At 30.0% G+C, this 72,089-nt stretch overlaps 4 protein-coding genes and 3 pseudogenes across 4 annotated transcripts; all 7 read left to right on the top strand.

Annotated features, from left to right (window-relative positions):
- The first annotated feature begins 10,148 nt into the window (after positions 1–10,148).
- Positions 10,149–11,381, top strand: LOC129313944 (SKP1-like protein 17). The gene is made up of 2 exons (XM_054957332.1): positions 10,149–10,478; positions 11,211–11,381. Exons 1-2 carry the CDS (start codon positions 10,149–10,151, stop codon positions 11,379–11,381), a joined length of 501 nt encoding a protein of 166 aa, XP_054813307.1.
- Positions 11,382–22,087: 10,706 nt separating this feature from the next.
- LOC129312607 (thaumatin-like protein) lies at positions 22,088–22,804 on the top strand. The gene has a single exon (XM_054955272.1). It carries the CDS (start codon positions 22,128–22,130, stop codon positions 22,665–22,667), a length of 540 nt encoding a protein of 179 aa, XP_054811247.1. The 5' UTR covers positions 22,088–22,127; the 3' UTR covers positions 22,668–22,804.
- A 5,687-nt stretch (positions 22,805–28,491) lies between these two features.
- Positions 28,492–29,379, top strand: LOC129312471 (thaumatin-like protein; annotated as a pseudogene).
- Positions 29,380–37,978: 8,599 nt separating this feature from the next.
- LOC129312919 (thaumatin-like protein) lies at positions 37,979–38,699 on the top strand. Its single transcript, XM_054955705.1, has one exon. It carries the CDS (start codon positions 38,019–38,021, stop codon positions 38,556–38,558), a length of 540 nt encoding a protein of 179 aa, XP_054811680.1. The 5' UTR covers positions 37,979–38,018; the 3' UTR covers positions 38,559–38,699.
- Positions 38,700–42,835: 4,136 nt separating this feature from the next.
- On the top strand, positions 42,836–43,568 carry LOC129314656 (thaumatin-like protein; annotated as a pseudogene).
- An 8,919-nt stretch (positions 43,569–52,487) lies between these two features.
- On the top strand, positions 52,488–53,231 carry LOC129314328 (thaumatin-like protein). Its single transcript, XM_054957740.1, has one exon. It carries the CDS (start codon positions 52,530–52,532, stop codon positions 53,061–53,063), a length of 534 nt encoding a protein of 177 aa, XP_054813715.1. The 5' UTR covers positions 52,488–52,529; the 3' UTR covers positions 53,064–53,231.
- A 7,748-nt stretch (positions 53,232–60,979) lies between these two features.
- Positions 60,980–61,716, top strand: LOC129314603 (protein P21-like; annotated as a pseudogene).
- The last annotated feature ends 10,373 nt before the right edge of the window (positions 61,717–72,089 follow it).

The following is a 72,089-nucleotide window of genomic DNA, read 5'->3' as shown; positions in this document are numbered from 1 at the left end:
GTTTAAAAAGTATATTTATAAAATTAACCAATTTTTGTCTTTTTAAACTAGTTGTGGGAATAGCAGGTTTAGAAAATAATTTCTAAACCTATTTTTTTTTATCAGCAATTTCTAAACCTATTATTATCACTACCGGTTTGCAAAATAGTTTTTTTTTTAAAAAATTCGTTTAAATGTTTTCTTAACCCCACAAAAACTGTTGCTTTAAACAGTAGATGATGACACACGTAAACTAATCCTATAATGCAACATTTATTTTTTGGTAAATAGATATACAAAAAATGTTGCATGGTATATATATTTCACTCGATCTTTTAGGCACAAACCAATATCATAATTATGTATTATTAAACAAAAACAAAAAGTTCAAGCGTACGTACGTACCTTCATTGAAAGCGTAATGCATTAAACCTTGAGGAACAACAAAAACATCTCCTTTGACGAGAGATTTCTGATAGACTGTGTTGTCCGATGAAATGAATCCAAATGTCGCTTTACCATCCAAAACAAGAGAAATTTCTGAAGCATCAGGATGTGAATGAATCGGCACAACAGCACCTTTCTCAAAATCTGCGCGAGCCAATGAAAATCCAAGGCCATTCAGACCAGGAAGCTGAGCATCAAACGCAGATTTGAACCCAAACTTGAAGATCTTTGAGCTGTTTCCAGGAACATCTAAACCAGACAAGACAAAATCATTCACTGTGACTTTTGAAGGGTCTTTACATGAATGTCCTGAAGGACCAATAGGAGCTGCATAATCTGCAACACAAAAATCTAATGCAGAAGAATGGGAAAAAAAAGATGAGGAAGAGAAGAGGCAAAAGACGAAGAAAATAAAAGAAATCATTTTCACTTAATGATTGAATCTGATATCTGATATTCTGATATATTATGTGTTTGAGAGCAATTCTTCAAAGCGTTTGGTTATTTGTTGTATCTATATAGAGAGGGAGGACGTTGACATTTGTTAACCATCAATTGTTGGATCATTATGACGTCCATGGAGATGATTATGCATTTAACACCTCGGATTTTCGAAATTAAAGAGTTTAACAGGTTTAAGACTAGTAGCTTAAAAAAAAAAAAAAGCTAGAAATTGATTGATAGAAGAAATCTCGGATAGCATGCATGCCTTTGAGAGGAGAATATTCAAATAATAGAAATAACAATGACATTTAATTACCCAGATTATTGTTTCTGTAATTAGAATTTAGTATTTAAATTTACTTTCCAATTTTAATATATAACTGAAATTTCATTTTTTTAATATTTTAATTTCAATTCAATCATTATGGTTGAAATTTTTAATGACATAAAATGGTAGAAATTCGTGCATGGTCCCAAGTTGATCTATCACGCCATCCATGCTCCATCTAATAAAAACATGTCATTCAAATGTATGTAAATATATATTGATTTTGTCATTAATAACAGTAGAGAGAGAATAAATAATAAATTAAATAAGTATTTTATTATAAAAATAAAGTCATTAACAATAATGACATGTAAGATTTTATTTAATTAAATTGGTGTAATTTTATTATATATGGAGTATGATAGTGTGGTACACAGGGTTCATACAAGAATTTCTTGTAAAATTGTGCTCAGTTGAGTATCTTGACATATTTAATTTTTCAAAATTTCGGCCAAATTTTTCCCACCAGATTATTAGTATTTTATTTTTGATGGACTTGGAGTCATGAGTACCATAAATTTGGTTGATTCACTTTATTATGACATAATTTTGTCGTAATCAATATGTAATATAATATATTTCCCCAATAATGTTATAAAAAGGAATCAAATCATCTATAACATATTGGTTAAATCGCTCGAAAGCTTCCTTGAACTTGACTCATACGAGTAATTTTCCTTAAATTGCACAAGATTAGCACTAGTTGGGTGGTCCAAAAGATACGTGCGTTCCAAAGTGATTCTCAAACCGTTTCGTTACTTGTATATATAGAAAGACAAGATTTAGATATTTATATTAGTGTTTATAATAGATTATGAAAATAATTAATTAAATGATATATTTTAATCATAATTGATTATGTTATAACGTAATTTGTTTGGATATTATTTTTATAAAATTAATTTTAATATAATTGAAGATATTTGGATAATTTATTTAGAATCAATTTTAACTGTATAAATTATCATAAAGAACATTTCCTTTCAAAAATAAATTATTAATAAATTTGTATATAATATTTAAAAAGTAAAATATATTATTTAAATTATATATCTGATAAATTATAAAAATTTAAATTATATCAATATTAAAAATTTTAATTTAGGTAAATAAATAACTTAATATATCTTAATTCAAATAAATTTAATAAAAGAGAAATATTTTATTCTTAAATACCAAATATTAATTTTGTAATAACTAATGAAGATAATAATGTACAAGTTAATCTCTAATGATATCACAAATATAAACCATATCTGACAAAGATGTTAAGTACTATTTAAAAATTTTGACAATATAAAAAATGTAGCAATATAATAAATAATGCAAAATCTCTCTCTCTCTCTATGGACCTTTGCAACAATCTTTGTAATGACCATCAATTTTAAATTAATTTTCTCTACCAATTAATATTTTATTTAAATTAGTTTTATAGCAAGTGCTCAGTAAATGGTGGTGGTTGGCAGAAATTTATATTAATAACTTTTTTGAGGATTCAAAATTTGAATTTCACTAAAAAAAAAGGAAGAGAAGAGAGTTTGGTTTTATTTTTTATTAAATATTGTGCCTTTTTATAATTTTTCTTGGGCCTTTCTCTGTAATTTTCCCCATATGTCTTTGTAATTTGAATGCAAAAGCTACCTCTGATAACTTTGCAAAAAAATCAATTTTTTTGAAAAAATTGCCGTTTGGGTAATTAATTGCAAAATCTATTTTTCCCCTCAAAAAATCAATTAATGAGCTATCCAAACACATATTTACTCTTATATACTTATTATATTTTTATCCAATCAAATTGAGATAAGTGAATTTTAATGTGTTAATAATTTTAATAATATGAGTTTGCTATGGAATAAATAATTTATAAAATATCCTCATGTCTTGATTTAATTGAAAACAAATACCTTAAATATATAAGACTAAGTATATAAGTTTTTCCTGTAGAAAAAGAGGGAGGGCAGCATTGAAATTTGCTCACCGTTAATTATATCGCTTGGTATATATGACATCAAAATTTAGTACTAATTAAAAGATAATTACATATTTAATATGTCAAATCTAAGAGTGGTTCCCATTGTTGTCAAACTCTCAAGTTGACTCTCTAAATTTTTCATTTTTAGGTTTATAGTTTACAAAGCCATGTCCTTCAATAAACTCATACTAGATGCAAATTTAGTTAAACTCTCTAATTGACTCTTCGAATTTATTGTTTTTACCTTTATAGTTTATAAAATCATGCCAACTTGCATATAAATTTAGACTAGATATAAACTTGGTTAAAGTCACTAAACTCATCAATTACTACCGAGTTGAGCAAGTTAGGTATATATTGTATAAAACTTTGTTTATAAAAATGATAGGACTTGATTCAAAGAAAAATAATCTTCAAAAAGAAAAAAACTAATATTTAAAAAAAGAAACAAGAAATACCAAAAATAAGTTGCCTAATTTTGAAATTTTTATATTGAATACTATAGTCTATCAATGTAGATTTTGTATATGAAATATATTTAAATTAAATTATAGTCATATTTTATAATTTAATTATTTAATCATATAATTTTAATGACTATTTATTATGATTCGAGTTTACTTCCCTATTATGAGTTTATTAAAACTTGAAAGTTTGACAGCCTTGGTGGTTCTAATGAAAGTTGTCAAACTCGTGAATTTAAGTAAAATTATGATAAAAACATAAACTCAAATTGAAAACTTATAAAAATTTAACTCTATTAACAAATAGTCATTAAAAGTATATGATTAAATAATTTAAATATAATATGATTATAATTTGATTTAAATATATTGCAAATATAAATCATTGAAATTAAATTCATTACATTGATAAATTATTATAATCAACATAGTAATTTCAAATAGGGCAACTATTTTTTATATTTTTGTTTTCTATTTTATTAATATTATTTTTTGCTTTTTGAGTTTTTTTTCTTCTTTGGATTGGGTCTTATCGCTTTTATAAACCAAGTTTTACGCAATATATACTTAATTCACTCATCTCAATAAAAAATTGATAAGTTTAGTGAATTTAATTAAGTTTGTATTTAGTCCGAGTTTATGAAAAGTTGACATGATTTTGTAATTCAGAAATATAAAAACAGTAAATTCGAAGACTCAACTCATATGTTAATCGAAATTGCATCTAATTTGAATGTACAAGTGAGTTGATATAATTTTGTAAGATAAAAATATAAAAATGATAAACTCAAAAAGTCAACTTGTGAATTTGAGAATAACAGTTCCAATTCATTGTTGGCTCATACTATTCTATTGGAAATAAATTAAGAAAATTCCGCCCAAAGTAAATGTATCATTAGAACAACCTTTAGAGATTGGTAGAAGATCTCGGATGGCAATGACTTTGTGATAAGAATTCTCAAGTAATAAAAATAGTATTAGTAATAATATTTAATTATACTCTCATTTTTATAATTAGATTTCAAAATTTAAATATTTTTTTCTTTTTTTCTTTTTCCCAACTTGAGTTTAGTTTTCAAATCTTGTTCAGTTAAAGGAATTTGATATACAACTTGAAAGGCATTAAAATGAGTTTATATTTCCCAGAAGTTACTCATAGTTTCTTTGCTGATGATACCCTTTTCTTTATGCATGCAGATCGAAACAATTGCAGAATGCTTGCAAAGATTTTGGAGGATTACTGTGAAGCCCATGGTCAAACAACAAATCTGGATAAGTCTGCTATATTCTTCTATGCAAATACTCCCCCAAGTATAAGGGACTCAGTTAGTGATACTTTAGGGATTCACAATTTGACTGATCTGGGGTCGTATTTGGGGATTCCTAGTGTGTGGGGCAAAACTAAATACCAAGCACTGTCTTACATAAGAGATAGGATGCAAAGGAAGGTTCAGGGATGGAATTGCAGCTTTTTATCACAAAAAGGTTGAGAAATTACGATTAAAGCTTTAATTAATGCTATTCCCACTTTCCTTATGATGTGTTTCGAATTCCCTATTAAAACTTGTAAAGAGTTTGATAGTCTTATTTCAAATTTCTTGTGGGAAGGTAATACTGTGTGTAAGAAAATTTATTGGATCGCTTGGCATAACCTCAAAAAAACCCAAAAATGAGGGTGGTGTGGGTTTCAAAGATTTTGAGAATTTTAATGATGCTCTTTTGGCCAAGACTGCTGGGTGGCTTATGAATAACTTTGATGACTTGTGGACAAGGGTCATTAAGGGAATCTACTTCCCTAACACTCATTTTCTTGAAGCTAAGAAAGGATCAAAAACCTTTTGGTGTTGGACTAGTCTAGTGGAGGGGAGAGAAATTTTGAATGATAATCTTTGTTGGCACATTCGCAATGGTAATTCTGTCAAGATATGGAAGGATTGCTGGATTCCCTCTCTCCCTACTTATAAATTGGTTACTGCTGATCCTGAATTAAGGAAATCCAATAGTCTAGTGGCTAACCTTATTAGTAGGCAGTGGAACCATTCGTGCATCACTCACCAGATTGATGAGGAAGCAATTGTAGCGAGCAAGTCTTTGCCTCTTCCTTCAGCTGATCGATCGGGTTTGTTGGACTTACGCCAGGAATGGATTATATACTGTACAACGAGGATATCAATGGGCTATGGAATGTTTAGCTATTGGGCTTCCCAAAGCTAGCTCCTCATCTGTAATTGCGGGAAATGTTTAGAAGACTCTTTGGAGAATCAAAACTCTGCCATGTATTATTCATTTTCTGTGGAGATGTCTTTCACATGCTTTGGCTGCCAATGAAGCATTAACAAAGAGACACCCGGGGGGGGGGGTCGAAGTTATGCCCAATTTGTGAAAACTAAATCTGAGACAATCAAGCATCTTTTTTTTTTTTTCAATGTTCTTGGGTTTGGTGTGTTTGGTTTGGTTGTGATCTTTCTATGAAGAGTAGCTTTGCTAATATATCCAATTTTGGTGACTGATGGTCTTTGATCTCCTCCTCTACCAATGGGATCTCTGATATGGAGCTATCTCATATTTTCTGGCTTCTTTGGTTAATATGGAAGCCAAGGAATGATAAGGTGTTCAATTATAAAGATCCAAATCCCACCTCTGTGATCAATTTGGCCAAAACATCAACTCTGGAAGTTTTGGAAGCCAACCCTCCTTCTCAACAAGCAGATATCACGTCACTGTCCAGCGGCAGATTTGGTGTCCACCACCTGCTAGTTTTTTCAAAGTTAATACCATTGCAGCATTTATTACAAGTGGGGGTGCTCTGACTATTGAGTGGTTTGCCGCGATGAAGTTGGTCAGTTTGTGTGGGGATTTGTTGATAAAGTAAAATCTATTTCAGCCTTCATAATTGAGGCCTTAGCACTAAAAAGAGCCCTCATGATAAAGTGGTATTCGAATGTGACTGTCTGAACCTTGTTCGCTGCATCCAGGAAAATAAACAAAATCTTGGAGAATGGATGAGCATAGGCATAATTGAGGATATCTCTACGCTCACAGCATCTAATGCCCGGTTTTCCCTCTCCTTCGCTCCACGCAAAGGTAATTGTGTAGAAGATTTCATGGTTGCTTCTGTTCTTAAAGGGGTGTGTGCGGTTGGATGGGTGACAACGCCAACACCTCTTTTTGTCTTATCTTCTAGCCAAGGATGTTACAGATGCTGGAGTTACCTCAGATCAAGCTGAAGCTCACTTGCTCGAGATGGCGTTGGCTGATATTTGTCTGGTTCTGTTTGCTATTCCCATTTGGTTTTGTCTTCCATTCTGATTTTGCCCGTTCCTGTCAATTTTTGCTTCCAGTGTTGCTTTTGAGTTTTTTTTCTACTGTATTGTTGAACAATGGCTTTCTTCCATTAATTAAGTACACCTTTGGCAAAAAAAAAAAAAAAGTAATTCTAAGAGTGTTTGGTTACGTGTATGTTCTCTCTAATTTTTATTACAAGGCATTCTAAAGGAGATGGGGGGTCCTTCTTACAAGTCACTTGTTGAATATATTAATTATAATTTTTTAATATTAATCTTATTTAAAGTCATTAAATACAAGGGAGAATATAATGTAAATATGAAAATTTTCTTTTTAAATATGAGTAAAATTTTAAATTTATCCTATTTTTCATAAATACAGATAAAATCTAAAATTTATAGGGAGTGCGTTGACATATGTTAACCATTAATTTTAGGATCATCATCATTTGGTGTTAGGTCCACAATAAATGTTGGGTCATTAATCATTATAACTATGATATGGAAATGAATAATTCAGATTCAAAAGATAATTATACTTTTACTATATCAGATTTTCGAAATTAAAGTGAGGTTCAAACTCATTTCTTGCTCATACATTCATTTGAAAAAAAAAATAAGAAAATTTCATATAATGTCATTAAAATTTAAAACAGTCCTTAGAAATTGGTTGAAGATATCTTAAAGACGCCTTTGTGATCATAATTTTCAAATCATAAATTAATTAAAATAGTAAAGTAATGATAAAGCATAATAGCATCGCGCAATCTATATAACCAACCCTATTAGTAGAATAAGGTCTATTGTTGATGTTGTTGTAAAGTAATGAGATTTAATACTATTACTTCCTATTTGAAACACAATTGAGCACTAAATGTAAGCATATCTCTTAGTAAAAATTTAAATTTTAGTTCATCATGTTGTGAGGGATTAACCCTTCCACTAGACCTAATCCTTGTTGGTATACTTTGGTTGTTTTTATTATTATATTTTTAAAATTTAAATTTATCATGTAAATTAAATAACTAAATTATGGTTGGATTTTCTTTTCTTTTTCTTGAAGAAAGATGTAAAATTGTGCTGACTTAACTACCTTGACATGTTTAATTTTCAAATTCGTATTTTTTGTTTGGTTTCATATCTTTGAAGATTTTTTTTTTTGAATAAAATCTTCCTCCATCCTCTACCTCCTTTCTTTCTTTTGGAGCAAAATTTGTGGGTATTAGAGGTCATCATTGCATCGTGAAGTTTCCCCAAGGCCAAGACCAACTGGTCCGTCTTCTTAATGATCCTCAGCACACTTCGGTTACCGAATTGAAGCTTTCAAGCTAGTGTTGATTGCTCTGGCTTTTAGTTTGGCAGAGACAAGGTCCAACTGGGTGAGTCCAGGATCCAAGCATTTCCAACCCAACTGGGAGACAGTTCTTGTCTAGACGTCGAGTTCCTCAATGCATTCGGCACAGGCCAAGATGTGGATGCTCAAGGTGGGACCCACTTGTATTGATGAGATGTTGATGCTCAAGGTGGGACTCACTTGTTTTTCTTTTATTACTACTACTACTACTATGCCTCGGTAGAGTTTTAATGCAAAGAGAGAAAAAAATGATGTGGATAACTTATACGCATGCCATGTGTGTATAAACGAGTCAACTACTAGTCAATGTCTTTTTTCCGTCAACTACTCATGGTGACATTGTATCCTCTTGAAAATGTTGGGGTGACATTTGGCCAAAAAATGCTTTAGACACTAATTGCATTTGTATTAAAACTTCAGAAAAGATTTGTACGTTAATCCTATAAATTTATAAAATAACTTCATAATTAATATATTAATTTTATATTTAATCCAACCCTAATCATCAGCTACAATTTAGCCCTAGTCGATGTCAGTGGTCTAGTTGATCCTAAAGCTTGGAATTTAACTCGAATAGGTCCGACTCCTTAAAAAGCTTGAATAGCCAAGTCTGACCTGAATTCCTTTGGACTTCTGGCGACCCAAATAGCTGTATTTTATTTTTAAAATTATTTTTAATTAAATTTTTACTTTAAAATTAATTATTTTATTTTATAAAAAATATAAAATATATTTTTTTGATACTCAAATGATGTATAGGACTCAAATATATAATAGTTTAATATAAAATGACCTAAAACTTAAAGAATTAATTCATATTTATTATATTTTATTTATTTTTTAAAAATATTTTTTTATTTGGGTATTCAGATCAAGCTTAGCCCAAATTTTTTCAGTAACATAAAAAAAAAATTTTTTTTAAGCTCAGCCCTAAATAATTTTAAGCCATGTTGGAGGTCCGACCACATTTGACCTCAACAATTTGATCTTAGAAGGTGGCTGTGAACAGGCCCCAGACAACAATAACAGGTGGACCCCAAACAATGTTTGATGGATTAACACAGGACAATGGCAATAGCCCAAGGGCTATAGATTGGTCTTAGATGACGATACCAAATCATTCCCAATTGATAGTGATGTTTAGCACCAAATGATGATGGTAAACGGAATGTAGATGGTGATCATAGTTCAGTCCTAGATAGCGGCAATAGACCAACGTCAGATGACAGCAGTGAATCAAAACCGAATGACGTCAATTTTAAAATTATAAAAGAATTATATTTAAGTATGGATTTGAATTTGTGCTAAATTCAAAAACCATAAATTCTCATAGATCCAAACAAAGTATTTGGCTTAAATCTAAATTTATATCCATCCAAACATAACATAAGTGAATTATAGAAAGTAAAATAGCTTTGTGTATACGGAAATTTTGAAATTGTATTATCTCTTATATATGCTTGGTTTGAAGAGGGAGAAAAGTGAGAAGAAAATAGAAAATAAAAAAAATAAAAAGAGACATTTTTAAAAATAGCAATTTCTTTACTATTTTTAAAATTCCCCCTTATAATTTTTCATCTTTGTTATCTTTCTCTCCGCATCCAAACATAAGGTTTAGGCTTCGACTGAAACTGAAATCTTAAAGTAAAACAATAAATTAGTCAGTTACGAAATTCTATTTCCAATCTATACGTTTCCTAGTTTCCTACTACAACCTTCCATACCAAGATATGAAGCGGCGCTAGCTTCATTAGAAATTGAAGCGATTGGCCGTGGGCTTTTCAATTTCATTGCTAGGGTTTTTTTTAGGCATTTCAATTTCTCTTGTCCACTATAAGTTTTTAGGGTTTTTAAATTGATCACTGCTTTTCAAAGCATGTCGAAGAGGAAGATTACTGTGAAGAGCTGCGATGACCAAGTGTTTGTGGTCGATGAGGCCGTTGCCGCTCACTCGCCAATTCTCAGCCTCTTCTTCACCGACGAGAATCATTCAGACGATCCAATCAGCTTCTCGAGGATGATCAGTGGTAAAGTTCTGTCTCTAGCAATCAAGTACTGTGCCTATCATGCTGATCATCGTCAGGTCATCGCTTCTTCTTCTTCTTCTGTGGATCCCCTCATCAACAGGAAACATGTAGCTGAATGGGAATATGAATTCATCAACGATGTTGCCAAGGACAAGGACACGCTTTTCTATTTGACTAAGGTCAGTTTCTTGATCTAATCTGTTATATCATTTTCATCTTGTATACTATGCCGTTTATTTGATTTGGAAGGCGTTTGTAATTTTATGTTCGTGTATTCATTGTCTTGTTTGGGGTTAAATTCACATTTTTTGCTGTGTGTTCCAATTTGTCACAATGTTTATTTCATTGAGTATGTTCTTTGGGTGATGGTCAGCATATATTATCCACTAAATTATAATTTCCATTCAGACCAGATTTTCTTAAAAGTTGGATTGTGATGGAGACTTTGGTAGTATGCATTGAGATTTAAGTAGGTTAGCTCTCCCATCTCAACAATTAATTTTAGGAGTAGGGCTCTATATTCCATTTAGGTATAGGCTTTTGATTGGCAGGATGTTGAGTTAAGTTCCATAGAATGTAGCCAAGACATTGGCTTTCCATGGGGCCCATTGATGGAAACTTGGTAATATAAGAACCCACGTTGAGTGGTAGTGGATTGGTTTTTCTATTTCAACTGGTAGTTTTTGAAGTGTGGTTCCCATCAAATTTGATACCCCATGAGATTGGTTTGTGTATTGAATTAAACTTTAACTGTGATGAATGACGCTTCTTACCTCTCTATTCAGTGGTAATTAGTTTCCTCGATATTGCATTATGATCACGATTTGGCTAATTGCTTTGCCTCCAATGTTTCGGATCTATCTATATGTTCCACTTTTTGTGGTACTTGCTCCTTTTTTGTAATGTTTCAGGCTGCAAACTATCTCAACATTGAAGGCCTCTTGAATTTGGCGTGCAAGAATCTAGCAAGCTTCACTGTAGGTAAAACCCCGGATCAAATACGCATTGTTTTCAGTATCAAGAATATTCATTATAAGGAAGAAGATGAGGAGATTCGTAAGGAACTCGGATGGCCTGAGTGATTATTCGAAGCTCGCTGCCAATGTTATGATAGAAATATAATGTGGATAGTTAACTATCATTTATAGAGCCTATACTTCTGGACAAAAAAGCCTATACTTCGTCTGTCATATATAGGAAGTCCTGCAGATTATATCCTTCTCATTTGTGTGATGGATTACTTGAAGTTCGTGAAACTTTTCTAGGTGCATATATTGAATATGGCGTCTTTGCTTATAATGATTGTATATTGCATGTCTTTTACGTATACTTTTGTACAGGCCCTTACTTTAATTAAGTCAATCTACTGTGCTTATGTGAAAATGAATAAATTGATTTCATTCTTTTGCTGAATGTGTCCGACATGAGCACAAGTTAAACGTAAGAGCCCATTTTAAAAGACTAATATATTAGAAGGAAAAGCTTTTTACATTTATAAACCCACTCCATCTTGTGAGGCTTCTTGATATGAAACTCATAACATTATCACCTTGTTCAAGATCTGACGTGCTTGGTGGTGCTTCACTTCACAAAATTCCATTCTTATACTAGTTAGAACTTTCTACTGGTAGAATTTTCCATGACACCAAGCCTCTCAATAAAAATACTAATGTCATGAGCCCATTTTAAAAGATTAGTATATTAAAAGAGAAAGCTCTTTACATTTATAAGCCCACTTCATTTGTGAGGCTTCCCAATATTGTACTCATAACATTATCACCTTATTCGAGATCTAACGTGCTTGGTGGGGCTACAATTCACAGAATTCCATTCCTATACTAGTCAGAACTTTGTACTGGTGGCATTTTCCATGACGTCTAGCCTCTGAATGAAAACATTAATATCATGAATATAAGTTTAAAGAAAGAGCCTCTCACACTTTAAAACCTTACTCCACTTGTAAGGTTAGGTTCCTTGATAATGTTATATCATGGACTTATGACATTATCACCCCATCTGAGAGCTAGCATCCCCAGGATTTCAACTCCATAGCACTTAACTCTTGAAGCTCTAAACATCTCATGGTTAGTCCTTTCCATGACTTTGGCCTATCAATGAAAGTATTAATATCATGAGCACAAATTTAAAGTAATCCCATCCTAAAAGACTAAGCTGTTAAGAGGGAGCCCCTCACACTTATAACATTATTTTACTTGTGAGGCTTCCCGATGTAGGTACTTATGACATTGTCCTTGAGCATTAGTAATTAGCATGCTTTTCTTGTTGTACAGAATTGGCTGTCTCGGGCTGTTCCATGAATGTAAATGGCAACTCTATATGCTAATGAAGGGGAAAGGGTCCCATGTCTTTCAATTCTGTTGTTTGGAGTTTGAATTTCTATGGTAAACAAAAAATAATGGACGTTTAATTTGAGTTTGTTATCGGGGAAATTGATTATCTAACCAACATTTATCAGCAAATATTCTGATGTAATGTCATGTAATGTTTACGCATAAGTTTAGTTATATAATGTTTCAATGGTCTTTGTAGATTACTATTTTACGATCACAACATTTTCCAGTCTTTTTCTTCTACATGGAATATTATGAAAAATTCTGCCACAAATACATAAAATGGTCCAATTTGTAAAAGCAATATATATATATATATATATAGGTCAAAAGCCATCAAAATTCTCCAAATTGGTGTGAGCCAAAATACATACACGCGTATTGTTTGTACATTTGATTTTTTTTTTCTACATTTGTGTTTTGGGTTTGACCGTGCATACTTTTTAATGCAACGAAATGAATGTCGTTTTGGTATCTTATTTTTTTTAGCTAAAATATATAAAACTCCCTTGAATTTTGAACGAGAGGTATATAACTCCCTTCAACTTTAAAAGTTTTAAATTAACTCCCTTAACTTTTTTTTAAAACCCCTACTATATATTAATTATATTATTTTTTTCATGAAGATTAAAATATTATTTAATTGAAAAAAGTTATTGAACAAAATATTATATTGTAGTATTATTTATAATCAATTTCTTATATTTTGTTTTAGATAATTATAGCATTGACAGTCAAAAAAATGTTATTATCATTGTATAGAATTTTAAATTTTTACGTTTATATTAGCTTAATAAATTTTTTTGTTATAAATAGTGCATAGTTTTATTGTTTTAAAAAATAAATTTTTATTTATATTTTTAGGTTATATTAATGTAATTCACATGATTAAAACATTTAAAATTTTAAATGTTATCAGGTTAGATTAATTTATCTTTTAATACAAGAAAATTATGTATCATTGATAACAAAAAATGGATAAAACTAATATAAAAGTAAATATTTAAAATTTTGTACAATAATAATAACATTTTTTTAACTATCAATACCTCAACTATTTAAAAAATATATTTAAGAAATTGATTAGTTATAGTTCTACAATATAATATTTTGTTTAATAACCTTTTTTATTAAATGACATTTTAACCCATATGAAAAAAATAACATAATCAATATTTTGGAATTTTTAAATGTGAGGAGAGTCATGTACAACTTCTTCAAAATTTAAAGAGATTTTATGCATTTTAACCTTTATTTAAAAAAGTATATGAGAATCTTCTCTCTTTTTCCAAAAGAAGCAAACATATAACAGAAAAAGTTATGGATATGGAAATCATTTTTTCTTGAATTTAATAATAATTGAATTTTCTTCGGCAAAATGTCATCTAATCCACAATTGTCCTTTGTAAGATATTATTTTAAAGATCAGATGGATAGGGTGTGGATATTAAAGCCATGCTAACAATTTACTTTCTTTGGAGTTTTCAATTTCTCGATTAAAGGATTTTTTTTATTACCTCAGTCTCTGAAAATCTCTTAAAAGCAAAGTTATGGAGACTCATAGCAAATCTGAATTTGAGGCATGGTCAACTGGAGAATATTATTTGTTAAATAGCAACGAGTAGCGAGTATCGGACGGTGTTTATTAGAACAGCTTTTTTGGTCGAAGGTATTTATTAGAACCAGATCCTTCTCTTTCATATAGAGAGAGAGAGAGAGAGTGAATTCTTTCAAAGATGAAGAGATGATTTAGAGAGACAAAGATACATAAGAGGTTGCTTGGTTTTTATTTTAAAAAACAGTTTTTTAATAAAACAGTTTAAAATATTTTTAAAAAAAGTGTTTTGATTTTAATTATTTTTAAAATTATTTTAATTTTATTTTTTATTTTCAAAGTAAATTATATTTGATTATTGAAAATTATAATAACATTAACCATTCACTATTATAGGTAGATACTATTATTAATCACCAACAACTATCATTGTCGATTAATTTTTTATTTTTGAAACTTTTTTAAATTAATACATTTCAATAAATTTTTTTTTGTTTTTAAAAAATAATTTTAAAATTTATATTGCAAAATAATTTTTAAAAGCCTAAAAATATGAACACGAAGAAGGAGCTCCTTTTTTTTTTTTTTAGCCAAACCAAAGAGCTCCTAATTAAGTGTTAGGCCTAAAACATTTTTGGGCCTGACCCGTACATTGGGCCAGTGAACAGTTAAATGAAACGGTGCGTCGCCTTTACCATATTCCAGAACGACCGTCTACCAACCCACCACGATGCCTTGTCCATATTGCCGAATGCAGAGCACTTCGTAGTCCACGATAAAAGCAATTTCTCTACACGAACTGGTTACGATTTTTATTTTTTATTTTTGGTAGAAAGTGGTTACGAATTTAAATTTATTTCTTCCTATAAGTCATTTCCTAAAAATACTCCTTCATTCAAAATATAAGATATTGAATAAATTTATATTTTTTTTTCATTTATATTCTTGTTTATTTGTTTGTCTCTAAATGCTATATATTTAACGATTAGGTACGTATCACCAGAAAGTCTTGAAATGACAAACAAATAAACAACGATATAAATTTATGATGGTATATATTGTGATTTGAAAGAAATATATAATAATAATTACTCTCCTTTAAGAGTGTGTTTGGTTGAGAGGCTTTTGGGGAGAGGAAATAAAAGGGAAGGGAAATAGGCAAATAGCTCCGCTCTCCTCTTTTGATTAAAATTTTTTAGAGGAAACTTATTTTGTTTTCTCTTGTTTTTTTTAATGGGGGTTTTTCTTTTGGATAGGAGTTCAAGTTTATGATTAATCTGCCATAATTAATTTTGCTATATTCCACAACTACCCACAGCTAAGGTCTGATTCGACAGACCCATTTCTTTCTTTCTCTGTGTGTGTGTGTGTGCGTGTGTGTGTGTGTTTTTTTTTTTTTTTTTTTACGCTGAGCTTTTTGTCATCCTCTCGCTATCATCATTTATTGGTTTCCCCCTTGCTCTGAAGCCCTTCTCGCAGGACATTACCAAAGAACAATATATTTTCTTGGACTGATAAAATAACGTTACTAGCTGGTCCTTATCCGCACAGTATAATAGTAAAATATTTAGTTGATACGTCTTGGAAGGAAAGAATAAATGGTAAATGAATATTTTGTTTTCTGTTTATATATTTTTTTGAATAAAAATTTATATCATTTTTTTAAAACTCATATGAACAATATGTTAAAATTAGAGTTATTTTTTAAGAAATTGTACAATTTGAGTTTAGACTTCAGATGTAAAATTGATTTATATGAGAAAGTGAAAAAAAAATTCATATGAGGGTATAATAATAAATTACTTATTACCTCATATTTCCTCCACTTTTAAATCGAACAAAAGATTATTAAAAACTTCTCATCTCATCTCTCTTGTAATAAAACTAAACAAAATAATATTAAAACCTTTCTTTTTCTGAACCAAACACGGCCCAAAAGAGGAATGAGCTGTTAAAAGAGACATCAGCCAACCATCAAACCCTCCAGTCAAACAATTTACTCCCAACATGCATGCAAAGCATCATCCCGTTGTGACTATGCCACTTGGATATTCTATGCAAACCTAGAATTAGCCATAGCTCTTAGGGCATTTATGTTATCAAGTATAGGATAAAGGTATATTTTTACTTTTAAAGTATTTTTCAAAAAACACTCAATACCTTAAGATTTTTATTGGAGTAATTTAACTTTTAAAGTTATTAAAGTAGAACATTTTTTTCAGTTCTGTCAAATTTTCTAATAGTCAATGTTAAAATTTTGATAGAAAGGATAAAAATGGTTCATTTGAATAATTTTAAAGACAAAATTACTCTAACAAAAATATTAGAATGTTGGGTGCTCCTTAAAAAGTACTTTAATTTCAAAAATGCAACTTAACCCTTGAGTCCACTCAGACTTGTACCCATTCCCATTTCCTTCCATGTAACTTGATTTCTCAAGCTACTTGAGTCCTTGGTTTAGGCTCTACGATCCAAGAGAAAATTGAAATAAAGGATTTTGGGATCTATAATGTCTTGATTGTGGACTTACTCCTATAACACACCGTATAGGTGCTTCATCACCCATTTCACGCCAACGATGCGTTTTGCGGGGAAATACTTTTAATTAGGATATGATCGATCTCAATTATTAGTTAAATATGTATTAATAGTTAAAATCTTGATTGATTGTTATGAATAAATAAAAATGTTGGCTCTGATGCCATATTCTAGAATAAAGACAAGCAATAACAAGGCCAAAATAACAAGGAAGCGGAGAAAAGTTTTTGCGCATTCATGGTTATTTGTTATGTACTGTATATATATCCAATCGGTTTTGTGAACATAAAACGAAACCAAACTTTATTTATAATCTATTTTGATCAGTTTATATTGACTTAATTTGCTTTGATTTGGTATGATTAGTTTGTATTGATTTTGAACGCCCTATTTTTTTTTTGTTATGTACTGTATATGTAAATAGCATCCATCATTCGGGAGAGATTCTCTCCTTTTCTTCTCCTCTACTCTTTTTTTTTTTTAACCACGATTAATGTTTTGACAAAAAAACCTCAATATTAATACTTAGACAATTCATATTTAATCTTTTTTAAATTTTTAATAAAATGATAAATTATAAAAAATAAGTAATTAAATTTAAATTTTTAAAATTTGATTTGAATAGCTAGAAATATAGTAAAAAATATAAACTATTTATAAAATTTTAATTAAATCGGTCAAACATTGGTCTTAAAGTTTAAAAAAAAAGTAAATGAATGGTAAAGGAAATCCTTCCCATTGATGATGTGAATTATGGAGAGATATTTGCTAGCTAGTTTATAGACATGGTGATGGAAGGGCCTCTCCTTTTCTTTTATGGCCGTTTGTTTATTGAAAATAAATAGATTAATAAAAATAAAAATGATCAATTAAATTATTTAATCCTTTACAGTATAAACATAAAAAAACTCAATACCACATACATCAAATATGAGAATTATCACACTCACAACAAATCCTAAGAACCATGATTCCTAACCTCATGAATTGTATTATTCATCCCTATCATCATGAACATGGTCAACTTATCTCTTTTTCATATCTTGATCATTGTATTTTTATCTTTATTTTTTAATTCCATTCTATTCTTTTCAAGCAAACGTAACCTTCCTCATTTTTCTCCTTTAGTTTCCCTCTCATTATCGTTATATCAAATTTTCAACAATTTTGATTTAATATTTAATAAAATTATTATTTTAATTTTACATAGAAATATATAAATAAGTTTGAACTATTAAAATTTGATCTAAGAAATATGAATTATGATATTTTATTTGTATATTTTATGAAATAATAGCTTTATCAAAAATCAAATCAAAACAATTGAAAAACTTTGATCTAACAATGATTTAGGGGGAAAAAGGAAGGAAATTAAAAATAGCACCTAAAGCCATCAAATAAATTAGCACCTAAGATCCAATACATCTTGAGCCCATTTTGCAAGTCCAAAGGCCTTACATGAAAATATATTTTTTAGTGAAAAGACTCATTTGCCCATCGTTTGAATCTGGAGACAAACTTGGGAACTTTTGCTGCCTAACTGCCACATTTACAATAATAACTTTCTCTCATCCTTATTATAATACATGTTTAACTACTATATTAAAATTAAGTAGAGATAGTTGACTTATTAATTTTATCTAAAAATTAAATTAAAAAATTTAATTTTACTTTTATTTAAATTATTTTTTTCAAATTTACATTATTTTATCTTTCATAGTTAATGAATTTAAATAGGAATAATATTAAAAATATATATTTAGTATCCTTTCAAATGTGTCCTATGTTAAGAATTAAAAAGTTCTTCTAAAAAGCATCCAATAATAAGGATTTTTTTGGCCAATTATAATAAGAATTGGAGAGAGTACATGATAACACAATTGATGAGAACAATTTATATTATGTTTCTAAATTCTACATACATAAGATTAGATTCAAATATAAATTCAAAGGTATCCTCCCACGATTATCACCAAATGTTTCCTACTTTTATGCAAGCAGCAACTCTTTGCAAGGATTCACTTAGCTTTTAACAAATTAAATAGGAAAAAAATAATTTTTAATCCTTGCACTTTACTTGTGCTTTACTATAGGTTTTTATACTTTTTTTTAGTGTTTTAGATTCTTACACTTTTATTTTTGGTATTTTAAGTCTCTCTAATGTCCTTACGCTTTATTTATTTAGGAATTTAAACCACCAAAAAATAAAAGTATAGGAAACTAAAATGTCAAAAAAAAGTGCAAGAATCTATAATAAAGTACGAGCAAAATGTAGGGATTAAAAACTATATTATGTTAATTAAATAATATAAAGGAATTTATAAATTATAATAATAACTTACAAGTAACGGATTTAACTCATTAAATGGACTTGAGAAGTAAAATTAGGACGTTGGCAAGTAATGTAAAGGAATGAATTAAGTTGAGAAATAAGTCTTTTTCAAGAAGTGGTTTACATGTTAGCTACAATGTCTTGGACGAAAGATATGGTCATTTTGTATTGGAATTTTCCTTCAAGTGGGACCCAAAATCTTGCGGTGGGATTTCAGATTGTGTTGGGCCTAATTCATAAACGTGTAACGGATATGGTCTTTAGATGAAATTGTCCCTTCCATTTATTCAAATTTCGAGATTCTTTTGAAAAATAAAAGAAAAAGAGATTAAATTTCAACACTTATAAAACTCAAAGTTAAATATTTTATTTTTCAAGGTGTTGTATTCACATGCATCCTCCTCTAACTGTTGAATATTAGTCCAAATCAAGATTTTTTATGCACAGGCTTCAACATTTAATTTCAGTCATATATTAAAATTTAATATTAAAATTTTTATAATTTGTATAAATTGACTGTTCAGATATAAACAGTGCAAATTTAATGTTAAATTAAAATTTTTATATTTTTTATAAATTTTTAATTTTAAATTTGGACCATTATTATTAAATAATAGATTATTCAAATTGATGATCAAATTTATTTAACAATTTTATAATTTTTTATTTTAATATATGAAAAATAAAAAAAAATTTAAATCAGGTTTAATCTAGAAGATCAAGATCTTTTCCTAGTACAGTACATGGTTGAGCCGGGTCTCCAATTCTCTAGATATATATGCACAGAAATGCTTAATATTAATATTTAATTTTATTTCTTGATTTCATGAAAAAGGACAAAAGAATGAGCCGCCGGGCGGATTGGTCAATGGTAGCTAACGTCTTTGTTTTGAGCTCATACATTATCTCGTTGGAGATGATTACGCCGTGTATCAAGGTGGCAAGAAATTGTGGATTTAGATCCATATTTATTCAGCGAATATTATAATTATAGTTATTGAATTTTATTGACACTTAAAAATTATTAAGATATATTTTTTAAAAAATTTTTAAAATAATTCTTATTATCAAAACACTCCTCACACGCATGGTACCCTCAAAAATTTAAAAACAGTCACTAATCTAATTTGCGATTTGAGAGGTGAGATTTTATGTTTTTTAAATTTATGACAAAAATATGTGACAGCCATTCAATTAAATTGATGATTATGATCGTGACATATTAGACATTTAGTGAATGAGTACATTTGTATTAGAATTAGAAAGAAATAGAAATAGAAATAGAAAATTATTTCCATGAATTATAATTTATCATAATTAGAAAAGAAATAAATAGAAAATTATTTCCATAAATCATAATTTATCATAAATAGAAATAGATTCAAATCCATAAATTATTTCCCATACCAAGTCATGATCGATAAGGAAAAGAAATAGAAAATTTTAATTTATCATAATTAGAATTAAAATTAGAATTAGAACCCTCCTAATATAATAAAAAAAAACTTATATGCGTACAGTTTGTCACAAATATCCTGCAAACAATATATAATATATTACAAGAAAAAGTGTTTAGTTATTATTTTCAACAAGAAAAAAGTGTCGACTATTCAAATTCTAGTCAAGATTGTTTGTCACCCCTTTTTTAGTCAAGTGCATCCAATATAGTCATTTTGGACATGCATGGGTACAGGAACCATCCTTAGGACGGCTGGGAGTTTAAGAAAATAAATGTATATTTAATATTTAAGAAATAATTTTATTAGTTAAAATATATTATTAGATGGCAATTATTTATAAGTATAATTACATAAGTATTTCAAGAAGATTAAAAATATAAGATACGATATATCTAATCTATTAATTTCAAGAAAAAGTTATATATGGTATATAAAAATGCTTATATTATAAATATGTTTTCATCTTGTCGTTAAATATTGATGTTGTAAACAAAAAATTATGTTGGATAATAATAAAATTTTACGAAAAACAATAAACCAATATATTATTAATTAATACTGTGTTCAAACTGAATAAAAAATATTAAATAAATACTCATATAAATAGACAATTTCTATGATAATTAATTCAATACAATTTAATTTAAAAAAGATTAAGATGTATACATATATATGCTATAAATGTATACTATTTTTTCTTTGACTAAAGTGTATGCTTGAACATCAAATTTTGTATAAGGTTTAATTTAGTTTCTTAATTTTATAAGAAAAATGATAATTAAGTCCCAAAAACGTTGAATTAATGATACTTAAGTCCTAGATAAAAAATTTTAAAAAATAAATTATAAATATTAACTCAAATGGTTATAAATAAAAATTCATATTACAATTTAAAATTTACATTTAATACTTAAATATCTACTTGCAATTAAAACTCTTGAATTTATAATTATTTGAATTGATAATTTTAACCTTTAAAAAAAATTGTTGAGACCTAACAATAATTAATTTATATTCTAGGACCTAACTATCACTTTTTAAATTTTATAAAATATCTTTTTAATTCTCTAATCCTAACACTATTAGTTTTAAATTATTTTTTTATCAATTATTATTATTTTAAAACATTAAACTCAATAAGTCAACATTCGAGAATATTTTTTTAATATTTGAAAATTTAATGTTCAAATTACTAATTGATAAAACTTACGTTATTGGAATTAAATGAGTGAAAAGACACTTTATAAAACTAAAAAAATAAAATAAAATTTTATATAAAGTTAAATGACTCAATATATACTTTAATCTTTTTCTTTTAATTAATGACAAGTTAATAACAACAAATAACTAAATGTAATATACATTGTTTTTTTTTATTGAAATATGCAAATAAAAGTGACGTGTCCATATAAGGACGTTTGAACGAAGTAGCTAAAGCAAACTTGTCCGCTAACATTAATATTACTTTTCATGCCATCATCGTTTAAATTTCAAAAACACCACAGCTCACTGAACTCTATATATACCCATCATTAATGCTATCCCTCATCTTCACAAAACCAATCAAAACATAATCTCTCTTCGCTCCAAAAATGACTGTCATCATCAAAAGCCTCGCTGTGTTCTCCTTCCTTCTCGCTCTTAGCTTCACTTTCACAGAGGCCACCAGGTTTGACATCACAAACAAATGCTCCTACGCGGTGTGGCCGGCATCGTTGCCGACAGGTGGCGGCCGCCAGTTGAATCCCGGCGAGACGTGGCCCCTTGACATACCTGCCGGCACCGCCAATGCTCGCATTTGGGGCAGAACCAACTGCAACTTTGACGGGTCGGGTCGTGGACATTGCGGGACCGGTGATTGTGGAGGTGTACTCCAATGCCAGCTTTCCGGGGCACCACCAACTACGCTTGCAGAATATTCTCTAAACCAACCCAATAATTTGGACTTCTACGATATCTCTGTGATCGACGGTTTCAATATTCCGATGGAGTTCAGTCCAACCAATGGTGGATGTACTTCCCTCCGGTGTCCCGCCGATAAGTGTCCCGATGCTTACCTCTTCCCTGCTGACAATACTAAAACTAAAAGTTGTCAGTCAGGAACCAACTACAGGATTGTGTTTTGCCCTTGAATGAGTTATTAGTCTCACCAGCTCGTAATAATAAATAAAGAACTATGTAATATGATGACATATTCTCGGCGCATTTACGACCGTATGTGTGCATTTGTCCTACTAAGAAATAAATAAATCCTCATCTTTGATTTTCATATACTTTTGGAAGGGTCTTTTATTGATTTTGTGTTCCCTCAAGCTTCTAGCTTGTATTCATGCATGTTTAAGTCTTTTTTTGTTTTTTTTTTTAAATTTCTCACAATTATCTTCTCATTGAGGCAATTCTGTTTGAGGTATATTAGACACTAAATGTAAATATATCTCCTAATGAGAATTTAAATATTAATTCGTTATGAGAGACTAATAATTAACATCTTCCATGCTAAACGCAACCAGTGATTCCATGTCGAAGCTTTTTGCAACATTATATAGGTCCTTAAACCAATGCTAACAGTAATATAAACGTTAACAACAACTGTACTATGAAGGAGTCGTAAAATTCTGCTATTCGATATAATGCATATAAAGGGGTTTTGCTCGCTCGTATCCTTATTATAAAGTACATTCTAATTAAAATTTATGAATAGATCTTATCATAAGTTACTATCAAATATGCTTTATGACTGTTAAAGTTTGTATTTATATAACATGATTCATAGGGTAGGGTCCTAACAGGATTTTCCTCTTCCTATCACTGAGCCAGGCGGTCTTTAATTTGTTATAAATTGTCCTTGTTGACCTGGTTGGCCGCCACCCTTTCTTATGTGGGGACCTATACTACTTTTCAGGAAAGTACTTAGCTACGTACTTCAATGATTTCATACTATCTCTAAAGGTTGTCAACAAGTTATTAATTAGTTCTGAGTCATCCTTATTGATTTTTAAACCATTGCATCCAAACTTTTCTACCCATCTTGAATATGCAAATTTTGAAATTTAAGGTTGAACCCATGATTGAACACAAATGAGGAGATGAAAGGGATGGAATTTGCAGAGGTCATTAATTGATTTGAATGTAGCATATCATCTTAGCAACCAACTTAATTATTGAGTTACGACAACCACGATGGGATGTTCTGACACTGAATTCATGTCCCATCTCGAGTGTTATTTTGTGTCGCTTGATTTTTTTTGAGCTAGAATAAACCTATCCTAACATGATTGGAATAGAGATGGGCCAATCGAGATAGGATTCCAATGAACACCGCTATATCTAAAGGTGTTTATAGATTCAGTTTAGTTCAATTTTGAAGAAAACACCAAATTGAACCAAATCAATTACTTTACTAAGCTTGAGGCCAATTCAATCTTTTTTTTTTTAAATCAATTTGGTTCAGTTTTTGAGCTACTTGGGTGATGTAATGTTTTAAATAATAATATTTAAATTATTAAGTATTAAAAAACTTAATATTTTAGCAATATTTATTCAATTTTATTTTAACAAGATTTCAAGGTGCCTGATGCTCTAAGAAAAAGATTTCAAAATGTTTAACACTCCTAAAAAAAAAGTTCAGGGGTAAATTAATATCAAAAGACATGCCATGTCTTACATGTTGATAAATGAAAATTTTATATATTTTTATTCTTTTAATTTACACCTTATGATATTTAATTTAGGCCAATTGAGTTTAATTAAATATTATTTAATTTTATTAGCCAATCTTCAATTTTGAGATTTTAACTATCTAAATTTATGATTTTAAAATATAAATAATATATTTGATATTTTTGAACAATTGCTATTTAATTTTATTTTATTTGTGCAGATGTTCTAAATTCAATTTAAAAGATATTGATAAAGATTATTTTGGATAAAAAGAATATGGGCATGCTTGAAGATTAAATTAAGAATTAAATCTTTAAAACTTTATTTATATTTATCTTTGGTATTTTAGTATAATTTTTAATTAGGGTTATTTAGGGTAATTTTGTCATTTTAGTAAATTATTAAGTTTTATTTGTTTTGGGTGACGCAAACGTATATATATAAAAGGCGAGGAACAGACGCACGACGGGGACGAGAGAAAAAATAGAAACGGAGTTGGCGGCGCAGAACAAATAGCTCTTTGCAGTTCTTCGTGAGCGATGGTTTCTCCTGGATGCTGTTTGAATTTTAGTTTTATAGAGGGTTGGCTAATATTTTTTGATGTGACCAATTACAAACTATGATTTTAAATTTTAATTAGAGTTTTTGATATGAGGAAAAATTTTATTTTAACTTTATTTGAATTTACTCTTCTTTTCTGTACCCTTGAATTTTATGCTTTAATTGTTATTAAGTAATTTTTTTGCATAATTTTTGAGTCATAAATTTTATCTGAAGTTTTGCTTGCTATAATCGATTGATATAGTATCATAAAAGTAATTTGACCTGGCTTGGGTAATTATCCATACTTTATTTTTAATGTAACTAACTTAGAACAATTGTTAGTTTGTGGGTTAAAAAGATTTCAATTAATCTATAATTTAATTTATTATTTAATTCTTGAATGATAATTTAAAAAATATAATGAAACTAGAATAATAAAATTAAATAAAATTAATTTATTTTATGGACAAGAAAGATTAAATTTAGGTGATTGGAAGGTGATTAATTGCACTGCTTATGTTTTATAATTTTTTCAGTTGAATTTATTTTTATTTATTTAATTTAATTTTAGTTTTTTTAAAATTAATTCCATCATAAAAAAAATTCCTCCCATTACTTACCTTTTTATAATCATAATTCAAATAGTTATTCTATTGACTTTTAGAAAGACTTAGGTTGAACTTTATTGTAAAATCTAGTTTTTATTAATTTTATTGCTATTCGACATGTCACTGTGAGTGGGCCTTACGCAAATGCCACGCCAACAAAAAACAAAAAAAATTAACGGTTGATTAATGAAGGAGGATTTTTACTCTTCCAAAAAATAATTCAAGGATAAAATTATCCCATTTAAAAGTAAATGGTGCCTAATGCTCCTAAAAAATAAGTATAAGGATAAAATTTAACCTTAACCCTATAAATTACTCAGTATTTAGTACTTAATCATATCTCAAATAAAATTATCTCTAATAAAAAAGTAATTGCGCGCAATAAAAAAAATTCTACCATATCAACATACATATCTTCTTTAAAAAAATAATTATTTATTTAACTTTTTGAGATTAAAAAGTATTCAGTAAATAAAATGTACATTATTCAAATACCAGCTGAGCCAAGGGTGTGAGGCATCTTTTTCCAAGTCATGCGGATATAGTCAATTTTGAACGCAGTGACCGGACTAGTCACTTTGACCAGGAACCTGTTACTAGTCCATTCAATTGATGCTGCGAAATCATAGGGTAAGTGAACTCGTCAACGAACTAGAAAAACCTGATCGGTTCACTGACTCAAGAAACAACTCCAAAAAAAAAATAATAATAAAAATGAAACCAGCTGATGGAAGAAATATAGAGAAAAAAAATGAAATTCGTGAATCAGATTGATTTAAGGAAAAAAAAAAACTAAGAGATGTTATTTTGTGACAAACCGTGTTTCATCAGTCACAAAATCACTAGATTTGTTACAAATTTATCAGATGTACATGACCTGTATCTCAGTATCTTAGGTCCATGGCAGCAAAGAGATGGGGAAGAACTGGAAGGAAGAACAAAAAGGCTTTTGGCTTTGAGTATAAGATTGAAGCTAAGGGGACCATTTCTCTTGCTTTACATATTATAAATATTAAATAGTATTAATTGATAATTAACATCAAAGGTGTATTAGGCAGCAGGTCTGGCTATTGGCGGGATGACATTGAAAAAAATGATAATTTAATATCATTACATGCTATTAATTTGATATTCTAGAATCTCCATGTTATTTGTGGATTTGAATCCGGTGAATGACTTAATTACACTCATTTAATAATTATTTGATTTAATCAAATGACTATCAAATATTTTGTCATATAATACTCAAAATACTAAATCTTAAATTTTTGAAAAGGATAACATATGTGAGGAGTGTTTTTATCACAAGAAATAGAATATTTCAAAATTTTAAAGAAAGATGTATCTTGATAATTTTTAAGTATTGATGAAATTTAATAGTTGTAATTGAGACACTTAATAAGCAATTCACCAAATCCAAATCCACGATTTTGTGTGGCTATTCTTTGAACAATGGGAATTGCAAAAGAATTAAACTTGGCTTTGAAAAAACTAATTTATATATACTCCCCCAACTCACTATTATATTATAGAGCACATTCTAAAAAAATTTTTTTGCCTTTAATATAAGGTACTTGGATGGTTATTTATTATAAATTTCTAAATTTTACCCCTGTTGCATATTTAATTTTATAACTCATCATATACTGTGTATCTCTCTTTTTAATTTTTATATAGATGAAGTTATATTTTTTTTTCCAATTTTTAAGACATATTTAATGAACTAACTGTAATTTTATGATTCCAGTAAAATAGTTGAAATTGCCTAATAATATGGACTAGATGGAGTATTTAATATTTTCTATCCCTTTGAATGATTTTTTTAATTTAAATGTTAGTTTTATAAACATGAATTAATTAATATTTTTTAAAAGCTCAATATATAAACTTTTTATGATGAAACTGATGGTGGTGTTAAGATTAAGAGACTGAAAAATATTTTACAAAATTAAAAAAAATTATATATAGTTAAAGGAATAAATATATACTTTGGCCAAAACACAATATAAAATAAGTAAAATATATACAAAAGTCCTAAAGTGCTCCCAACAATGCTTTAGTACGTAATACTGTTACTGATAATAATAACTGCGTGCTACGTCTTCACGTTAAAAATGACAAAAAAAAAAATAAAATAAAGAAAGAAAGAAAAGAAAGCATTGTTATGAATATTAAAAGGATAGTGAATGTTCATTTTCTTCACATCTTCATTTTCACCTTTTCCTATGAAACTTTTATCACTATGAGAGTTAATTAATTGTCTTCATCATTTCTATAACATTTGATATATATGACCATATATATAAAAAGGTTATATTATCTGTATTGAAGTACACAATAATTTTTAAAAAAATTTCATTATCTTGTCTCTACACTTCTTGCCCAATATCTTTGTCTTCTAGTTGCTTAATTTCATAACAAGCATAAATTTATTTATATAATCTCTAATCTCTAATATCTAATTATTTCATTGATGGCTTTAAACATACACTCGGACATACACATCATGGATGTAAAAACTATTCAATTAAATTAACGAACCAAAAAAATTTCTATTTTATAAAAAAAGTTCATGCTTTTTTTATTATAAATTCTAGCATATCAACATATACACGTCTTTTTTTTAAAAAAATAATTATTTATTTAAATTTTCCTAATTAAAAAGTATTTGATTAATAAAGTGTGAATTATTCAAATACGAGCCAAGGGTATGAGCCATCTTTTTCCAAGTCAGGGCATATAGTCAATTTGAAAACTTATCCATTATATATGCTACTTCAATCTTAACTTATAAGATATTTTTAAAAGAATTTTGGCATCCTAAAATATAATATCACTTTCATAAAAATAAAATTTTATTGATGATTCTTTTTTAATATTACCTTTTCCATTATACTCTTTCTCTTTAATATTTTCTTACATATAGTGTATTGAATGAATGACATTTTTAAAAAAATAAAATTATAAAATATATTTAATAAATTTTATTAGCATATTTTTTTACCTACATTTTTTTTTATAAATTAAGAAGCTGAGGGTATTTTATTATATGTTGACCCGTAACTTGACTGGCAGTCTGGCATAATGAAGTTCTTCTAGCAGGCTTATTATATATATTCATCTCGCGTATATAATTTATTATACGTACACACATGATGGCATCATCGTTTAAATTTCAGAACGTAATACCACAGCTTGCTGAACCCTGTATATACCCATTGTTGTAGACCCTCTTCTTCACAAAGCAATCACCAAACAATCTCTTAAGCTCCAAAAATGACGCCTCTCAAAAGTCTCTCTGTCTTCTGCTTCCTAACTCTTAGCTTTGCTCTCACACAGGCCGCCAGGTTTGACATCACAAACCGATGCTCCTACGCTTTCGACGGGTCTGGTCGTGGAAGTTGCCGAACCGGTGATTGTGGCGGTGTCCTCCAATGCAAACTCCCTGGGGCAAAACCAACAACCCTTGCAGAATTTTCTCTTAACCAACCCAACAATTAGGACTTCTACGATATCTCTGTGATCGACGGTTTCAATGTTCCGATGGCGTTCAGTCCAACCTCTAATGGCTGTACTTCACTCCGGTGTCCCGCCGATAGGTGTCCCGATGCTTACCCTTTCCCTGCTGACAACACAAAAACTCACAGTTGCCGAGCGGGAACCAACTATAGGGTTGTCTTTTGCCCTTGAATATGTTATTTGTCGATCGTCGCACAGCTTGTTTCCTTATTCCTACGTCCAAATAAGAACTAAATGTAATAACACGACGCCGTTCTCAGCATATCCAGTGTGCGCGTGCACTTCTCCTGCGGGGAATTAAATAAATCAATCTCGACTTTGGTTATTGTGCATTTGGATCGATCACTTTTTACGGTGCATGACTTATTGGCTCCAAAAAACTCACTTGAACATATATATATATATATATATAATTAGGTCCTAAAAGATTTTACTAAAAATAAAGTTGTGTAACTATTGATTCATTTAGTTAATTATAGATTACGTATGACGATAGTTGCAAGTCAGGTATTCAAGTCTCTTAATTACATCACTACTAGTGATTTGCAGCTAAGATTAAAAAATTCTTGCTGCATGGCGCACCATGTTATTCAAGCTCTATTGGATAAAAACATGCCATGTTACACTAGATTAATAAAATAATATTTCATTTGTCATTATTTTTAATGATTTTATTTATTTTTAAAATAGAGTGCCTATTTAATTATTTTTGCTCTCTCTATATGTCATTATCAATAACATGATCAAATTATATTTATCACCATATTTTATTAGATAGATCATGGATGATATGATACATTGAATTTATACCAAAAATTTTCACTAATATTCCTATATTTGGAACTGTTTAAATAAATATATGCAACTAAGCAAACTTTGTATTGGAAAAATTACAGTCAGGTCTCAAAAAATTAAATTAATGATGGATAAGTTTGTGATAACATTTTCTAATAAAATGAATTGCAGATATAGATTAAAATAGTTATAAACATTAATTTTAATTAGAGCAAAATACTTTGACCTCCCATTTATTTTACCTCAATTACAGATATCTCTTTTTTATTTTTGAAATTCATAGAAAGTTCCCCTAATATAAATAGTTACAAAACACAAACATCCCCAATATTTTTAATATTTCATTTCCATTCATTCATCCTTAAGTTGACTGTTAAGTTATATATATTAGACCAGAATATCCTTTTTTTAAATATAAGTGTTTTCTAAAAATTATTCAAATTATCAAAAAAATTAATGCATATACATATATTTTAGTTTTTTATTTATATTTTAATTTTTTAGTTATATAAACATATTTTTTACCAAAATTTTATAAAATTTTAATACATAAATTGGAAAAAAATAATATTTAAAAACGTAGCTAAAAAAACTAGTGAAATAATAGGAATTAATATAATAAATTAATCAATATTATTTACATTTTTTAATATTATTAATTGAACATAAAATTTAAAATATTATTTAAATAATATTTTAAATTTTTAGTCACACAAACGTTTTTAAATTATTTAAATTTTTAAAATTGGAAGAGAGAAAGAGAGACTGTACAATGGCCAATAAAACTCTCCTCCAACATAATTCATTACAAATATAACGATAGTAAATTTGAGATTTTAGCACCAAGTTTTATGTAAAGGTTTCTCTATTGTCATAGTTAATTACCTAATTAAGGTACAATCAGCAATAATCCCCAAACTTTATTACTCTATTAAGCCAAAATACTTCTATACTCCATTTAATCGAACACTTTATATGCACCCCAAAAAGAGTCATAAAACACCAAAGTTTATAAATCACCAACAGAAAAATTCCCAGAATTCAACTAACGTTACAATAGCTTTATAAGCAAAATTCTCCACCAAACCTAAGTTAACTTCATAAATAAATAGCACCCATAAATGCATTCTCATAAGAATTGTTGGAATTTTCATAAAAATATATAATCAAATAAAACTCCTCCTAATAGACATTTTGTCAAACATTTTGTGGGGATTAGACCTCAAACTATTACCTAGCTTCTTTCCATTCAATGCTAATTCCCAAAAATTTTCAATATAAATAGTTAGGCCAAACAACATCCCAGATTCCATATTTTCAGCTAAGAATCAGTTTTAACCTCAAAGGGAAATTTAAAAAAAAAACCCCCAAAATTCACATTTATCTCTCTTAGTCATAATCAAAACAACCATATCAAAATTTCTCAATGGAAATGTTCATTTAAGCTTCAAATTCCAGGTTATTAAAATCCTTCTCTTAACATATTCAAATCTGACAACTGAACAAGAGAAGGAAATCAAATTGTTTAGTCACACAAACATACACACTCACGTACACGTCGGATCGCCAGAAGAGAGGAGGAGGTTTTGAAGCACCTCACCTCCATACAGCAACGGTGTTAAGGCCAGGGAGACCTGATGCGACCCCTAGCTATCACGGCAAGAATCGAAGAGGAAGGAAAAGAAGGTCCCGAGCTGTACAGGGAAGAGGGAATCTGATACGTACACGTTGCCGCACTGTCGGAGGAGGAAGATTCCGACGCTTCCACCGTCACCAACGACGGACAGCCAATGACAAAGGTGAAGGGAGAGGAAAGCTTGTACTCTTGCAAACTCAGACGGACAGAGGAGGGGAGATCTCGGTGGTTTTTTCAAGCAGAAAAAAAAGAAGTTGTAAGTTTGACGGAAAAGGAACGGCACAGCTCCACTTCTTCGACGGTGGCAAGTACGAACGGCGGGTAGATCAGAGGCTGGAGCACGGTGGGTGAAGTTTCTGGACAGCTCACTTGCTGTCTGAACTGATGCCCCAAGACGCGAAAATATGAGGAAGTAGGGAGAGAAAAATCTGACCAAGTTAAGGATAAATGGGTAATTTTTCATAATGACTGGAAAGTGAAAAAAAAAAAAAAGGAAAAAGTAGAAGAGTGTCCCACATCTAAAGGCATCGAACCTGGAACCTTGGATTTAAGGTTAATAATGCTCACCACTAAGCCATAATAACCCGTAAATATGCAAATATACAATTAACAAATCTTCACATAAATTTTAAATTACTTTTATTTTTATTACTACATATATATATTTTGGGTTATTACAGCAAGGGGTCCACAAAGCAATTTATGAGGAACACGATTGAAAGGGGAAAAGAAGGGGCAACATAAAGGAAGGGAAAAAGGAAGAGTTTGTGAGGTAAGGTATGCTCTTGATTTATAAAAATTTGGGCCATCCTAGACTTAAACCAGAGACCTTGCCCGTGAAGTAAATCATCACACCTACGGTCCAACCAATTGGGAGAGAATCAATAGATTCCTTTTCAAGAGTGATTCATCCTTCCCGAATGCAGCATACAACTCTCCATTATACTGCACTCTCCAAGTGTGCTTGTTCCCCCTTTCTTCCTTACCATGGCAAGTATATATGAAATAACTAAGTGGAGCATGCATGAAGAAGTCAGATGATTCTTCTATTCTTTTCTTTCACGCAGTTGGGCCATCTTAGACTTGAACCAGAGACCTCGCTCGTGAAGTAAATCATCGCACCTACGATCCAACCATTTGGGAGAGAATTAATAGATTTCTTTTCGGTAGTGATTCATCCTTCTCGAACACAGCATACAACTCTCCGTTGTATTGTGCTCTCCAAGTGTGCTTGTTCCCCCTTCTCTCTTACCATGAAAGTCTTTGTAAAATAACCAAGCCACTGCCTATGAGTTGCCTGCTCATTCTTCAACAAGCATGCGGTCAAAGCCCCGAGCTCCTCCCATTGCTTGGGAGCTTACGATTTCATGTTCTATTTCACTCCCTAATAGGGGTTCTTTTCACCCTTCCCTCATGGTACTACTTTACTATCGGTCACCCAGGAGTATTTAGCCTTGTAAGGTGGTCCTTGCTAATTCACATAGGATTCCACGTGCCCCATGCTACTTGGGTCAGAGCATAAGCTAGTGATGCTTTCGGCTACTGGACTCTAGCCATCTAGTGTGTAGGACTCCACCGCTTTGCCTAGCAGCACGACGCTTGTATTGCTCTCCCACAACCCCATTTTCATGGTTTAGGCTGCTCCCATTTCGCTCGCCATTACTACTGGAATCGCTTTTGCTTTTCTTTTCCTTTGGCTACTAAGATGTTTTAGTTTGTCAGGTTATCTTTTGCCTGCCCATGGATTCAGCAGCAATTTGAAAGGTTGACCTATTCGGGAATATTTGGATCTATGCTTATTTTCAACTCCTCGAAGCATTTCATCGCTTGCTATGCCCTTCCTCGTTTCTGGGTGCCTAAGTATCCAATATAAGCCTTTTCTTGTTTAAACCTTACCCTTAACTTAAAGGCTATGCCATCCCAAGGTGCTACTAAATGAAAGGATCTTATCAACATCCATGAATGATAAATCATAACATAGATTGAACTGCCGAATCAAAAAAATTGGGTGCTATCATATAGCTTTGTATTGGTTAAGTTCACGAGTTAGAGATAAGCGAACTCGAATCACTGACATCCGCCACAGGGTAAACCATAGCCTCTCAAGCCCCTGATTGATTCTACCATTGAGGCCAATGATAGACAATAACTCCCCCCGAACATAACTTACAACTTTCATCGTACTGTGCTCTCTAAAGAAAAACTCTTCTCAAAATCTCAAAAAGTGCTAAGTTAGAATCCTATTCTAACTAAGGATTCTCATGGTTCCGGAGGATCCATCTACAGGAGAATTGGGAACGGAGAGCTTTCCCCTCCTTTTCGCCAACTCTTTGTTCTTAAGAATGCTGGTTTTAAGAATGAGTGATTGCCCTTCTCTAACCCTTACTATCTAAGCTGAGAGTGGACAGCTAATACGTTTCACTTATTGAACAGGGTTTTATGGTTGGTTCGCAACCCTTGGATGCCGAAGGCGTCCTTGGAGTGATCTCATAATTCCTACGGGGTGGAGATGATGGGGTCAGTCCATGGATTTTTTTTCCTTTTGCCGCATTTCACTCAAAGGGTTGAAGGGAGATAGTGCATCAAGCTGTTCGCAAGGGCCAACTTGATCCTCTTCCTTAGGGATCCCAGATGAGGAAACCCTAGGGGAGCGATCGACTCTAACTACTGTCCATGTATGATCCATACTAGATCTAACCAACTGCCCATCCTACCTCCTCTACGTTCTTTACAGCCCATATTTGTCTCAGTAGAGTCTTTTAGTGGCATGTTTTGGTCCTCTTCCCTATTACTTAGAAAAAGTGAGCCACCGATTCAGGTACAAGATACTATCATTATTGCCTGGACAATTAGACATCCAACCCGTAATTGCAATGACCTAATTGCAAGGGCAGAGCTCTACCAACTGAGCTATATCCCCCCAAGCCAAGCGAAGCATGCATGAAGGAGTCAGATGCTTCTTCTATTCTTTTCCTTGGCGCAATTGGGCCATCCTGGACTTGAACCACAGACCTCACCCGTGAAGTAAATCATTGCACCTATGGTCTAACCAATTGGGAGAGAATCAATAGATTTCTTTTCGGGAGTAATTCATCCTTCTCAAACGCAGCATACAACTCCTCATTATACTGCGTTCTCCAAGTGTGCTTGTTCCCCCCTTCTCTCCAATAAATTCCCTATGTTAAGAATTAAAAAGTTCTTCTAAAAAGCATCTAATAGTAAGGATTTTTTTGGCCAATTATAATAAGGATTGGAGAGAGCACATGATAACACTATTGATGGGAGCAACGTATATTATATTTCTAAATTCTACATACATAAGATTAGATTCAAATATAAATTCAAAGGTATCCTCCCTCGATTATCACCAAATGTTTCCTACTTTTATGCAAGCAACGACTCTTTGCAAGGATTCACTTAGCTTTTAACAAATTAAATAGAAAAAAAATAACTTTTGGTCCTTGCACTTTACTTGTGTTTTGTTATAGGTTTATATACTTTTTTTCAATATTTTAGGTCCCTACACTTTCATTTTTCAGTATTTTAAGTCTCTCCAATATCCTTACACTTTATTTATTTAGGGATTTAGAACACCGAAAAATGAAAGTATAGGAAACTAAAATATAAAAAAAAAAGTGTAAGGATCTATAATAAAGTACGAGCAAAGTGCAAGGATTAAAAATTATGTTTTCTTAATTAAATAATATAAATGAATTTATAAATTATAATAATAACTTACAAGTAACGGATTTAACTCATTAAATGGACTTGAGAAGTAAAATTAGGACGTTGGCAAGTAATGTAAAGGAATGAATTAAGTTAAGTAATAAGTCTTTTTCAAGAAGTGGTTTACATGTTAGCTACAATGTCTTGGACGAAAGATATGGTCATTTTGTATTAGAATTTCATCCAAGTCGGACCCAAAATCTTACGGTAGGATTTCAGATTGTGTTGGGCCTAATTCATAAACATGTAACGGATATGGTCTTTAGATGAAATTGTCCCTTTCATTTATTCAAATTTAGAGATTCTTTTGGTAAAAAAAAAAAACAGAGATTAAATTTCAACACTTATAAAACCCAAAGTTAAATATTTTATTTTTCAGGTGCTGTATTCACATGCATCCTCCTCTAACTGTTGAATATTAGTCCAAATCAAGATTTTTTATGCACAGGCTTCAACATTTAATTTCAGTCATATATTAAAATTTTTATAATTTGTGTAAATTGACTATTCAGATATAAACAGTGCAAATTTAATGTTAAATTCAAATTTTTTATATTTTTTTATAAATTTTTAATATTAAATTTGGACCATTCATATTAAATAATAGATTATCCAAATTGATGATCAATTTTATTTAACAATTTTATAATTTTTTTATTTTAATATATGAAAAATAAAAAAAATATTAAATCAGGTTTAATCTAGAAGATCAAGATCTTTTTCTAGTACACTACAGGGTTGAGCCGGGTCTCCAATTCTCTAGATATCCACAGAAATGCTCAATATTAATATTTAATTTTATTTCTTGATTTCATGAAAAAGGACAAAAAGAAAGAGCCGCCGGGGGGATTGGTCAATGGTAGCTAACGTCTTTGTTTTGAGCTCATACATGATCTTGGAGGAGATGATTACGCCATATATCAAGGTGGCAAGAATTTGTGGATTTAGATCCATATTTATTCAACGAATATTATAATTATAGTTATTAAATTTTATTGACACTTAAAAATTATTAAGATATATTTTTAAAAAAAATTATAAAATAATTCTTATTATCAAAACTCTCCTCACATGCAGGATACCCTCAAAAATTTAAAAGCAGTCACTAATCTAATTTGCAATTTGAGAGGTAAGATTTTATGTTTTTTGAAGATATGACAAAAATAAGTGACAGCCATTCAATTAAATTGATGATTGTCATCGTGACATATTAGACATTTATTGAATGAGTATATTTGTATTACTAATTACTAATCAGATTCAAATACATAAATTATTTCCCATGCCAAGTCATGATGGATAAAGAAAATAAATAAAAAATTTTAATTTATCAGAATTAGAATTAGAACCCTCCTAATATAATTAAAAAAATAACTTATATGGATAAAGTTAGTCCAAATATCCTACAAACAAGATATAATATATTACAAGAAAAAGTGTTTAGTTATTATTTTCAACAAGAAAAAAGTGTGGACTACTCAAATTCTAGTCAAGATTGTCTGTCATCCCTTTTTAAGTCAAGTGCATGCAATATAGTCATTTTGGACATGCATGGGTACAGGAACCATCCTTAGGACGGTCGGGGGTTTAAGAAAATAAATTTATATTTAATTTTTAAGAAATAATTTTATTAGTTAAAATATATTATTAGATGGCAATTATTTATAAGTATAATTACATAAGTATTTCAAGAAGATTAAAAATATAAGATAAGATACGATATATCTAATCTATTAATTTCAAGAAAAAGTTATATATGGTATATAAAAATGCTTATATTATAAATATGTTTTCATTTTGTCGTTACATATTGATGTTGTAAACAAAAAATTTGGTTGGATAATAATAAAATTTTATGAAAAACAATAAACCAATATATTATTAATTAATACTGTGTTCAAACTGAATAAAAAAAATATTAAATAAATACTCATATAAATAGACAATTTCTATGATGATTAATTCAATACAATTTAATTTTTAGAAAGGACTAAGATGTATACATATATATATATATGCTATAAATATATAGTATTTTTTCTTTGACTAAAGTACATGTTTGAACATCAAATTTTATATAAGGTTTCAATTTAGTTTCTTAATTTTATAAGAAAAATGGTAATTAAGTCCCAAAAATGTTGAATTAATGGCACTTAATTCCTAGATAAAAACATTTAAAAAATAAATTACAAATATTAACTCAAATAGTTATAAATAGAAATTCATATTACAGTTTAAAATTTACATTTAATACTTAAATATCTATTTGCAATTAAAACGCTTGAATTAACAATTATCTGAATGGATGTTTTTAACCTTTAAAAAAAATGACAGGACCTAACAATAATTAATTTATATTCTAGGACATAACTATTATTTTTAAATTTTATAAAATATCTTTTCAATTCTCTAACCCTACACTGTTAGTTTTAAATTATTATTTTTTACATCAATTATTATTATTTTAAAAAATTAAACTCAATATGCCAACATTCAAAAATATTTTTTTAATGTTTAAAAGTTTAATGTTCAAATTATTAATTGATAAAAACTTATGTTGTTAGAGCTACATGAGTGAAAAGACACTTTATAAAATTAAAAAAATAAAATAAAATTTTATATAAAGTTAAATGACTCAATATATACTCAATATATATTTTAGTTCTTTTCTTTTAATTAATGAAAAGTTAATAAGAACAAATAACTAAATCTAATATACATTGTTTTTTAATTGAAATATACAAATAAAAGTGACGTATCCATATAAGGACGTTTGACCAAAGTAGCTAATACATGTAAGTTTCATGAAGACCCGTAACTTAGACGTCACCAAGAATTTTCAAAGCAAACTTTGCCACTAACATTAATATTACTTTTCATGCCATCATCGTTTAAATTTCAAAAACACCACAGCTCACTGAACTCTATATATACCCATTAATGCTATCCTCATCTTCACGAAACCGATCAAAACATAATCTCTCTTCGCTCCAAAAATGACTGTCATCATCAAAAGCCTCGCTGTGTTCTCCTTCCTTCTCGCTCTTAGCTTCACTTTCACAGAGGCCACCAGGTTTGACATCACAAACAAATGCTCCTACGCGGTGTGGCCGGCATCGTTGCCGACAGGTGGCGGCCGCCAGTTGAATCCCGGCGAGACGTGGCCTCTTGACATACCCGCCGGCACCGCCAATGCTCGCATATGGGGCAGAACCAACTGCAACTTTGACGGGTCGGGTCGTGGACATTGCGGGACCGGTGATTGTGGAGGTGTACTCCAATGCCAGCTTTCCGGGGCACCACCAACTACGCTTGCAGAATATTCTCTAAACCAACCCAATAATTTGGACTTCTACGATATCTCTGTGATCGACGGTTTCAATATTCCGATGGAGTTCAGTCCAACCAATGGTGGATGTACTTCCCTCCGGTGTCCCGCCGATAAGTGTCCCGATGCTTACCTCTTCCCTGCTGACAATACTAAAACTAAAAGTTGTCAGTCAGGAACCAACTACAGGATTGTGTTTTGCCCTTGAATGAGTTATTAGTCTCACCAGCTCGTAATAATAAATAAAGAACGATGTAATATGATGACATATTCTCGGCACATTTACGACCAGATGTGTGCGTTTGTCCTACTAAGAAATAAATAAATTCTCATCTTTTATTGATTTTCACACATGCATGTTTAAGTCTTTCTTTTAAAAAAAAAAAATTACTCATGATTATGTTTCTATTGAAGGCAATTATGTTTGAAGTATGATAGACACTAAATGTAAATATCTCCTAACAAAAATTTAAATATTGATTCTTTATGTTATGAGAGACTAATAATTAACATCTTCTATGCTAAACGCAACCAGTTGATTCCATGTTGAAGCCTTTTGCAACATTATATAGGTCCTTAAACCAATGGTAACAGTAATATAAACGTTAACAACAACTGTACTATGAAGGAGTCGTATAATTCTGCTATTCAATATAATGCATATAAAGTGGTTTTGCTGGCTCGTATCCTTATCATAAAGTACATTCTAATTAAAATTTATCAATAGATCTTATTATAAGTTACTATCAAATATGCTTTATGACTGTTAAAATTTGTATTTATATAACATGATTGATAGGGTAGGGTCCTAACAGGATTTTCCTCTTCCCATCACTGAGCCTGGCGGTCTTTAATTTGTTATAAATTGTCCTTGTTGACCTGGTTGGCCTGGTTGGTCTATATATACTATTTTTCAGGAAAATACTTAGCTACTTCAACGATTTCATAGTATCTCTAAAGGTTGTCAACAAGTTATTAATTAGTTCTAAGTCATCTTTGTTGATTTATAAACCATTGCATCCAAACTTTTCTACCCATTTTAAATCTGCAAATTTTGAAATTCAAGGTTATTAATTAATTTTGATCTGCTACCATTGACCACAAATGAGGAGACGAAAGGGATGGAATTTGCAGAAGTCATTAATTAATTTGAATGTAGCAGATCATCTTAGCAACCAACTTAATTATTGAGTTGCAACAACCACAATGGGATGTTTTGACACTCAACTCATGTCCCATCTCAAGTGTAATTTTGTGTCACTTGATTTTTTTGGGCTATAATAGACCTGTCCTAATATAATTGGAATAGAGATTGGCCAATCGAGATAGGATTCCAATGAACACCCCTATAGGGTGTTTGTAAATTTGGTTTGGTTTGGTTTGATTTTAAAGAAAAAACCAAACTGAACCAAATCAATTACTTTACCAAAGCATGAGGCCTATTCAATCTTTTTTTTTATTTATAACACTTTGGTTCAGTTTTTGAGATACTTGGGTGGTGTAATTTTTAAATAATAATATTTAAATTATTAAACATTAAAATACTTAATATTTTAATAATATTTATTGAATTGTATTTTAACAAGATTTTAGGATACTTGACGCTCTAAAAAAAGGACTTTAAAGTGCTTAACACTCTTAAAAAAAGAGTTCAAGAGCAAATTAACACTAAAGGACATGTCTCATCCTACATGTCACTGTGTGGACTTCACGCAAATGCCACATCAGTAGAAAGCAGAAAAATTAAAAGTTGATTAATGGAATGGGGTTTTTGCTCCTTTGAACAATAATTTAGAGATAAAATTATCTCACTTAAGAGTATAGGGTACCTAGAGCTTTTAAAAAATGAGTACAGTGGCAAATTAAACCTTAACTCTATAAATTACTCAGTATTTAGTGCTTAACCATGTCTTAAACAAGATTATCTCTAATAGAAAAATAATTGCGTGCAATAAAAAAAATTCTACTATATCAACATACATATCTTTTTTTTTAAAAAAAATAATTATTTATTTAACTTTTTAAGGTTAAAAAGTATTTAGTAAATAAAATGTACATTATTCGAATACCAGCTGAGCCAAGGGTGTGAGCCATCTTTTTCCAAGTCATGCGGATATTGTCAATTTTGAACGCTGTGACCGGACTAGTCAGTTTGACCAGGAACCTGTTACCAGTCCATTCAATTGATGCTGCGAAATCATAGAGTAAGTGAACTCGTCAACGAACTAGAAAAACCTGATCGGTTCACTGATTCAAGAAACAAATCAAAAAAAAAAAAAAATGAAACCAGCTGATGGAAGAAATCTAGAGAAAAAAAAAATGGAATTCGTGAATGAGATTGATTTAAAAAAAAACTAAGAAGAGATGTTTTTTTGTGACTAACCGTGTTTCATCAGTCAAAAAATCACTAGATTTGTTATAAATTTATCAGAGGTACATGACCTGTATCTCAGTATCTTAGGTCCATGGCAGCAAAGAGATGGGGAAGAACTGGAAGGAAGAACAAAAAGGCTTTTGGCTTTGAGTAAAAGATTGAAGCTAAGGGGACCATTTCTCTTGCTTTACACATTATAAATATTAAATAGTATTAACTGATAATTAACATCAAAGGTGCATTAGGCAGCTGGTCCGGCGATTGGCGGCATGACATTGAAAAAAAATGATAATTTAATATCATTATATGCTATTAATTTGATATTCTAGAATCTCCATGTTATTTGTGGATTTAAATCCAGTGAATGACTTAATTACACTCATTTAATAATTATTTAATTTAATCAAATGACTATCAAATATTGTTATGTAATACTCAAAAATACCAAATCTTAAATTTTTAAAAGGGATAACAAATGCAAGGAGTGTTTTTATCGCAAGAAATATAATATTTTAAACTTTTAAAGAAAAATATATCTTGATAATTTTTAAATATTGATGAAATTTAATAGTTATAATTGAGACACTTAATAAGCTATTCACCAAATCCAAATCCACTATTTTGTGTGGCTATGCATTGAACAATGGGAATTGCAAAAGAATTAAACTTGGCTTTGAAAAAACTAATTTATATATACTCCCCCACTCACTATTATAGAGCACATTCCAAAAAGATTTTTTTGTCTTTAATATAAGGTACTTGGATGGTTATTTATTATAACTTTCTAAAATTTACCCCTGTTACATATTTAATTTTATAACTCATTATATATTGTGTATCTCTCTTCTTATTTTTTATATAGATGAAGTTAAATTTTTTTTCCAATTTTTAAGACATATTTAATGAAATAACTGTAATTTTATGATTCTAGTAAAATAGTTGAAATTGCCTAATAATATGGACTAGATGGAGTATTTAATATTTTCTATCCCTTTGAATGATTTTTTTTAATTTGTTTGTTTTATAATCATGGTAGATGTCTATTTTCTTCACACATCATCATTTTCATCTTTTTTCATGAAACTTTCACTGTTATGAGAGTTAATTATTTGTCTTCATCATTTCTATAACATTTGATGTACATGACCATATATATAAAAAGGGTATATTATTTGTATTGAAGTACACAATAATTTTTTAAAAAAATTTCATTCTCTTGTCTCTACACTTCTTTGCCTAATATCTTTATTTTCTAGTTGCTTAATTTCATAACAAGCATAAATTTATTTATATAATCTCTAATCTGTGATATCTAATTATATAATAGTAAATGAAAAAAAAATTATTTCATTGATGGCTTTAAACATACACACGGACACTCACATCATGGATGTAAAAATTATTCAATTAAATTAACGTACCAAAAGAAATTCTATTTTATAAAAAAAGTTCATGCATTTTCATTATAAATTCTAGCATATCAACATATACACGTCTTTTTTAAAAAAATAATTATTTATTTAAATATTCCTAAATAAAAAGTACTTGATTAATAAAGTGTGAATTATTCAAATACCAGCCAAAGGTATGAGCCATGTTTTTCCAAGTCATGGGCATATAGTCAATTTGAAAACTTATCCATTATATATGCTACTTCAATCTTAACTTATAAGATATTTTTAAAAGAATTTGGCATCCTAAAATATAATATCACTTTCATAAAAATAAAATTTTATTGATGATTCTTTTTTAATATTTCCTTTTCCATTATACTCTTTCTCTTTAATATTTTTTTACATATAGTGTATTGAATGAATGACATTTGTAAAAAAATATATTTTTTAAAAAATAAGATTATAAAATATATTTAATAAATTTTATTAGCATATTTTTTTTATCTAAAAGGTTTTTATAAATTAAGAAGGCGAGAGTATTTTATTATATGTTGACCCGTAACTTGACTGGCAGTCTGGCATAACGAAGTTCTTCTAGCGGGCTTGTTATATATATTCAACTCATTTATATATTTTATTATACGCACACACGTCATGGCATCATCGTTTAAATTTCAGAAACGTAATACCACAGGCTGCCTATATATACCCACTGTTGTAGACCCTCTTCTTCACAAAGCAATCACCAAACAATCTCTTAAGCTCCAAAAATGACGCTTCTCAAAAGTCTCTCTGTCTTCTGCTTCCTAACTCTTAGCTTTGTTCTCACACAGGCCGCCAGGTTTGACATCACAAACCGATGCTCCTACATGGTGTGGCCGGCCGCCTTGCCCACGGTTGAATCCTGGCCAGACATGGTCCCTTGACGTGCCCGCCGGCACTACTAGCGGTCGTATAAGGGGCCGAACTAACTGCAACTTCGACGGGTCGGGTCGTGGAAGTTGCCGAACCGGTGATTGTGGCGGTGTCCTCCAATGCAAACTCTCTGGGGCAAAACCAACCACACTTGCAGAATTTTCTCTTAACCAACCCAACAATTTGGACTTCTACGATATCTCTGTGATCGACGGTTTCAATGTTCCGATGGCGTTCAGTCCAACCTCTAATGGCTGTACTTCACTCCGGTGTCCCGCCGATAGGTGTTCCGATGCTTACCTTTTCCCTTCTGACAATACTAAAACTCACAGTTGCCGATCAGGAACCAACTATAGGGTTGTCTTTTGCCCTTGAATATGTTATTTGTCGATCGTCGCACAGCTTGTTTCCTTATTCCTACGTCCAAATAAGAACTAAATGTAATAATACGACGCCGTTCTCAGCATACCACTGTGTGCGCGCACTTCTCTTGCTTGGAATTAAATAAATCAATCTCGACTTTGGTTATTGTGCATTTGGATCGATCACTTTTGATTATTTTACGGTGCATGACTTATTGGCTTCAAAAAATTCGCTGGAATATATATATATATATATATAATTAGGTCCTAAAAGATTTTACTAAAAAAAAATTGTGTAACTATTGATTCATGTAGTTAATTATAAATTACATATGATGATAGCTGCAAGTGAGGTATTCAAGTCTCTTAATTACATCACTACTACCAGTGATTTGCAATTAAGATTAAAAAATTCATGGATCAGATGCACAGCGCACCATGTTATTCAAGCTCTATTGGATAAAAACATACCATCTTACACTAGTTTAATAAAATAATATTTCATTTGTCATATTTTTAATGACTTTATTTATTTTTAAAATAGAGTGCCTATTTAATTATTCTCTCTCTATATATATATATATGTCATTATCAATAACATGATCAATTTATATTTATAATTATATTTTATTAGATAGGCCATGAATGATGTGACACACTGGATCTATACAAAAAGTTCTCACTAATATTCCTATATTTGGAACTGTTTAAAAAAATATATGCAACTAAGCAAACTTTGTATTGGAAAAATTACAGTTAGATCTCAAAAAATTAAATTAATGATGGATAAGCTAGTGATAACATTTTCTAATAAAATGAATTATAGATATAGATTAAAATAGTTATAAACATTAATTTTAATTAGAGCAAAAATACTTTGATCTCCCATTTATTTTACCTAAATTAAAGATATCTCTTTTTTATTTTTGAAATTTATAGAAAGTTCCCCTAATGTAAATAGTTACAAAACACAAACATCCCCAATATTTTTAATATTTCATTTCCATTCATTCATCCTTAAGTTGACTGTTAAGTTATATATATTAGACCAGAATATCCTTTTTTTAAATATAAATTTCTGAAAATATTAAAATATTAATGATAATAATAGGAATTTTATAATAATTATAATATTAATCAATATAATTTACATTTTTTAATATTATTAATTGAACATAAAATTTAAAATACTATTTAAATTTTTAGTCACACAAACATTTTTTAATTATTTAAATTTTTAAAATTGGAAGAGAGGAAGAGAGACTGTACAATGGCCAATAAAACTCTCTTCCAACATAATTCATTATAAATATAACGATAGTAAACTTGAGACTTTAGCACCAAGTGTTATATAAAGGTTTCTCTATTGTCATAGTTAATTACCTAATTAAGGTACAATCAGCAATAACCCCCAAACTTTATTACTCTATTAATCCAAAATACTTCTATACTCCATTTGATCAAACACTTTATATGCACCCCAAAAGTGTCATAAAACACCAAAGTTTATAAATCATCAACAGAAAAATTCCCAGAATTCAACTAATGTCACAATAGCTTTATAAACAAAATTCTCCACCAAAACTAATTTAACTTCATGAATAAATAGCACCCATAAATGCATTCTCATAAGAATTGTTGGAATTTTCATAAAAATATATAATCAAATAAAACTCGTCCTCATCAACATTTTATCGAACATCTTGTAATGATTAGACCTCAAACTATTACCTAGCTTCTTCCCATTCAATTCTAATTCCCAAAGATTTTCAATGTAAATATTTAGTCCAAACAACATCCCAGATTCCATATTTTCAGCTGAGAATCAGTTTTAACCTCAAAGGGGGAAAAAAAAACCCCAAAATTCACATTTATCTCTCTTAGTCATAATCAAAACAACCATATCAAAATTTCTCAATGGAAATGTTCATTTAAGCTTCAAATTCCAGGTTATTAAAATCCTTCTCGTAACATATTCAAATCTGACAACTGAAGAAGAGAAGGAAATCAAATTTTTTAGTCACGCAAACACACTCACGTAATGGTCTGATCGCCAGAAGAGAGGAGGAGGTTTTGAAGCACCTCACCTCCATACAGCAACGGTATTAAGGCGAGAGAGATCTGATGCGACCCCTAGCTATCACGGCAAGAATGGAAGAGGAAGGAAAAGAAGGTCACGAGCTGTACAGGGAAGAGGGAATCTGATACGTACACGTTGCCACACTGTCGGAGGAGGAAGATTCCGACGCTTCCACCGTCACCAACGACGGACAGCCAAGGACAAAGGTGAAGGGAGAGGAAAGCTTGGGCTCTTGCAAACTCAGATGGACAGAGGAGGGGAGATCTCGGTGGTTTTTAATCAGAAAAGAAAGAAGTTGTAAGTTTGGCGGAACAGGAACGGCACAGCTCCACTTCGGCGACGGTGGCAAGTACGAACGGCGGGGAGATAAGAGACTGAAGCACGGTGGGTGAAGTTTCTGGACAGCTCTCTTGCTGTCTAAACTGATGCCCCAAAACGCGAAAATATGAGGAAGTAGGAAGAATAAAATCTGACCAAGTTAAGGACAAATGGGTAATTTTCCATAAGGACTGGAAAGTTAAAAAAAAAAAAAATGTAGAAGCGTCTCGCTCTTGTCTCTTGCATCCAAAGGCATCGAACGTGGAACCTTGGATTTATTAACGATGCTCACCACTAAGCCATATTAACCCGTAAATGTGAATCAACAAATGTTAAAATAAATTTTAAGTTGCTTTTATTTTTATTACTCTACACACACACATATATATATTGGGTTATTACAGCAAGGGACCCACCAAGCAATTTATAAGGAACGCCATTTAAAAGGGAAAGAAGGGGCAACATAAAGGAAGGGAAAAAAGAAGAATTTGTGAGGTAGGGTATGCTCTTGATTTGCCATGTATTATAAGAGATATCATCAAGGACATTTATTAAGAATTCTATTGTTAATTATACCTGAGTCAATAAAAATCGTATAAAGATGAAATTCATATATGCAATTTTTTCTACCATCCTTCACGTTGTATATTATATGTTGTGCAAGGGAAAATAAGTTTTTAAGTATTTTATTTAAAATTTCATATTATTTACCTCTTTAAGTAAAACTTTAAATAAAAAAAATCATCAATTTATAAAATAATATCAAATTTAAAAATATCACTATCACTATACGTTAAATTTGAGCTTATTGTTCATTTGTAACTCCTCTAGTGTCAGGTGTTTTTTTTTTTTTTCCAATTCTTTAATTATAAAATAAGTATGGGGTAAAAGATAGTAAAGAGTTTTATATTGCCTACTAGCTAGTACTGCATTATCACACAAACGAAGTATTGTTATATAGACCAATATTATAATTTTCTTACCAGCGTATATAGACCTAATTGTATTGCCAAGTATAAAATTATACGATAAAATTAAATTAATATATATATTTATTAAATTCAGTCTTTTAATAAAAAAGTAAAAACGAATAACTTCACTTTAATTAATTTAACACAAAATCTATGATTAATAAAGTTTTTGATTCAATATAAAAACTGAAAACAAATGACATCACTTTAATTAATATAACACAAAATCTATTATCAATAAAGTTTTTAATTGAATATAATAACTTGCACAATCATCTATCGAAGAGGTCCACATGCTTTATGCAGGTACCTTATGATATTAATTAATTATATGTGGTTTTCAACTAATCCATGTGATCTTTCTCTATTAATTCTCGGTCAAACCACACCAATTGGTAGAGCTGTGTTAATTAAATTATTCTATAGTTGAAAACATGCGTATTGTATGTGTGTATGCAGACACACACACACACACACACACACACACAATTTGAATTAGGCACGTGTGTGCGTATCACTCTTACCTAAGTCCTCCACATGTTAACAGCAAACAAAATTAAACTGAAATTTGGGTCAACATTAAACATATATCTATACACATGTACGCGACTTTACGTGACGAGTTTCTCAAGCGAAAGGTGTAGGCAGTTAATCTTCGAACCATTATCCAACGTCTTGATGAGTTGCATTGGTTACAAATAGAATAGGGAATATGAGTTGGGTTATATAGGCTGGCGCAATAACCTATTATATGAGCTGAGTTGGAAAAAAATTGATTTAAATAAAAAATGAGTTTTTTCCTGATTTGGACCAAATAACTTGTGAATCATATGGGCTAATTATAATGGGTTAGGGTTGGCCCGTTGAACCCATATTATTTTTTAAAAAAATATAGAAAATAAAGAAAAAATGGAGAATATTGTTAATTCATGACTTTTGATAAATAGATCTACATGGTTTAGCTGGCTCAATTTTTATATTTTATACAAATATATTTAACATTTTGGTCTATCAAAAATAATCATGACATAAAGAAATATCCACATGAAGGAAAAAATAAATTAAAAATAAAGTAAAAAGAGTTGGTAGGTTTGTCCATTGAACCTACTAACCCTCCAAGTTTAGATTGAAATTTTTTTCAACCCATATAAAAATAGATTGAATCCAACCTAACTCATATTTTCCTTAACTTATATAGACCAACCCATACCAGCTCTAAACACCAGTTATTTTTAGTGTTACTCATTTTGGACACATAATTTTACAATTCTACATCACCATTAACCACAGAACCACAAAACTGTTCCATCAAGCAAATGCAATACCATAAGTAAATACAATACTTACCGAAAATGCAGACACTTGTTGGATTAATGAGGTGTCATGCCATATCTGAATTGTGCAACAGTCTCAGCCATTTGAACACACGATACCATATCAGGCCTACAATCATTAAGTACCAATTGCATTTGCTTGCTTTCTGTAGCAAGAATCAGAAATTCTATATTCATGAACATAGATGAGAGATGCCTCAGCTTCATAGACTAGAATATACAATGAACCCACTCTTCAAAATTTTCCACACGGAAAGGAAATGACCATTTCCTTTATTCGCTTGCATTTCCTAGCATATGCAGTTGATGAAATGAGTCATTTGAAAAATTGGAAGCCCAATCTTCAAAAGTTGATCATGCAGAAGCTTCAGTATAATAATTTAATGTCCAATTATATAGCTTGACATTACTTGTCCATATAATTTCAACTTTCAACAGCAAGAACGCTGTGACGAGGACTAATTATGTATGACAAGAACAATCTCAGTTTAGAATGATCAAGCAAAGCAAAGTGCCGTTCTGTTTTTTTATAATAACCCATAACCATTACGTGCACTAGTTAAACTTCATAGCCAAAGATATAAAGAAGGAGAGTCTCACTTAGGACCCCGAAAATGCAAAAATTTGTAGTTAGGGCCCAATAAAATTTGAAATATATTGTAAGACCATGGACCCTTCTTGCAAATTTTGTTGTAAATGAAAAAACTGTCTCAATAGAATGTGTATGCATACGCAACACAATATTTATGAATTCTTAATACAATATTTATGAAGCACAATATATCTAGTGTATATTAACTTGAAGTATGTTATTTTAATGCAAGTATTTTATTCATGATAGACTTTATGTTGTACAAATATTACAAGTCTACATATGTTCAATATGTTGAGAATTAATGGATATTGTTGTGCATTCATGGATATTGCATTGTTCATCCTCTAATTGCTTGTACATTGTGTTAAGAATTTGTGACCATCATGTTATACATACATGGACATTCTATTAAGATAAGGGCAAATGCATCTTTTCATCTACAACAAAATTTACAAGAAGAGTCCTTAGGCTTGTAGTGTGTTTTTAGATTCTATTAGGGTCTAAATATAAATTTTTGTGTTTTGGGAACCCTAAGTGAAATTCTCCCATATAAAAATGGCATGAGAAAAACGAGACAAAGCAATAGCATTTATGCTGTCATCATACATATTTGCAGTCCCATCACAGATAAGTTTCCTCACTCTTTTTGAATATTGAAATAAAGGGAAGAGCCCACTTTCTTGCGGCTGCTGGGATTGAATTTGAGGCTTTTTATATCCTATCCGCTATTGCAAGTCAAATCGCTAATCATTCAGACGCCACCTTGTTCACAAAATTTCATGGATTACAACCTAACATAGGAAAATGAACAGCCAGCCCAAGATAAATTGATGGAATAGAAAAAAATTATTCAAACAGTATAATGATTATTTTAACTATAAAACGAACAAGTTGTTGGTTCGATGTAAACTCGAACCAAAAAGGAATACAGACACGTTGTTTGTGCAGTTTCCAGAATTTAGGCTAACAATGAAATTTACAGATGCCTTATCACTCAGGTCGCCAATACTAGAAGCATCTTTCAGATAAAAAACACCAGGAAACAGAAATACAATTCTTACCCGGCTTAAAATCTCCACCAATCGAGCAGGATGGTTAAAGGGATCACATCCACTGGACTTATCATTGTCAAACAAATCTTCTTGGCTCGTGTTAGACATTAATTTCTTATTACCAGGTGAGCTCCACCGTAGAAACTACTTTTTTTTTTTTTAACAAAAAGTTAGACACTTTCTGCACTAGGTAAGGTTTACCAAGTGTACAAACTAAACCTTCTTTTATTTTTTGGAAAAAAAATTGCAGACACTTTCTAGACTGGATGAGATCTACCCAGTATGAAAACTAACCTTTTTTTTGAAAAAAGAATATTCAGATAATTTCTACACCAGTTGTATGCGGAAACAGGATAGAAATTACTTTTTATACTGGTTATATGCGGAATCAGTGCAGACAGTGTTCTATTAAATCTTTGTATTTACGAAAATGCATGCAACCGTGAACCCTTCATACTTTTTACACCAGTTCCTTTCTGACTGATGTAAAAAGGGGGTGTGAAAAGTGTTTTTTTTTAGTAGATATTATTTTGTGGCTAAACGTGTTTCTTCAGTGAAAAAATCACTAGATTTGTTATAAATTTATCAGATATGTATGAACTGTATCTTAGTATCTTTAGTCCATGACAGCACGGAAGAAGGACTGGAAGGAAGAAGACGAAGGAGTATGAACAAAAGGCTTTTGGCTTTGAGTATAAGATTGAAGCTGAGGAGACCATTTCTCTTGTTTTACATATTATATTGTAAATATTAAATTGTATTAATTGATAATTAACATCAAAGGCGTATTAGGCGGCTGGTCTGGCGATTGGCGGGATGACATTGAAAAAAAAATAATTTAATATCATTATATGCTATTAATTTGATATTCTAGAATTTCCATGTTATTTGCATATTTGGATTTGGTGAATGGCCTAAGTAGACTCATTTAATAGATGTCTCACTTGGCACAATAATAATCATTTAATTTAATCAAATGATTATAAGAAATTTTATCATATAATACTCAAAAAGTACCAAGTTTCAAATTTTTGAAAAGAATAGCATACATAATGAGTATTCTTATCATGAGGAAAAAATATTTTAAACTTTTGAAGAGAAATGTATCTTAATAATTTTTAAGTATTAATGAAATTTAACTGCTGTAATTTAGACACACACTGAATGAGTATAATTAAGCAATTCACCAAATTCAAATCCGTTATTTTGGTGCGGCTATGCTTTGAAGAATGGGAGTTACGAAAAAAAAAAGAAATTTGGCTTCGAAAAAAACTAATTTATGTCCTCTCCGGGGCTATTATAGGCATATTTTAAAAATATTTTTTTTGTCTTTAATATAATAATAAACTACATGAATGGTTATTTATTATAAGTTTCTAAATTTTATCCTTATTGTAAATTTAATTTTATACCTTATCATATACCTTGTATCTCTTCCTATCTTTTATACAGATAATGTTGGATTTTTTTTCATTTCTAAGACATATTTATTGAGTTAATTGCCATTTCATAATTCTAGTAAAATAGTTGAAACTGCCTAATAATATGGACTAGATGGAGTATTTAATATTTTCTATGCCATTGAATTTTTTCTAATTTAAATGTTAGTTTTATAATCATGAATTAATGAATTTTTTCAAAAATTCAATATATAAACTTTTTATGATGAAACTAATGTTATCAGGATTAAGGGACTGGAAAATAGTTTATACAATTAAAAGACCAAAATAAAATATTATATAAAGTTAAAAAAAAGTAAATGTATGCTTTAGTGGTTAGCCAAAATACAATATAAAAGAGGTTCTCCCAATGCTTTAGTACATAATGGGATTGCCGATAATAATAAATGCTATGTCATTACATTAAAAATGACAAAAAAAAAATATTTTGGCCAAAAAAAAAAGACAAAGCATAAGGCATAAGTTTATTTATAGAATCTCTAATCTCTAATTATATAATAGCATATGAAAAATATTAACGTCTGTTTGTTCATGTGCGTCTGTTTGTTCGTTGACTGCTTTAAGCACACATACGGATACACGCATCATGGATCAAAAAAATATTCAATTAAATTAACGTACCAGCAAAAAAATTCTATTGCTTAAAAAATTCTAGCATATCAACATGTACACGTCTTTTTTAAAAATAATAATTATTTATTTAACTTTTCCAAAATAAAAAAATATTTGGTTAACAAAGTGTGAATTATTCAAATACCAGCCAAGCGTATGAACCATATTTTTCCAAGTCATCCGCATTTAGTCAATTTGAAAACTTATCCCCTTATATAAACTACTTCGGTCTTCGTTTATAAGACTCTTCTAAGAAAATTTTTACATCCCAAAATATATAACACTTTAATAAAAATAAAATTTTATTCATAATTTATTTTTAATATTACCTGTTCCATTATATTCTTTCTCTTTAATATTCTTTCACAAATAATTTATTAAATGAATGATACTTTTAAAAGATTATATTTTTGTTTAAAAAATATAATTATAGAGTATATTTAATGAATTTTATTAGTGTAATTTTTTACAAGGAGGGAGTACTTTATTATATGTTGACCCGTAACTTGACTGGCATAATGAAGATCCTCTAGCGGGCTTATTATATATATTCAACTCGCTTATATATGTTATTATACGCACACACGTCATGGTTTCATCGTTTACATTTCAAAAACTTAACACCGCAGCTTGCTGAACCCCATATATACCCATTGTTGTAGTTCCTCTTCTTCACAGAGCAATCACCAAATAATCTCTTAGAGCTCCAAAAATGACGCTCCTCAAAAGTCTCTCTCTCTTCTGCTTCCTAGCTCTTAGCTTTGCTTTCACACAGGCCGCCACGTTTGACATCACAAACCGATGCTCCTACACGGTGTGGCCGGCCGCCTTGCCCACGGGTGGCGGCCAGCAGTTGAGTCCCGGCCAGACATGGTCCCTCAACGTGCCCGCCGGCACTACTAGCGGTCGTATATGGGGCCGAACTAACTGTAACTTCGACGGGTCGGGTCGTGGAAGTTGCGGAACCGGTGACTGTGCCGGTGTCCTTCAATGCCAGCTCTCCGGGGCACCACCAACGACGCTTGCAGAATTTTCTCTTAACCAACCCAATAACTTAGACTTCTACGATATCTCTGTGATCGACGGTTTCAATATTCCGATGGAGTTCAGTCCAACCAATAGTGGATGTACTTCCCTCCGGTGTCCCGCCGATAAGTGTCCCGATGCTTATCTCTTCCCTGATGACAATACTAAAACTCATAGTTGCCAATCAGGAACCAATTATAGGGTTGTCTTTTGCCCTTGATTAAGTTATTAGTCGTCGCGTCTTGTTTCCTTATATTCCTACCTCCAAATAATTAAGGAACTATGTAATGATACGACAACGTTCTCATCGTGTATATCTAGTCTATCAATGTATGCACTTCTCTTGCTGTGAAATAAATAAATAAATCTCGACCTTGATTATTGTGTATTTGGATGAATCTCTTTTGATTTTTTTTATGGTGCATGATGTATTGATTCCAAAAAAAATCACTTGAATATTTTATAATTAGGTCCTCAAAGATTTTACTGAAAATAAAATTGTGTAAATTTTGATTCAAATATTTAATTATAAATTATATATGATGATATTTGCAAGTCAGGTATTTAAGTCTCTTAATTACATCATTACTAGTGATTTGCAACTAAGATTGAGAAATTATTGCATGGATCAGGTGCACGGTGCACCATATTGTTCATGCTTTGTTCAATAAAAATATGTCAGTTTTTCTTTAATGTATTGTTTTTCTCTATCTATCATCATCAATGATAAAATCAATTTATATTTAGAACCATTACAACCATACATGGCTTATTTTTATTAGATAAACCATGGATGGCATGGTGTACCAAGTCTATATAAAAATTTCTTACTAATATTCCTATATTTGCAAGTATTTAAAGGAATTTGTAACTTATTTTTTAAATTTTAACATGGTTGAAGAATAAAAAATTTTATTTTTCTTGTTAAAATTTAGAATATAAATTATAAATTCATCACAACTGAGTTGCAAAATTGAAAGATTGAGCAACAGATTTTTAAAATTTGATATTTGAAATGTAGCTTAAATTAATTGGTCTTTTTGGAACCTCTCTATCATTTTCCTGTGTTTAAATGAATATATGCAACTAAGCAAACTTTATATTGAAAAAATAATAGTTAGGTCTCAAAAGATTGAATTAATGATAATTAGGTTTTAGATAACATTTTCTAATAAAATGAATTATAGATATAGATTCAAACAGTTATAAACATTAATTTCAATAACATTTTCTAAATTTTTAATACATAAATTGGAAAAAATAATATTTTCAAGATGCAGTTAAAAAAATTGATGAAATAATAGGATTTAATATAAGAAATTACTTAATATAATTTATATTTTTAAATTCTATTAATTTAATACAAAATTTAAAATTATTTATTTAAATACCGATGTAATTATTTTAATTTTTAAAGTTGGGGGGAGAGTGTGTACAATTAAATTATGAGGGTAAAATAATAATTTTAAAATTTTCAACATAATTACAAATAAAAAATCAAGTATTTTAGAATCGTTAATGGAATATTTCTAATGGTATTAACAATTGGATTAAAGTGTGGGTTTAGAAATAGAGACAAGATTTCTATAATTTAAACATAACAAAAGCAAGGTTACTATATTTTTCTGTTTCAATTAACATATGAGAATTATATTTGAAATTTAAATTCCCTATATAGAATTGAAATTCTTGAATTCATAATTGTTTGAATCAATATTTTTCACTCAATTTTAAAATTTAACTATTATTAATTCAATCTTTTATGTTTTAATTGTCATTTTGCCAAGTTTATTAGCACTTCACAGTCATTAAATTGATCTTCTAGAACTTATATATGCGCGATCCCCACCCGGCCCCACCTTTTTTTCTTCCTACGACTAGCTTCTTTGACCCCTTCAAGCCTCTAATATCATTTACGCTTGTTTTTAAAAAACTATAAATTGATGTGTATAGATATATTAAATTACTTGAAGCGGAGGACTGAAGATCATTCAACCATGCCATATTTTCTCCTTGTTTTCGTCATGTTTCAGTGAGGAGACAGACATATATAGAATAGAGAATATGATAATAAGTTGATGCTTTCATATTTGTTGACTTTATTACTGCCTATAAAAAATGATGCAAATGAAAAAAATATTACATCATACAATAAATAAAATCCCCAATACTGATGCCTTCCTGGATCGTTTTCAGGCAAAGAGAAAAAAAAAAAAGTTTCTTGTACATTAATGCAAAAAGAAGATTAAAAGTTTGCAATTTGTAGTTTTGCGCCATTTCATAGGATTACCATTTTTAGTGCCCCACCATCTGATTTTGATACGTTTCTTGCTCCCCACTTTTCCCTTTTATTCTTTTTTTAATGCTCTCTTGCTTGATCAATGTGTATATATATATGGTCGAAATTAAATTTTTTGGGGATCAATTTATAATTTTCTTCTCAAAACAATAGTACAATATGATAGAGTACACGTGGAGCTTGGCTCAATTGAGAAAAAATGGCGTCTCAAGGGGCGTGATTCTTTTCAAGGAGAAGCCCAAGGACTAGGAGGCACTTTCCCACATGGTAAAGCAACAGAGTTCAAGTTTCATACTCTAAAGAAACCATTATAATTAGATATCCAATGACTAGTACCTGCATGGGCGGCGCTATATTGAAGCCAAGGCGGGCAAATGCACTCTTTAGGATTGGAGAAAATTACAAGAAAGTTTTATTTGTTAATTTCAATATTTTGCACCTTTTGACTCGAATATTTTACATATTTTGACTAAACTTTAAAATTTTTGAGTTTAAATTTTTTTAATTTTTTAATTATTAATTTTACAAATATTGCACCCAATAGCATAGGGTCCTAGCACTACCACTAAGTACCTGGATTAAAGCCAGGGAAGAGGTCCTAACACATAGAGATAGTAATTTGAAATAAGCCTAACGATCCAACTTCAAAGATGAGATTTAGCATAAATTGATGGTCAAGAAATTAAAAAAAAAAAGTGGTGACAACAGAAATCAAGATGAGATTTAGCACAACCAGAAAGAAACATGTTAGAGAAAACGTGAAAAAAAAAAAAAACAGAATTAGCACAAAACCCAAAAGGAAAGCAAAGGAAAAAGAGAGAGAAGGCAAGAAAAACCGAAGACTAAGTGCAATTGGATTTTTTTTTTGGCAGTGAGAAGTTTTATTTTGTGTTTATTATATACATATATATTTGTAAATTGAAAAATTATAGTAAAAAATTTTATACCTACAATGCACGGAATATTAACTCTTATTTATAATATAAAAAGTAGAGAAGAAAGAAGATTTTATTGAGTTTTCAATAAAACAAAACAGAAGGTTTAAAAATTTTTTAATATATTCCCTCTCATCCTTGTTATAAATAACTTTCAACATATTTCACTATAATAAAAGAAAACCTTTAACCTCATTAATTGTATCTAATAATTTATTAATAAATTTCAAACTTTACCCTTATAAAATATGCACACTCCAAAAAAAAACTCCAACATTAAATAAACTTCTTAGAATTTAATAGGAGTAAAAGGGTAAAGATGTACAAAAAATCATAAACGTTCCTTATAAATAAGATTAAAATAAATATTCTCTTTATTCTATAAGTAAGACTAGAAGAGTAAATAAAATGCAAAAGAAAGAAGTAAAATTACTTAAAAAATTTAAACCACATGTATTAAAAAAAATTAAACAGTATATTCTGTTATAAAATTTATTATCAAATGAGCCAAGTGAAATGGCAGAGCCAAGAAGATAGACCAAGTGTATCGAGCTACCCATTCATACCTGTTTTTTTCAGACCCAGCTTTTAAGAAATTGAGGAAATTTTGTATATTGAGGAAATTTTGTATAAAAAGACTTATGAGCCTGACCCATTTAAACCTAAAAAGGCTTTAGACTTCAGCTCGGTGACCCATTTAATCTCATATGTATTTCAAGCCCTGAAGTATTTTAAAATTTTGGATTAAATTTAGACTTAAGAATACTTCATTATTTGTCAAGTTAAAATTCTGTTTTCAAACTATAAATGCAATTTTTTACTACATGAAATTTCATATGAGAGTATACTACTTTCAAATTGTAGAAGGGTACTTTTTTTAGCTACAACGCCAACGTATTTAAATGGAAGAATCACGTAGAAGGGATATAGTTACTCTGCATGAACAGCACATTTTGATATTTCTTTTCAGGCCCAGATACGTCAAGTGCAGCTATTTTCCCGGTTGAAATGACCCAATTTCCTTTAATGAGGGAAAAGGCCTCGTGTAAACTGACAAGAACTCGTGTAAACAGATAGACTTTTTTGTTGTAAATAATTTAACTATTTTAGTTATTTACAGAGACCTTCTATTTTTATTTATTTTTTCAATTAACTTATAAATTTTTCTCTTTCTTAAGTACAAGTGTAAATTCACATGAACTCTTATGAATAGATGTACTTCTTGTTGTAAATAATTGAATGTTTTTTACTATTATTTTATGAACCTTCTGCTGTTAATTAATTTTCTTCAGTTAATTTATAAATTTTCTCAAGTGGAAACTCATATCAACTCTTGTAATTGTAAATAAATGAACTTGTAAATAATTAGATTTTTCTTGTTACTTATGGGCCTTCTGTTGTTAATTTTATTTGGTTAAATTGTAAATTTTGTTCAAGTGCAAAGTGTAAACACATTGGACTCTTGTGAATAAACATACTTCTTATTGTAAATAATTGGATTTTTCTTGTTATTTATGGACTTTTTATTGTTAATTTTGTCTGGTTAACTTGTAAATTTTTTCAAGTGTAAACCCACATGAACTCTTGTAAATAAATGGACTTCCTGTCATGAATAATTAATTTTTTTAGTCACGTATCTTTTGTTATTAATGTCTTTTGAGCACTTATATTATCACCCATTAAGGAATAGTTCAATCATTTCAGCTTGAGGCGTTTGGGCCTGTGGCTACAAAGGAATATCAAAATCTAATGGGCCTACACAGTATTTAAGTTCCTTGGACGAGCGTTCTATGGGGTTCCCCTAATTAAATCATTTCATTTTTCCCCCACCTCCCAACTCTTGGAACTTTATTGACATTACAAAATTTCTTGGGACCTTATTATTATTGAATGGCTCTCTTTGGGCTTAACCATTGTTGGTCCGACAAATTTCTGTCAAGAATTTAATTCATCCTTTCGTGCTCCATGTGCAAATGGAAGAAGAAATCACAAAGAGATATCCCACACTAAACAACCTTCTAGTCAAATTTGGATGCCAAACTTTGCAAAGCTAATGGGTTTGATCATTGGATGACTACTTAAAAGACTTTATTTTTTATTAATCATCAGTACCCTTTTATTGAAAATAATTTTGTTTGAAGCATGGTTAGTATTAAATATAAACACCTTTTTTAGTAGGAATTCAAACATTAGTTTATCACATCATAGGAGACTAGCCTCTTATGTTAAACCTTATCCAACCCCATTGGTAAAGACTTATATACAAATTCTTTTGTTGATGAAAAGACTAGCAACCATATTAATAATATACCTCATAGTTTGTCTTCAATTCTTGGAAAAAAATAACTATTCATTCATCACTAGGTAATACAACTAGCATGCCTATTTTAGTATGATTCCCTAGCTTTGTATAATACTTGACCTTAACCTTGTTTAGAGAAGTTGCTACTTACGCGTTTTTGGAAAATCTGTGCAATAATAATTCAAGGCCAATTCAGAAATAAATATTTTCAATATGCCATTCATGTAATAGATTGGAATCCATGACTTAAACTATTTCACATGGCATTGACTGACTTACCCGACTCTTCAAGCTAATCTTGGCACAAACATAACTTCTATTGGCTTTTTTTGTTCCCCTCTTTTGAACGCTTCTGTTAATACAATACAAAAACTATACACACCTATTTTAGTTCAAACAATTCCTTCGTATCCATATTCTCACTACAATTAAACTCAAGCAATCAAAAGTTGTCTCACTCATAATAAACATAATAAACTAAGAATTAAATAAGGCTGCTCTTCCATTTAGGGAAAAATAAAAAATACATATATAATTAGAACAAATGGGACAACGTACGGATTTCCGTGTAATTTTTAGGCTTTCTTCTCTTTTTTTAATGCGTATGATATATATTTAAATTTCCAATCAAATTAGTACTTGAAATGTATATTTTACGTCACAGAAATAATATAAAACTTTTCTAACAATGGAAGGATAATTTTATGGAAGAAATTTATACAGTACATATATATCTTCACCTTAAATCTCTACAATAATTCAGTTAAAGTAATTCACTTTTTTTCTTTGAGCAAAAAGCATTTCACATATATACATAAAAAGTAAATTAAACTAACAAGGCCCAATGATTGTAAAATACCTAAAACATGAAATCTCTTTAGCTGTCTATTTTAATAGGAGAAAATCCATTAGAAAAAACTGGAAGGAAAAGTATCCAAGGTATTTTCACACGTGTGATCATTTCACATAGATAACTTATCACACTATATATATATATATAACCTTCTTATTTATAAGAATTGAATCAAAAAAACATTTATATTTTGGAAGCACTTGAATAGTATTTCTCATAAAAATGTACATTAATAATTAATTGTTGTCCACTCATTTTGAATGATATAGAAAACTTGAATAATGTTTGACAAAACGTATGGTCTTGAGTATCATCTATTAAGATGACTTCATTAATGTAAATGAAAGTTTCCAGAAGTAAAATTTGTTGATTTCTTTAAAAAGGTCAAAAAGAAAGAGCAGCCGGGGAGAATTGGTAGCTGATGTCTTTGTTTTGACTTGAGCTTGACAATTTTCGGTATACACCAACTTGTTGGAGATGATTACGCCGTATCTCATGGTGGTGTAGGTGGCCACGAATTGTTGATTTAGAATGAACCAAATTCAATTATTGAATGAGTGTATCAATTGTAGTAATTAAATTTATCGTCACTTGAAAATTATATAGATATAATTTTTAAAAAAATTCAAAATAGCTCTCATAATTATAACATTCATCCCCTAAAAAATTTAAAACAATCACTAATACGATTTGCAATTTAATCTAATCTGACGTGAGAGGTGATATTTAATGCTTTTTGACCATCATATGACCAAAACATCTTACAACTATTCAATTAAATTTATGGTTGCTATTGTGTTACGTTAAATATTCATTGAGGGAGCGAATTTGTGCCATTTTTCGGACCCAAACCCAGGAATTATTTTCGATACCAAGTCGTGCCAATGAGAAAAAAGTAAAATTTTTACTTAATAAAGAAAACCATGAAGATCGTTATGTTGAAGGTCATGCAAATTAGTCATACATGAAAGTAGGCTTAAATGATAAAATTAGATATAGCATGAAAAATAATTAGAATTAGAACCCTTCTAATACACTACAAAAGTAATAATTTATTATATATAAATTGAGAGATATATGATTTAGTTCAGATAACGTACAAACAATATAATATTTAACCAGAAAACGTGTTTAGTTATTATTTTTAACCAGAAAAAGTGTGGATTACTCAAATTCAAGCCAAGAACGTTTGCCATCTTTTCTGTCATCATATGCAATATATTCCCTTCATACCACAATATATAGTATTTTCTAAAAGTTTTACTTGACCTAAAACATAGGGTATTGAGCAATTTTTATACTTATTTCTTTAACTATATTCCTATTTCATTTATAATTCTTTTTTTTAAAAAAATGATATATTAAAATTTTAATTGTCAATATCATCAAATACTTGTAAAGGGTATTTAATAAGAGTATAATTGAAAAGATGTAAATTTAAAAAAAAAATTGAAGTTTTACTAACTATTTTTAGAATCATGAATTAATTATCAAAATTGTATATTATATTATAATCCAGAGAAGCATTCATTTTGGACATGGGATTTTATGCACAAAATTATCCGTTTGACCAAACAACTTAATATATTTCATGAAGACCCGTTACTTGACAGGCACCAAGAATTTTCGAAGCCAACGTGTCCACTATCCTATTACTTCATGCCATCATTGTTTAAATTTCAAAAACACTACAGCTCGTCGCTGAACACTATATATACCCATTATTGCTATCCGTCATCTTCACAAAACCAATCACCACACAATCTCTCAGCCCCAAAAATGACTGTCATCATCAAAAGCCTCGCTGCGTTCTCCCTCCTTCTTGCTCTTAGCTTCACATTCACACAGGCCGCCACGTTTGACATCACAAACCAATGCTCCTACACAGTGTGGCCGGCATCCTTGCCGACCGGTGGCGGCCGGCAGTTGAATCCCGGCGAGACGTGGTCGCTTGACGTGGCTGCCGGTACCGCCAATGCTCGCATATGGGGCAGAACCAACTGCAACTTTGACGGGTCGGGTCATGGACAATGCGAGACGGGTGATTGTGGAGGTGTACTCGAATGCCAACTCTCTGGGAAACCACCAACTACACTTGCAGAGTTTTCTCTTAACCAACCCAACAATTTGGATTACTATGATATCTCTGTGATTGATGGTTTCAATATTCCCATGGAGTTCAGTCCAACCTCCAATGGCTGTACTCTTTCCCTCCAATGCCCGGCTGACAAGTGTCCCCTGATGCTTATCTCTACCCTGACGACAATTCTAAAAATCACAGTTGTCCAGGAGGAACCAACTACAAGATTGTCTTTTGCCCTTGAATGTGTTACTAGTCGTACGTACCTTGTTTTCTTATTATTATATTCCTATACCTCGTATAATAAAGAACTATGTAATAAGACGACATTCTCAGCACATTTCTGATCGTATGTGTGCATTTGTCGTACTAAGATATAAATAAATTCTCAACTTTGATTTTCATATACTTTGCTTCCTTACCCCGCCCCCCAAAAAAATTCTTCTGCTTAGTATTCATGCATGTTTAATTCTTTTGCAACATTACTTACTCTAAAATCCGGATCACAATATTAGACATGTTTTAAAAGTTTTATGTAGTTCAAAATAAAGGGCATTAATTATGTAATTTTTATAATTATTTTTTTAACTATATAACCCTATTTCATTTTTTACTTTTTTTAAAAAATAATGAACTAAAATTTTAATTATCATTATTAAAACACTTATATATGATACTCTACACAGTCTCTATGCCTAAATTCGAGTTCCTTAGTGTAACCTGCGATTAATTTTTATTATTCTAGAGAACTTTCATTTTAACATTGAAAGTGAAGACAGTACTTGTCACACCTCAATACTAAGGGCATGATCGGCATGGAATATGAAGTAAACACACATTCCATAAGCCTTGACTGACTAGAAATTAAGCTAAAATAGTGATATGTGCAAGTTATATATAATAGTAAAGTTCGTAAAGCTAAAATAGTGATAGGTTTGAGGTGAGGATTCATAATTTTATTCTGCTTATGGCATTCCTGTGCGTCTGATTGTGTAGCTTTGTTGTTTCTTTTTGTTCTTGGGATGATGTTATGTCGGAAGTGAGGGGATGAAATTTCTCTTCTATTATGCTGGTATGTGTTTAAAGGGCGTAAAGAAATTTGGAAATCTTAATCTGCTAATGAATTGATGAAGATGTGTTTTGCTTGAATGATAATGTATTCAAAGCTTGGGCATTGCTTATTGGTGAATCCAAACTATGTCACGTGAAGGAATTTATTTAAGAAGCTACTTGGATCTTATTTGAATTATCTAGATTATTTTCAAGAGTTACATGGTTAATAATTTATAGGTTAGAGTATGTTTTAGGAGTGATATTTGGTAAACTAGCATTTACACCTCCGTACGATGCGTGAGAACAAACACCTTTAACAATTCGATACTCAAAATTACTTTACCAACCATTGCATTAAATTCAGGTTCTTCAAACTATACAAGTTGCAAAGTGCAAGGCAACAGGGCGGAACCAGACTTCAAATGTGAGGGGGGCCAAGTTTTTAATTTAATAAATATTATTAACCTAGGTAATTTAAAACTAATTAATTAAATAATAAAAATAAATTTTTTAAATATTTAAACTTATATACACAATTTTTTTAATCAAAATCAGTTGATTTTTTAAGCCACCACTTTTGCCTTATAACTATCTCTTAATAAATATTATTAATCGATATAATTTTGAAAACAAAAATTTGGGCATACATAGGACAATCTTAAAAATAATGTATTATTTCAAATGATTTAATTTATCATGCTAAAGAAAAAAGATACTAATATGTACATACAAACCTCATGTATCATTTTTTTTATCAATTCAAAATTATTGTTAATCAATAAAAATAATTAATAAAATAATAAATTATATATTTTATAATATATAATATCTATCATATAAAATAAGTATATTATATATAATAGGCATATTTTATACTCATTCCGTTTAAAAATGTAAGTCATTTTTTGAGGAGTTAGATATTAAAAAATGTAAGGCATTTTTAGTTTTTCGAAGTATAATCATTACTTTTTTTCAAAAGTGTCCTTATTGATAATAACTTTATATTTATTATAGGATTTTTAATAGGGTAAATATGAAAAGATATGGTTAGTTGGTAAGTAGATAAATATTTTATTAGGGGTGAGATTCGGTTAAAAATGCCTTACATTTTTGAACGGAGGAAGTAAGAAGTATAAATATTATATATATATATATATATACACATATACATACGCAAGCGTGACTGATGAATAAAATAAAAACTAAGTGATAGTGTTTTTCTTTGTAGTTGATATTTTAACTTCATATAATTATATAAGGGGTGGAACTTGGCCCCCCTCATGATCAACGTAGTTCTGCCCCTAAAGGCAATACAATCTATGCGATGCATGGGGAGCATATACTTATTATACTCAATCAAAAAAGCTTTACAAATAGTATAATGGCCATAAATTTAAAATTAAATAAATTTCTCTCTCAATTAATATTTTATTTAATTGCTTTAATTCTATAGTAAGTGAAGAGTGGTAATTTATTGAAACTCATACCAGTAATTTTTTTTAAGGTCCAGAGTAAAAAAATATTGATTTTATTTTGTTTTAAATTATAGAAAAATTGTGTACTTTCATTGTGCCTTTTTTGTAATTTTCCCTGTGCTCTTTCTTGTAGTTTCGCCCATTATCTTTATGTTCAGATTTTTATTTCTCTCGGTGCGTAAAAATAGAGCGTGGCATTTCTCTTTCTTCTTAACCGACATTTTCCTTCTCCTCCATCGTCGAATGCTCCAGAACCTAGGTAGAGAGAACCTTCGATCAACCTTCATCTCCTACTCGCCTTTTCCGTTCTTATTCAGTTGCTGGCGTTCATTGTGAGTTCACTGTGAGTTTGCCGCCACAATAAGTTTGTTGAAGATTCGACTGTGAGTTTTCCCCTGTTTCGCGCTGCAAATCGCTCACCTTTGTTAGTTATGGTTCAGCTTATTCGTCCTCTGTTTATCTTTATCGCTGGCTATTGTTCTTCCTTGTTGCTTTGTGTGCGACAGTTCCTCCTTCTTTTAGCTTCACATGGTTAGTCTCTCCTCCTCCTTACTCCTTCTCTGTTCTGTGGTGCTTGGTTGGGATGAGGAGTTTCGAACCTTCCTTTAGTTAGCTCTATGTGCATGTGAGTGTGTGATATAATAATATTAGCATTAATTTTTTTTTCCTGGAATTCTGCTGTTGTCCGTGCTATGTAAGAAGGAAGTTGAAATTTAAGGTGGAAATTTATATTGAAGTTTGATAATGATACATATGGGTTAGAATTTTTGGAGCTAAATTGATTTTCATTTGGATTGATTAATGTAAAAAAATTGATTAGGATGAGAATGGAATAGAAGATCTTAGACATGAAATTTGGACGTTGGTACTTATAAAATGTTTGTCAAAATGCATGTTAGAAGGAATTATTGATTGGGTACTTCCTAAAATTTCATTAAGAAAAATTCCTTGGGAACATAACTGGTTTGGATATTATTATCTTGGAATTGAGTTTAGCCAAACTTTCTAGTATTAAAGATAAGATATTGTTGATGTGGGTTTTTAGTCTTAATTGAGTTTGATTTGGTTATTGGTTACCATATTAATATTATGAAATTTTTAGAAGTGAAATTGAAGGGGAAGATGTTGGTATTTGTTTGAAAATTAATGCTCATAAGGTGTTTGATAAAATGCTCGTTAGAACATTTTTACTTGAAATTAAATTCACTAAAATTTCATTCAATCCTTGAAAGACATAACCGGTTTGACTACTATTATCTTGTCAACTGAGTTTGGCATTAGCTATAGAAATTTAATTGTGAAGATATTGTGTAATTAGTCGAGTTCTTTAAAAATAATATACTTTTAGTATTTTAGCAAAAGGTTTAATATGAGATTGTATTTTAACCGAGCATTAAACTATAGCTTTGATGAATTTTTATGTGTAGAGCCCTAATTTTAAAATTTCAAATAATTATAGCAAAATTTTGATAGCGGTAATAGTGGAAGGAAATTATTGAGTTTATTAAAATTTTAGTTAAAATCTTAACATGATTTTTAGGGTGTTGGAAAAAAGAAAAATGCGATCAAAGTTTAGATGAAAATTTTGAGAATTTCAGGTAAGTGAATAATGTCCCAATCAATATATATATTAGAAAACATTCTTTATCAAAATATTGTTTTAAAAATGTATAGATATTATATATTTCTCTTGCATTAGCTCCTTTTGCTAATTAAATTGTTTTACTTTTTAGAGTCATGACTTATATTTTTTGGATTGATGGAAATACTTTTACAAATTTTAGTAGTATGTTATTTGATAAAGCCAACTATTAAAATTAGCAAACAATTTATAAAATATTAATTATGAACTTTTATATTTAGAAATATTGATGTTTTACATGGTTCATGCAAATTTGATACTGAGAAGAGAAATTATATTTTACAAGTGATGATTTTCTCACATGTTTGAAAGTGAATTTAAAAAAGGACTTTATATAGAACATTGATTGCTAACGGCAATTCCATTAACCCTTGGTGTGTCTTAGTACACCTAGCTAGCAAAGTGTTGATAAAAAGTGCTAGCCTCATGCAATGGCCAATGCACGTAAAACGAAGAGATGGTTATTTGTGAGCATCATATCATGTTTGTTTTGTGGCTTTGGCTGCGTTTGGTTACTTATAGTCATTGACTATGTATCCACGTTTGTCTTCGTGGCAAGAGCCACGTTTGGTTATTCACCCTCATAAACTATGTGTCCACGTTTGTTAATGGTTCTTATAAGTCCCTATAATCATAAATTAGATTACTTGGTGACTTTATATCTCATTGGTTTTTTTAGTAATTTATGTATAATTATTTATTTTGTTTATTTGTTTTCTTAAAATCACGTGATAACAATATTTGATTTGATATTTTAATGTTTCTAAATTCTATCTAAAGTTATATAGATCCATTTTATTTTGAAGCTTATTTAAATTTTTATGAAAATTGTTATCTCCAACTTATCTAATTGTTTCAGACTTTTCTTTTATTCATGTTCAATTGTTTATTATTGGGATGTCATCCATTGAAAAAAAAAATTTTAGTCTTAGATGGAACGACTCAACTTGTATTTCTACATGTTCATTGTGGCGTTTTATCATTCAAATAGAGTGAAAGAATTACTTTAATAAGACCCATTTGATGTAATTTGAACCTTGTATTAAATTAATGATCTAGCCCTAGGCGCTCCATGTTGATTATAGGTAAGATCCTCATTTTTATTATAAGATTGAATAACTATTGGTAAGGAGTGCAATTTCTTTGTTTGAATTATTGTTGTTCTTTGTTGGTGATAAATTTTGGAAGTCTCATTTTTAGGATACATTTTGTTAAATTTTTTTATAAAAAATTGGATTAATGAGCAAAATAGACCTTGAAGTATTACTTGAAAAGCGATTTTAACCTTGAACTCTTAAAATATACAAAATAAATCCTGAACTTTTAAATTCATAGCAAATGAACCTTGAACGTTAAATTTTTTAATGTCGTCACTATTCATGCACTACTATTCACCGTGGGCCCCAGTTAATACTGACGTGTCATTATGAATTAGTACCATAAACCTTAAACTATTATATTAGCAGCGTTCTAAACCTTGAACTATTATGTTAGTAGCATTTTAGATTTTAAACTTTGAAATTTTGAACAAATTACTCCCACTATTTATGTATAAAACGTTGATTATTAATAGACTAAATTAGCCTCAGTATGGTTTGGCGCAGTGAATGCATTGTTGACTGTGGCGAATAACCTATAATTTTGTAAGACATTTTTCCCCCTTTTCTTGCAACATTTTCTAAATGATTGGCATCTCATGCTTTCGTATACTCTATAATTCTAATTTAATTTTATTTTAAATAATTTTTATTTATTTAATGGTAAAAATTTAGGATCCATTTGAAAAGAAATTTAAGTATCAAAGGATTTTACAGACAATAAATGCGATAGTAGATGATTTCATTAACAAATTTAAAACTCAAATTAATCGGTTAATTAAAATTATCTAATATTTAAACTTCTTTTCAAAAGAGACCCTAAGTTTTCACCATTAAATAAATAAATATTATTCAAAATATTATTAAATTACAGTTATAGAGTATACGACAGTATGAAATACGAATCATTTAGAAAACATTGCAAACAAAAGGGGCAAAAATTATCATTTTACAAAATTATAAGTCGTTCGCTATGGCCAACTGTGCATTCACCGTGACAAACCATGCTAAGGCTAATTTGATCTACGTAATAATCATCATTCTATATATAAATAGTATGGATAATTTACTCAAAAATTTAAAGTTTAAGGTCTAAAATGCTACTAATATAATAGTTCAGGGTTTAGAACACTATTAATATAATAGTTTGGGGTCTATGGTGTTAATTCATAATGATACATTAGCATTAATTGAGGCCCACGGTGAACAATAACTGCATGAATAGAAATGATATTAAAAAATTTAACAGTCAAGGTTCATTTTGTTACAAATTTAAAGTTCAAGATTTATTTTGCACATTTTAAGAGTTCAGGGTTGAAATCGCTTTTCAGGCAATACTTTAAGGTCTATTTTGCTTATTAACCCTAAGAAATTTTGAATTTTGGTTGCATGAAAAATATAAAAAAATTAATTAATTAATTAATAATAAAAATAAAATATTTAACAATTCTATTTGTATATTATATGTGTTTATTGTTTAAAAATTTGAAATTTCTTTAGTTAAGACTTATGGGATATGAGTTTTGCATACATATCTCATGCCACTCACGCCTGGACGTGACAAATAGATGTTACAAAAAGATAGAATAATCATCTTCATAAGTATCTAAATTATATCATTGCGCGCTTGCAAAGCAGATGAAGATACTAAAATAAAATGAACTTCTTTAAATATAAAGAATAAGGGTAATTAAAAAGTATCAATAAAGAAGTTATATTACACAAAAATTAACATTACATTAACTTGTCTAATCACGAATATTGCTCGAACAGTAACAGCTTAACATGTCTAATCATTAAACATTGCCTCAAGAAAGCCTAAATTATATTATACTACGTACTTTGTAAAATGGATTATATCACCCTGTGAAGACATGCAAGGGCAGCTTTGACTGTGCATTTTGCTTAAGTAGACATTAAAAAAACGGGAGAATCTCATCTACAGCCCCCAATGGAGAAAAACTATACTTAGAGCCTAATGCATTTTGAAATTATTTTGTGAGCCCAAAGGCTCTTTTTGCAAATATGTTTTAGGGAGAAATGACACAATTGCTCTTGGTGAGAAAGGAAACAAGTACAAGTTCATATTTTTACAACTACATATTCATGAATTTATGACTTTAGATTTACATATTAACAAATAATTATCCTTTGAAAATGAAATTCTTGTCCAAAATTGACATGTACATCTTGGCCAATTTAATAAATTTACAACTTAAAGTTTAGATATTCACAAGTATAGGTGCTTCTATTAAAGGTTCATCATGACAGTAAGTTGATATTTTTACAATTGCATGTTTATGAATTTACAATTTTAGGTTCACATATTGATGGCTGACAAATTTATCTTGACCAACTTAATAAATTTATAACTTAAAGTTTGAATATTCATAAGTATACATTCATCTACTCATAATTCAAAGCACAGAATTTATGACTTCATATATTCAAAACTAAAGTTTATAATGATAGTATGTTCAGATTTTTACAACTAGATATTCACAAATTCACAATTTTATGTTCACATATTAACGAATAATTGTCCATTAGTAGTAAACTTAAAGTTTTTTCTTTTTCACTAAGGGCAATTGTGTCCTTTTCCTTCCTAAAACATATTTGCAAAAAAGTGCCCTTGGGCTTGCAAAATAATTTCAGAAAGTACTGGGCCCTAAGTGCAATTTTTCCCCCTTGGGACCCTAGAGAAGATTCTCCAAAAAAAAAAAGATCGCCACAAATGTAAAAGGTTTGCATGAATTTGCAAGAAATGAAATGCCAAAATAAAAAAGACTTGTTAAAAAGCTCCAATTTTAAAATAGAGAGGAAATAAGTCCTCCAATAACTCAATCTGATGCTAGCATGTATAAATCCCTTCTCATTGATACTACTATTAAAATAACTCAACATATTTGTATGCTTCCTTTTGGATGGAATGAAGTTTCTCAGTATTTATCCCCAAAAAAAAAAAAAAAATCAACATAAACTAAAACTGAGGAAAGCATAAAAGCAAGGCTTCCTAAAATGATAGTCAGCACCCAACAGAAAGACCAAATACAACTAAATCCTTTTCCTGCTTAATGACTTTAACACGTGGCTTTGAGGAAGATATGGCTGAGGAACTAACACCAACATACAGAAGCAACCCTCCTTCAGCACTACTCTTCTTTACAATATTCTTCCTCTTTCCCCTGGTAGGCACAGTGGCAAGAAGTTGGGAAATAGCCATGTCATCCAACCCTGGTCTAACTGATCTAGTAGTCTATGGCACTGCTGGAGCAGTGTTAATTGTAGTGATCTACACGGCAGCAGCTTCTGTGTCTTCGATAATGCAAACATCCTCCTACAAAAATATTTAGGTGACAGACAAGTTATAGAAAAGCTTACTGTATAACATTAGATAATACAAAGCCCATGCAAATAACTAATTACCTAAACTGCACCATCTGCTCTGTCGAGTTCTCTCCAACCTTAATACATACATAAAAAAGTCACAAGTATGAATATCTGAAATCATTATCATTATTAGTCATCTAATACCAATTAAAAGAGTGTTCTTTTTTGTAAAAATACCTCAACACTTGCTTCTGTGAATTTATCCATGAGATCCTCACATTCAATATACTATGCTACACTAATAGGAGAGTTAGGATAGTCTACATTGTACTTATTCAGCTTCAACTTCAGAAACATTGTCTAACTCATCTGGGAAGTCATATAAGAAAATGTGCGTCCTGCCAAAGTTTAAAATATGCCACCTAAACTACTGAGAATTACTTATGTTCTGTAATTTGGTATGTCTGAAATGTTGATTCTTTTATGATTACGCAGCATGTTTGACACAGATGGTTGGTTTGAAACAAATTAACTGATGCAACTTGTGATTGGTGATGGCAATGACTGCGCGCTATATTGCATTAAATAACAGACGTTAGGAAACATATAAGGCAAAGAACTACATAGTAAAATAACAAACTTACACCAACCTTTCAATGTATCTCTTCTTCAACGTTGGGATTAAAAGACAACTTTGTAGCATGATAAGAGCTTCAAACTTGAGGTGTTCCTACCAATATACTCCCTCCCTTTCTATTTGTAAGAGCAAAAAAACTATATCACACAGTTTAATAAAATTAATTAACTATATTAATTATGTCTGAAGATAAAAGAATTGAATTACAATACCCTTTGTTAATTGTGTTAGTCAAGTCTTCATTAAATTTTGAGGGGTAATTTAGGAAGTTTGTGATAAATGCCTATTGGAAAATGTGATTTTTGCTTATATAAAAAAAGAATTTAAAGTGATAGTTTTTCCTATAAATAAAAAATGGAGGGAGTAATGTGTACCATCTTGTTACTCTCAAAAATCAAGATATAACTTCCACATTATTAATAATATTAAAATTTATAGTAAGCCAATAGAAAATACCATCTTCATCAAAAACCAACCTCACAAAGCTGCAGAGCCATCACAATAGGATTTAGCAACTTCTCAAAATCAGCCATGAAAATTGAGAAAGCACAGTCATCAAAAGAGCACCCGATGAACAGAATTTCCGCTGAAAAATATGGACTCAAAAATTTGAAACTCATACTTGAAAGTATTGGCATAAATGAAAATAAAGTCTTCAAAAATTTCCAGACCTCTCCTCCGATCCGCTAGGATTAAGCGTGGCTTATTCTTAGTTTCATACTTTCATTATTGCATGGTACTCCTCAAGTGATACCCTCATGCTTGCCAAACTAATGACATCTGCATATTTCAGCAAAACATATTTGAGACTTCTACATAACAGATATACAACAAGAAAAAATAATTTATATTTAATTTGATATTATAAAACCCATATTAACCTACGAGATGCTCTATAGGATTATTTTCATCGAGTTCATTCATGTCAGATATGTGCCTGATACTGAATTGGCATTGGAAAGTAACTTAATATCACTTTGTATAATTCAGAAAGTGTAAGTTGCAGGTAGGAGCTATGTGCAATATATGGAGGTTGCTGTGACTTGAAAATAAGCGGGAAGATGATTGGCAACATGAGTCATAACTATCTCAGTTTGTGATATGGAATGCTCTATTACAGAAAACTTAATGTCAAAGTATCTAGGTTAACTTGAATCGACAATACAAATAAAGATCATTGGTTTAAATCAAGTTTCATTTACATAGATATCTACTCATTTAACTTTATCTAATAGGGTTTTCATAGAAGCAAAAAAATGGTAATCTTAACACAACATTGACCAATCACTAAAGCACCTACCTCTCTTGTTGTTGTTATTGTTGTTATTTGGTTTCTACATATGCATTGAATACTTTAAAGGGAGAATGATAAGTAAGGACATTGAAAGAATATTAATGCCAAATTAAAAACTTTAGTATTGAAACATGTTAGAAGGATTATTGAAATTTGAAAATATCAGTATTGAAAAGTCCTAATTTGACATTAATGTTTTTACAAGCTCCTTATTTTTTCATTCACCCTACATTTAAACCTAATAGCCTA

The sequence above is a fragment of the Prosopis cineraria genome, unplaced genomic scaffold (genome assembly GCF_029017545.1).
Source record: "Prosopis cineraria cultivar Desert tree isolate PC_DT_omini unplaced genomic scaffold, ASM2901754v1 PC6, whole genome shotgun sequence".
Lineage (NCBI taxonomy): Eukaryota > Viridiplantae > Streptophyta > Magnoliopsida > Fabales > Fabaceae > Prosopis > Prosopis cineraria.
This window is presented reverse-complemented; position numbering and strand designations above follow the sequence as displayed.

Excerpts from the sequence above, each read along its gene's own strand:
- LOC129313944 (XM_054957332.1), top strand. The coding sequence starts at position 10,149 with ATGTCGAAGAGGAAGATTACTGTGAAGAGCTGCGATGACCAAGTGTTT. Across the intron at positions 10,479-11,210 it reads CGCTTTTCTATTTGACTAAG|GCTGCAAACTATCTCAACAT; the intron begins GTCAGTTTCTTG and ends GTAATGTTTCAG.
- LOC129314328 (XM_054957740.1), top strand. The coding sequence starts at position 52,530 with ATGACGCTCCTCAAAAGTCTCTCTCTCTTCTGCTTCCTAGCTCTTAGC.
- LOC129312919 (XM_054955705.1), top strand. The coding sequence starts at position 38,019 with ATGACTGTCATCATCAAAAGCCTCGCTGTGTTCTCCTTCCTTCTCGCT.
- LOC129312607 (XM_054955272.1), top strand. The coding sequence starts at position 22,128 with ATGACTGTCATCATCAAAAGCCTCGCTGTGTTCTCCTTCCTTCTCGCT.